General features: G+C 44.7%; 2 protein-coding genes across 2 annotated transcripts; both read right to left on the reverse strand.

Annotated features, from left to right (window-relative positions):
• Positions 1-221: 221 nt before the first annotated feature.
• LOC138785117 (serine/arginine repetitive matrix protein 4-like) lies at positions 222-27,393 on the reverse strand. The gene is made up of 6 exons (XM_069960693.1): positions 27,142-27,393; positions 9,566-9,882; positions 9,182-9,406; positions 7,541-7,651; positions 2,620-2,763; positions 222-545 (listed from the first exon to the last, which is right to left on the reverse strand). Exons 1-6 carry the CDS (start codon positions 27,391-27,393, stop codon positions 302-304), a joined length of 1,293 nt encoding a protein of 430 aa, XP_069816794.1. The 3' UTR covers positions 222-301.
• A 6,274-nt stretch (positions 27,394-33,667) lies between these two features.
• On the reverse strand, positions 33,668-50,052 carry LOC138785118 (serine/arginine repetitive matrix protein 4-like). The gene is made up of 10 exons (XM_069960694.1): positions 50,027-50,052; positions 49,689-49,811; positions 47,157-47,159; positions 46,016-46,108; positions 45,133-45,204; positions 41,631-41,657; positions 40,881-40,931; positions 37,472-37,564; positions 34,542-34,683; positions 33,668-33,691 (listed from the first exon to the last, which is right to left on the reverse strand). The coding sequence occupies exons 1-10, from the start codon at positions 50,050-50,052 to the stop codon at positions 33,668-33,670; spliced, it is 654 nt and encodes a 217-aa protein (XP_069816795.1).
• Positions 50,053-72,089: the final 22,037 nt, after the last annotated feature.

A 72,089-nucleotide genomic window follows, 5' to 3' on the forward strand; every position in this document is an offset into this window, starting at 1 on the left:
TGATAAGTCTTGGAAGACTTAAGGTTTTTTTAATAGAAGTAAAATACAAATCTGTATAACGTTCAGACACCAGTTGATCTAAAAGAAGACGATTTTCGCCATAGTTCCACTTTAACAATGAGAGAGCAGGAGATGGAGGTGGATGTGATGACTGGACGCTTCTTCATGTCTTCCTATGAATTCTCATACACTTCTCTTCAGCGAGGGAATCAGTGCCTGTCTGATAGTGACGGACATGATGATGACTACGTCTCTAGCCGTGCTGCAGAGCTTTACACGAAGAACATGGAAGCCAGAAGTCTCAGCGTCTGATACTGTCGCAAGAGTCAGAACTTCGGCTCCAGCTTCTGCTGCGACTTCGGCTGTTTTCCCGAGAGCTTCTGTTCCAGTCACTGCGGCTGCGGCTCCTGCTGCGACTACTTCTGTGACTAAAGTAACTGCGACTTCTGGATCTGCTTCTTGGACTGTACCAGGAGGGGGCGCTGCTGTCACTGCTGGACGAGGAGGGGCTGGGCCGGTAATACGGGATGGGACGCTTGCGGGCACTGTGTGGAGAAGAATGACAGACAGATTAGCACGGGATGGATTTCCATAGCTCAGATGCCAAGTTGCGGCAGGTGACGAGTGCCATGTAAGGACTCCCATCCTATTAATAGACGGCAGATTGCTGCTGATCGCTGCCGGAAACGCAGATCCCAGAGGTCTGAGCTGAACGTCCTGAGACTGAGCACACAGGAGCCGTATCTGCTCTGCCATAAGGTGCTGATTATCTATCAATATTGAATAAAAAAGGACAAAAAGAAGCTAATTATCCTGTAACCAAACGGTCTCAATAAATGGTCTGAAGGCTCCGGAGATCTGACGGGATCCGAACTATAAACCTCAGAACTCAAAGTCATATACAGGAGACATAACATAAAGGTGCGAAGACTCCGGGGATCTGACGGGATCCGAACTATAAACCTCAGAACTCAAAGTCATATACAGGAGACATAACACAAAGGTGCGAAGACTCCGGGGATCTGACGGGATCCGAACTATAAACCTCAGAACTCAAATTCATATACAGGAGACATAACATAAAGGTGCGAAGACTCCGGGGATCTGACGGGATCCGAACTATAAACCTCAGAACTCAAAGTCATTTACAGGAGACATAACACAAAGGTGCGAAGACTCCGGGGATCTGACGGGATCCGAACTATAAACCTCAGAACTCAAATTCATATACAGGAGACATAACACAAAGGTGCGAAGACTCCGGGGATCTGACGGGATCCGAACTATAAACCTCAGAACTCAAAGTCATATACAGGAGACATAACACAAAGGTGCGAAGACTCCGGGGATCTGACGGGATCCGAACTATAAACCTCAGAACTCAGGCAAAGGTGCGCAGCAAATCAATGCAAATGGGCAAAACTTCACAAAATATCAGAAAATGACGCAGAACCAAGACATCCGGGTCACAAGAACCTGACCTATTCACCAGAGGAATACTTCATTATACCATAAGGAGGGGTCCCACCAAATGTAAAAAATCAGAGGGGTTCAGGAAAATAATAACCTAAACTCACCCGCCTTGGTGCCTCTGTTATTATTACATCATGTACCCAACTTCTCCAGCTGCAATGTCACAACGTGGCTGAGCTATGGCCCGGAGTCCCGCCCCAGTCACTGATTGGCTGAGCAGGCAATCAATCAGCTGGGTGTGTGATGTTGCAGCTAGAAAAGCTGCAGGTCACCGGCGGCTTTCAACAGGACTTGTGAACGGCACTATGGGCCTTGGGGATAGGGATACTTTATTTATCATTCCACCCCCGTCTTTCTGACTATTTTTCTTACTTGTTGGGACTTGTCCTTTAGTGCAGAAACATTGATGCAGTCGGCACAGCAGTTTTAGGTCGCGTGCACACAGCTGTATATAGGGGCATTTATCAGGGAGAGGGCAAAAAATCTGTACCCCTTCTGTGGCAAACGCCAGGGGCGCAACCATGATAAATCTCCTCCATTGTCTACTAGAAGCGCTGATTCCAGGAGGGATAGATGTTTCTATATAACCTAATCCTCATGCTGCTAAAAGAGCTCAGACCACACAGAGCAAAGACCCCATCAGACTTCTGCAGGTTTCCTCTGCTATCTGGCACCATCAAGTCTTTTAAAGGGTCAGTGTCATCAGAAAATGACTTATTGGGGGAGATTTATCAAAGGGTGTAAAATTTAGACTGGTGCAAACTGCCCACAGCGACCAATCACAGCTCAGCTTTCCTTTCAGCACTGCCTAAAGCTGAGCTGTGATTGGTCGCTGTGGGCAGTTTGCACCAGTCTAAATTTTACACCCTTTGATAAATCTTCCCCATTGTGTACATGTGTGTTTATGTTAAACATTTTTTTAAATATTTTTGTGGTGTCTTTTTTCTAAATTAAAATTTTTCTCTATATATTATAAAATAATCCTGATATCTTGCAGTTCTCATTCTCACCACTGGGGCTAAAACTAAGCTGAGACTTCCAGTTGTGTCTGTGGTGATAAGAGGAGGCTGCAGTAAAGTAATCTGTACAGCATTGCAGCGTCATGCGACCCCAGTAGATAGAGGAGACAATAGCAGACATTTTTACCTCGTTATCCTTCTGGCTTCCAGGTGGCTCGGAGAATCCCTTCTGCGCTTTCTCATAGGTGAATAGGAGCTGCGTCTTGCTCGGTGACCTCCTTTACGAGTTTCCTTTTCTACAGAATCGTACTTGTTGGTTCTCCCCCTATTCCTGTTGAAATTTAGAAATGTGATGTTAAAAAAAAAAAAATAAATAAATAAAAGAAAATTATATATATATATATATATATATATATATATATATATATATATATATATTAGCAACAAGGAAGAGAGTAAAATTCATAGTGTGTCTACATAATCATTGCTAAACCTCAAAACTTTTATACTAGATATATTTTACTAGATTTATACTAGTCCAGATGGGCAGATAAAGGATAGCACTGAAAATAAAGATGTAAATCAGCTGCAGTGTCCTGATCTGCATATCCCAGCTGTGTGGCTGAGGAGTGTCTTGCAAGCAGAGGAGTAGCCAGGATTCACAGGGCCCCATAGCAAAAACTGTAAGCTGTAACTGTAGTGCATACACTACTGCTAGCAACACTAAAGTGCATATACTACTGCTAGCAACACTAAAGTGCACACACTACTGCTAGCAACACTAAAGTGCATATACTACTGCTAGCAACACTAAAGTGCACACACTTCTGCTAGCAACACTAAAGTGCATATACTACTGCTAGCAACACTAAAGTGCATATACTACTGCTAGCAACACTAAAGTGCATATACTACTGCTAGCAACACTAAAGTGCACACACTACTGCTAGCAACACTAAAGTGCATATACTACTGCTAGCAACACTAAAGTGCATATACTACTGCTAGCAACACTAAAGTGCACACACTACTGCTAGCAACACTAAAGTGCATATACTACTGCTAGCAACACTAAAGTGCATATACTTCTGCTAGCAACACTAAAGTGCATATACTACTGCTAGCAACACTAAAGTGCATATACTACTGCTAGCAATACTAAAGTGCATACACTACTGCTAGCAACACTAAAGTGCATATACTACTGCTAGCAACACTAAAGTGCATATACTTCTGCTAGCAACACTAAAGTGCATATACTACTGCTAGCAACACTAAAGTGCATATACTACTGCTAGCAACACTAAAGTGCATACACTACTGCTAGCAACACTAAAGTGCACACACTACTGCTAGCAACACTAAAGTGCACACACTACTGCTAGCAACACTAAAGTGCATACACTACTGCTAGCAACACTAAAGTGCATACACTACTGCTAGCAACACTAAAGTGCACACACTACTGCTAGCAACACTAAAGTGCATATACTACTGCTAGCAACACTAAAGTGCATACACTACTGCTAGCAACACTAAAGTGCATACACTACTGCTAGCAACACTAAAGTGCATATACTACTGCTAGCAACACTAAAGTGCATATACTACTGCTAGCAACACTAAAGTGCATATACTACTGCTAGCAACACTAAAGTGCACACACTACTGCTAGCAACACTAAAGTGCACACACTACTGCTAGCAACACTAAAGTGCATATACTTCTGCTAGCGACACTAAAGTGCATACACTACTGCTAGCAACACTAAAGTGCACACACTACTGCTAGCAACACTAAAGTGCATACACTACTGCTAGCAACACTAAAGTGCATACACTACTGCTAGCAACACTAAAGTGCATACACTACTGCTAGCAACACTAAAGTGCATATACTTCTGCTAGCAACACTAAAGTGCATATACTACTGCTAGCAACACTAAAGTGCATATACTACTGCTAGCAACACTAAAGTGCACACACTACTGCTAGCAACACTAAAGTGCATATACTACTGCTAGCAACACTAAAGTGCATATACTACTGCTAGCAACACTAAAGTGCATATACTACTGCTAGCAACACTAAAGTGCATATACTACTGCTAGCAACACTAAAGTGCATATACTACTGCTAGCAACACTAAAGTGCATACACTACTGCTAGCAACACTAAAGTGCATATACTTCTGCTAGCAACACTAAAGTGCATACACTACTGCTAGCAACACTAAAGTGCATATACTACTGCTAGCAACACTAAAGTGCATATACTACTGCTAGCAACACTAAAGTGCATATACTACTGCTAGCAACACTAAAGTGCACACACTACTGCTAGCAACACTAAAGTGCATATACTACTGCTAGCAACACTAAAGTGCATATACTACTGCTAGCAACACTTAAGTGCACACACTACTGCTAGCAACACTAAAGTGCATATACTACTGCTAGCAACACTAAAGTGCATATACTACTGCTAGCAACACTAAAGTGCACACACTACTGCTAGCAACACTAAAGTGCACACACTACTGCTAGCAACACTAAAGTGCATATACTACTGCTAGCAACACTAAAGTGCATATACTACTGCTAGCAACACTAAAGTGCATATACTTCTGCTAGCAACACTAAAGTGCACACACTACTGCTAGCAACACTAAAGTGCATATACTACTGCTAGCAACACTAAAGTGCATATACTACTGCTAGCAACACTAAAGTGCATATACTTCTGCTAGCAACACTAAAGTGCACACACTACTGCTAGCAACACTAAAGTGCATACACTACTGCTAGCAACACTAAAGTGCACACACTACTGCTAGCAACACTAAAGTGCATATACTACTGCTAGCAACACTAAAGTGCATATACTTCTGCTAGCAACACTAAAGTGCACACACTACTGCTAGCAACACTAAAGTGCATATACTACTGCTAGCAACACTAAAGTGCATACACTACTGCTAGCAACACTAAAGTGCATATACGTCTGCTAGCAACACTAAAGTGCATACACTACTGCTAGCAACACTAAAGTGCATACACTACTGCTAGCAACACTAAAGTGCATATACTACTGCTAGCAACACTAAAGTGCACACACTACTGCTAGCAACACTAAAGTGCATATACTACTGCTAGCAACACTAAAGTGCATATACTACTGCTAGCAACACTAAAGTGCACACATTACTGCTAGCAACACTAAAGTGCATATACTTCTGCTAGCAACACTAAAGTGCATATACTACTGCTAGCAACACTAAAGTGCATACACTACTGCTAGCAACACTAAAGTGCACACACTACTGCTAGCAACACTAAAGTGCATATACTACTGCTAGCAACACTAAAGTGCATACACTACTGCTAGCAACACTAAAGTGCACACACTACTGCTAGCAACACTAAAGTGCACACACTACTGCTAGCAACACTAAAGTGCATACACTACTGCTAGCAACACTAAAGTGCATATACTTCTGCTAGCAACACTAAAGTGCACACACTACTGCTAGCAACACTAAAGTGCATACACTACTGCTAGCAACACTAAAGTGCACACACTACTGCTAGCAACACTAAAGTGCACACACTACTGCTAGCAACACTAAAGTGCATACACTACTGCTAGCAACACTAAAGTGCACACACTACTGCTAGCAACACTAAAGTGCATATACTACTGCTAGCAACACTAAAGTGCATATACTACTGCTAGCAACACTAAAGTGCATATACTTCTGCTAGCAACACTAAAGTGCACACACTACTGCTAGCAACACTAAAGTGCACACACTACTGCTAGCAACACTAAAGTGCACACACTACTGCTAGCAACACTAAAGTGCATACACTACTGCTAGCAACACTAAAGTGCACACACTTCTGCTAGCAACACTAAAGTGCATATACTACTGCTAGCAACACTAAAGTGCACACACTACTGCTAGCAACACTAAAGTGCATATACTTCTGCTAGCAACACTAAAGTGCATATACTACTGCTAGCAACACTAAAGTGCACACACTACTGCTAGCAACACTAAAGTGCATATACTACTGCTAGCAACACTAAAGTGCATACACTACTGCTAGCAACACTAAAGTGCACACACTACTGCTAGCAACACTAAAGTGCATACACTACTGCTAGCAACACTAAAGTGCATACACTACTGCTAGCAACACTAAAGTGCACACACTACTGCTAGCAACACTAAAGTGCATATACTACTGCTTGCAACACTAAAGTGCATACACTACTGCTAGCAACACTAAAGTGCATACACTACTGCTAACAACACTAAAGTGCATATACTACTGCTAGCAACACTAAAGTGCATACACTACTGCTAGCAACACTAAAGTGCATACACTACTGCTAGCAACACTAAAGTGCATATACTACTGCTAGCAACACTAAAGTGCACACACTACTGCTAGCAACACTAAAGTGCACACACTACTGCTAGCAACACTAAAGTGCATATACTACTGCTAGCAACACTAAAGTGCATATACTACTGCTAGCAACACTAAAGTGCACACACTACTGCTAGCAACACTAAAGTGCATATACTACTGCTAGCAACACTAAAGTGCATACACTACTGCTAGCAACACTAAAGTGCATACACTACTGCTAGCAACACTAAAGTGCATATACTACTGCTAGCAACACTAAAGTGCATATACTACTGCTAGCAACACTAAAGTGCATATACTACTGCTAGCAACACTAAAGTGCATATACTTCTGCTAGCAACACTAAAGTGCATACACTACTGCTAGCAACACTAAAGTGCATATACTACTGCTAGCAACACTAAAGTGCATATACTACTGCTAGCAACACTAAAGTGCATACACTACTGCCAGCAACACTAAAGTGCATACACTACTGCTAGCAACACTAAAGTGCATATACTACTGCTAGCAACAATAAAGTGCATATACTACTGCTAGCAATAAGTATATTAAGTGCTCGTGCTAGTATTAAGTATATATAATCTAACTAATAATAAACTAGAAGTGGTAAAAGACAGGTCTATTAGACTGTAATAAAGGCCGTGGGATTATGAACTGTCTGTACCTGTTGGGACTGTAGCGAGAATAACTTGGACTCCTTCGTGATCGTGAATTTCTACTTTCAGCGCTCTTCCTGGCTGATTTGGAGGAATAGCTGGGAGATCTTGAGTATGACCTGTAATGATATATAATAATTATATAATACAGCTGGATAGAAATGGTAGAATCATGAATTCCTTTTTAAACATTTTCCGGGGGGAAACGTAGCCTCATTTCTTACACAGCTCTAAATTCACATTCTCCCAACATTTGCGCCACTAGATTTGCGACTCTTAAAACATCCTGCATGTCTGAGGTTGACTCAAAAATTTATGCCAGCTCCGACCTGACGTAGATTTTAGATTTATAATTTACGCTAAAAAACAGTGTCAATTCTGATAAATATTGCACACAGGAGGAAACAAAAGGTGGCTGGAGATAGTGTAGCAGAGGTTACTAAAATCTAGCAGCTCGCTAACACACTCAGAGAGCTCCCACACCAAATGTGAAATCTTTAATATCATTAAATTTGTTACAGACAAAAATATGACTGTATACTGTATATGCCTGCATGTGCATTAAAAAATAAGGTGGCACACTTACCTCTCCCTTCACTACCCCTCCCCCTACTGCAGTCCTCCTGAAGACATTCATTGGCTAAGTAGGCAGGTCCAGCCCACATGAAATGCCAATGGGAAAAAGAAAGAAGAGGACGGAAGATTTCACAGCAGCAGCCGGGGTAGAGGAGTGGGAGAGGTATTTTTTTTATTTTTTTAACGCACAGAGACACATGTACAAAAGTAATATTTTTGCCTTCAAAACTCTTTTAAACTTATATAAGACAAATACATGAGAAATAATGCAGCTCGTCATTAGGAAATGTCTTGTTTCTAACTACAGTGGTGCCTTGGATTACGAGCATAATTCGTTCCGGGACCGAGCTTGTAATCCAAATCTACTCTTAAACCAAAGCAAATTTTCCCATAAGAAATTATAGAAATGCAGACAATTGGTTCCACCCCCCCAAAATAATTATTTATTATTCTGAATAACATGTAAAACTAATGAAACAAACATTCAGAAACAGCTGAATCTGTGATGATATAAGTTACTGTACAGTAATGGAGAGGATGGGAAACACAAGGGCGGACAGAGACTGCAGGGAGCAGGAAGGAATGAGCAGGCAGATGTGGGCACATACATGCAGCACTCTCTGTCCGGGCAGAAGGGGGTTACATCTATGAAGAGATTACCCCCACAGTCCTGTCCCCTCATGCAAGCCCCAGCCTGAAGTGGATCTGCTATGATTTGGAAGGTGAAGGAGACTTCCTGGGTCACAGTACAGGGCTGTAGACCCCGCTATACAGACCATGTCCCTCCCCAACTCGCACTCCCACCCAGTACAGGGAGCTCTTAAACCAAATCAATGCTCTTAAACCAAGTCATAATTTTGAAGAACTGTGAGCTCTTAAACCAAAACGCTCTTAAACCAAAACGCTCTTAAACCAAGGTATCGCTGTATATCCTAATGACGAGCTCAGTTATTTCTAGTGTATTTGTCTTAATATAAGTTTCAAATAGTTTTGAAGGCAAAAATATTACTTTTGTACATGTCTCCCTGTACCCACTATAAGAAGAGCAGTAGATGATACTTCTGTGGACATACCTTGCACCTGAAGAGATGGACCTACTTCTGGACCTTCTGTCTGAGGATGACCTATAGTAAGAAGAGTAAGAGCTGATGGAATGACTTGAGCTACGGGAATAAGACCTTCTGATGCTTCTGTATGAGGAGCTCCGCGATCGATGTCCGTCTACAGATGCTTTGTCGGGCGATACGTCAGATACACTTTTGTGTTCCTCAAGGCAGCCAAGACAAGAGGACAAATCTCTAAATAAGAAAGAGACCCAACTCTTAATTTATATAAAGAACAAATCAAAAACTTCACGTTAAAAGATATGGTATATGTTATACGGAGAGCCTAGACTCGTAATACCCCAGACAACATGTATATTAGCGTAGACCTCAATGGTTTCCACAATTCTTCACCTTTTTGCCGTCGTCCGTGAATCTGCCAGATGAAGTGATGAATCTTTACTAAAGGAAAAACAACTGGCAGATGAATTCCCTGAATCGGAGATGTTGTCACTGTGACCATTTGGAGTCTTCACAGATGAAGGGACATGTCCGAAACCCTGATGGATAGGACTCTCTTTGTACTGGTTAGTCTTCAATACAGAGGAGCTGGTCTGCATGGAGGGAGGGGTGCAGATATCATTTCCCGAGTCATACTCGTTTGAGACATCCTTCTGACAACCTCCACCATCCTCTGTTGAGACCAAAAGGCCAGGGATTGTTTGGGAAATCTGAAAACACAAAAGAGCGTTGACATAGCTGGAACCCAACACTTGTAAAGCAACTTGTCACTCAATGCCACAGTCACTTTCCAGAATTAATAATCTCGTTTAAATTCTCCATATACTGTATATTTTATTAACTGGAAAGAAAAGAGAACAAAAAAAAAAACCAAAGGAGCGGGCGGTGAAAAAAATGAAACGTAAAGAAAGAAAAAAAAAGGAAAACAAAAAAAAGATCTGTACAGAAAGTCCACAGAGGTGCCTGCAGAGAGTGAGAGCTGCAATGATGCTGACACCATGCACGGTTCTGGCATGCACCCATAGAAGAAGAATGAGAAAGAGAAGAGCTACGGCTATAAATGTAATGAGCTTTCTCTCTGATTAAACATGGGACACCGGCGTCGGAGAAGAATCGCCACCTTTAATGTAGCTCTTATCAAGGACAATTGTTCACAGTGTGTTCTACTGATTTAATTAGAGTATTAAAAGAGTCAAAGCCGCACCTTTCAGCGTAGCGGAGGCCTCGGAGTCAGACAGCGGGGACAGAGTGCTCACGGCCTGTCATCTGATTTACTTTCCTGAGCAGACGTAAGGCAATTGCTACACGTCAATGTAAGGCCTTGTTCACACATTCAGTGTTTTTTTCTGGCCTGTATACACTTTCCGCTATCAACGTTAACTATATGCTAATATATACGGATTGAGCACCCCCATCCATATTTTTTTGCGGATCTGTTAAATCTGTACTGTACTAGTTTAATAAAGTTTAATAAAACAAAGATGTAACCACTTTGTTCATTGCAGATCTGCATCTTTTGCGGATGACATGGATGCCAAAAGGTTACAATTCAGAAAAAAATTGCGGATCTCATGGACTTCTATTGGAGAATCTGCAAAAAAATACAGGTCCGCACTATATCCTGTTGGCCTCAGGGCGATAATCTGCCAAATCAGGCCAATTCGGCAGATTACCGCTCCATGTAATAATGACAAGGATCAGCCAAAGAAATGATTCCCGTCTTTTAACATTTTTAAAAATCATTGTCTGCTGTCTGCGCACCGCTACATGTAATAGTAATGCACGACTGATGGCTGATGCTATGGTAAACAAACAAAAAAAAGGTTATACTTACCTGTCCAGACTCCCCCGTGTCCTCCAGCCTTGTTCCTGTGTTCACTGCAGCTGCTTCAGGCACTTCCAAACCTGTCTCTGAAGTGACATACTGTTCAGCCAATCACTGGCTGGGGACCTGTCCCGTCTCAGCCAATAAGAGCCCTGTCACTTCAGAGATGGGCTCAGAAGCTCCCAAGTCTGCTGCATTGACTGGGGAACACAGGAACAAGGCTGGAGGACACCAGAAGAGCCTGGACAGGTAAGTACAACTCTTTATTATTTTTACACCAAAGCAAGGGCTGCATGGACATTGATAACGGTGCCGTGTATGGGCTCAGAAGGCAAATGCCGACCTAACAGATCGTTGGTCGCGTAATACGATCCTTACAAGCTGATTGACATTGCACACTGTTCTGTAATCTTATATCTACAAGTACACCTGAATCCCCTGTTTAATTCCTTTGATTAACTTTGGTGTCTGTAGAACTATCTTCCACAAGGAACCTTGATGCACTAGTAGCTTATCACTAAAACCTTTGCCCTTAGTGGACCCAATCTTTCTCGTCTAAATTCCCACTTCCATCTTGGATTACAATAGCTTCTCTTCCCCTTGGCAATTCCTGTAAATCTCCCCAGTACATGGGTTCAGGTATCTTACATTATCATCCAGTCATCAAGCTTTTTAACATGTAAATGAAAACACCATTTATATACTTGTCCACTCCTTCCTTGGGTCTCTATGCAGCTGTTAATTGTTCAAAAATCTCAGTTATAAATGGAAGACGAGGTTCAGCTCGGTTGAGTTTCCTAGTAAATAAAACAATGAACCTCGCTCGTACGGCGATGGATAAGGTCCCTTTGTCTGTATCTGGTCATTGTACCAGTCTAGGTAATGTAATATGTAGGGGGATAGGAAATGCCCATTACAGCGCCCCCTGGAGTCTGGAAAAGACAACGTCCTAACGGGAACATAATAATAAATAACTGTTGTCAGTCTCTATAGTTGTCAATCTCTATAGTTGTCAGTCTCTATAGTTGTCCGTCTCTATAGTTGTCGGTATCTATAGTTGTCCGTCTCTATAGTTGTCGGTCTCTATAGTTGTCGGTATCTATAGTTGTCAGTCTCTATAGTTGTCCGTCTCTATAGTTGTCGGTGTCTATAGTTGTCGGTGTCTATAGTTGTCGGTCTCTATAGTTGTCCGTCTCTATAGTTGTCGGTCTCTATAGTTGTCCGTCTCTATAGTTGTCGGTCTCTATAGTTGTCCGTCTCTATAGTTGTCCGTCTCTATAGTTGTCCGTCTTTATAGTTGTCCGTCTCTATAGTTATCCGTCTTTATAGTTGTCCGTCTCTATAGTTGTCGGTCTCTATAGGTGTCGGTCTCTATAGTTGTCGGTCTCTATAGTTGTCGGTCTCTATAGGTGTCGGTCTCTATAGTTGTCGGTCTCTATAGGTGTCGGTCTTTATAGTTGTCCGTCTCTATAGTTGTCCGTCTCTATAGTTGTCGGTCTCTATAGTTGTCGGTCTCTATAGTTGTCGGTCTCTATAGTTGTCGGTCTCTATAGTTGTCGGTCTCTATAGTTGTCGGTCTCTATAGTTGTCGGTCTCTATAGTTGTCGGTCTCTATAGTTGTCGGTCTCTATAGTTGTCGGTCTCTATAGTTGTCAGTCTTTATAGTTGTCCGTCTCTATAGTTGTCCGTCTCTATAGGTGTCGGTCTCTATAGCTGTCGGTCTCTATAGTTGTCCGTCTCTATAGTTGTCCGTCTCTATAGTTGTCCGTCTTTATAGTTGTCGGTCTCTATAGTTGTCGGTGTCTATAGTTGTCAGTCTCTATAGTTGTCAGTCTCTATAGTTGTCAGTCTCTATAGTTGTCAGTCTCTATAGTTGTCAGTCTCTATAGTTGTCCGTCTCTATAGTTGTCGGTCTCTATAGTTGTCGGTGTCTATAGTTGTCAGTCTCTATAGTTGTCCGTCTTTATAGTTGTCGGTCTCTATAGTTGTCCGTCTCTATAGTTGTCAGTCTCTATAGTTGTCGGTCTCTATAGTTGTCCGTCTCTATAGTTGTCAGTCTCTATAGTTGTCGGTCTCTATAGTTGTCGGTCTCTATAGTTGTCCGTCTCTATAGTTGTCAGTCTCTATAGTTGTCGGTCTCTATAGTTGTCGGTCTCTATAGTTGTCAGTCTCTATAGTTGTCAGTCTCTATAGTCATTGCGGGCAGGACTTTCCCCACTCAGCCGCAGCCCATTACCCAGGGACTATAGCTGAGCGTATCTACAATATATATTAGAGAAGCAGAGATCCTAATAAGACTATGACACTAATTGTTTCTGTTCTCGGTTCCTTCCTTTTGTTCCTTCTGGTTTCTCATCTTACTTTTTTTCCCTTATGTTGTTAGAATTATGTAAATAATTTATTCACAGACGGTATCCGGTACGATATTGTGAATGCTAAATACCCAGATAATAATAACAACCTGTAATTCTGGATGATTGCTGTTATCATCCGGCCCTTCAGCAAGTGTTATGTATATGATGTCTCTCCGACATAGAAGCAGGGATCCGTCTATGGAAAGGTTTCCATATTCATACGAGTTATTATAAATGTGAGATATATGTACATAGGGAAAGCCTGCGCGGTGTATCAGTGTATAGGAACACAAAGGGACAACTCTCCGGCAAATTCAAATTTTCCTTTTTAGTAAATCGTATTGTTTATCCTGTCGTGTTACAAACAGAAATCGCCGGGCTCCTGGAGTATGCAGCCACCCAGCTCCGGGAGCCAAGGATTGCTATTCGGGGGCCATATGCATGCGCAGTTATTGTCGATTCATGTGTAGGCATGGGTATGTTCCCACTATGTTGTTTCCTCTCCGTTTTTAAAAAGTGACGGCTGTCGGTCCATTATTCTAGGTCAGGTGGACTGATTGCCCTTGGTCTTTAATTGAAAAGTCCATTGAATTTGAGTATGAAACAGTGAAAGGACGTTGAAAAAGAAGAACTGTGTGGAAACAACAAAAAAATAACGTCCGCTGCAAAAGATGTCCGAAAATAATTGTTAAGCCGATATAAAGTGATGCTGGCTATTTTTACTGTTTAAATGTTGCTGTCAATTTTCCATAATAAAAGTTTAAATCACTCCCCTTTTTTCTATTTTTTACATTTAAATTTAAATAGATTTTTGGTCACATGACCTCCCAGAAAAAATTGCATAAAATGAAATGAAAAAGTCACATATATGCAAGTGAGATAACAACCAAAAATAAAGATGATGGTGCAAAAAATTGAGCCCAGCCCTACGGAATGAAGGATACAAAGGTTATAACAGTCAGAATATGGCAATTTTAAGATTTTTTATTTTAAAAGAAGTAAACCCCAAAATTAGAAAAAAAAAGCTTTTTTTTTTTTTTTTTTTCTAATTTCACTGCCCAAATTAGTGGCTGAGAGACTGAGAAGCGGAGGGGAGGACAGAGGACCCCAGCGCTGAAGCCGGGAGGTGGGTGCATGTTATGTTCAGCCACCACCTTCTGGGTCTTCTCACTGGACTTCTCCTTTAAGGGAAGTGAGGAAGTGTTCCTTTGTGTTACTATACGAATACCCTTGATTCCTGGGATTCGGATTCTCTCACGCACTCCATTACCATAGAAACAGAGAGGCAGCGTGACCCATTGGCACCAAGTGTGCTCATTCCTTACAGTCAATGTATGTAAGCTGCTGGAATTCTGCTTTACATACAAATGGAAACATATATATATACTTAAAAACACCCTATGGCTATGTCACACAACGTACTATTATTTAAAAGAATGGCCGCTGTTTCCATACTGCAAAGATATGCATTGAAACAACGGCCATCGTTTTCACACAAGGCACTGACTTTGATGCATATCATTGCAGTATGAAAAGAACGGCCGTAGTTTTAATGGAAAAAGCAGCCATTTTTTTCCCCAAAAATAGTACGTTGTGTGAACATAGCCTATAAATGACGATGTCAGAAGGTATTGTACAGTAATAATGAGGGCAAGGTTCCCCTAGCAGCATGATATGACATACAGTGATGTTGTCCTCAGTTTATAACTATTTATTCCTTTGTGTACTTATTTCCGGATCGGTGTACCGGCCCCGATCCCTGCTGGGAAGGATGAAAGGAACGCTAACAATCTGTATCTATCATTCTGGCATAATGTGACACAAGTGCGCTCCGCTAATACTAGGAAGATTTTATCTGACTCCATCTGAAGATATTCTGTGCCGTTTTTTCCGATCCCTATCTGCAGCTTCACATTCATGTTGTTTAATTAACGTCGTGTTTGATGTGTTGCTGAAAGCTATTTGCTGCAACAACTAGAACGATCCATTCATCTGATTACGGAGCAGAATGCCCGTCTCACCAGTCGTGGATTGTCCGGACATCTTACGTATCACACAGGACTGCAAGACGTTTGGGTATTTGGTGGACGTTGGTTACAACATATGTCAATTATTAAATGATGTTAAAGGGGTACTCCAGCTAAAAAAACTGGCATCCGAAAGTCATATACTGTAGATTTGTACTTTATTTCTATAAAAAAAAAATCTCCAGTCTTCTTGCAGAAAGCGGTGTATTCTCTCCAGTCTGACACAGCGCTGTCTGTATGGAGCAGCGCTGCCCGATGCTTTATTACTATGGTCAGTTGTGATGTATGTGCTGTAATCCGTCTGTATAAGAAGCTCGGCCGCTGTGACCGATGTTTTCTCCCAGTATCTGGATCCTCTTGAATACGCGGCGGATGTGTAATTGGTCGCGCACGTCCCGCTGAGACGCCTCCCATAACTGTTTGCTTTCACCATATTTCGGTGTCACTTTTAATAGCCGTGTATTTAAATCTGGGCCATGACTTGAAATCTGCTCAAGGTCACAGTAATTACAGCTTCCTCCTCCGCCGCTGAAAGTCACAATTAGTGTGATGTTCGATAAACAGCGCCTTCAGATGATTGCCGCCACCCGGCGAGGTTACAGTGATTACACCAAACAAACGGAGAGAGCGGATGATACAGAGCTGCCGCCTTATTACAGGGGGAAACAGCAGAAGGAGATAGGAAGGGACTGTGCTATCAACAGTCAGGAGGAAAAGAATGGACCTCTCCTCGAATTCGGCACATAAGAAAAAACAAATGCCGACCTTTGAAGGTCTTAAAGGAGTACTCCGGCGAAAATCTTTTTTCTTCAAATCAACTGGTTATATAGTTAGAAAGTTATATAGATTTGTATATTACTTCTATTTAAAAATCTCCAGTCTTCCTGTACTTATCAGCTGCTGTATGTCCTGCATGAAGTTGTGTATTCTCTCCAGTCTGACACAGTGCTCTCTGCTGCCACCCCTGTCCATGTCAGGAACTGTCCAGAGCAGCAGCAAATTCCCATAGAAAACCTCTCCTGCTCTGGACAGTTCCTGACATGGACAGAGGTGGCAGCAGAGAGCACTGTGTCAGACTGGAGAGAATACACCACTTCCATACAGCAGTTCCTGACATGGACAGAGGAGACTTTCTGAGCAGAGGAGGCTTTATGACTCGATGTTGTTTCGGCTGCCAGTGATGCAGATCTGATAGGACGTGCGCATTGTCTACAGAAAACAATTGTTAGAGGAAAAAAGAATCCCGTAGGTTTGGGAAACAATACAGGCTGAGCCCCTCCGTATGGTCGGGAATAGGGTGTTTGTTGTCCTATCCTGTATGAAGAGCACGATGTGTCACTACTAGAGATGAGCGACCCTGGAGCAGCTGGAGTCGATCCGAACCCGAACGTTCGGCATGTGATTAGCGGGGGCTGCTGAAGTTGGATAAAGCTCTAAGGTTGTCTGGAAAACATGGATACAGCCAATGACTATATCCATGATTTCCACATAGCCTTAGGGCTTTATGCAACTTCAGCAGCCCCCGCTAATCACATGCCGAACGCTCGGGTTCTGATGGACTCCAACTGCTCCAGGGTCGCTCATTTCTAGTCGCTACATATTCACGTAATGTTCCTCTAAGAAATGGTGTAAAGTGAGATTATAATGATCAGAGACTAATCGCATCGAGAGGCTCATTATAGGCCTAATGGACGTGGAGCGACGGCCGGCCAGCTTCACTGACTGTTCATTACAGAACTATGTTATTACTGAGCTTTGAAAACAGAAAGGGAAGCGTCAACCACACATCTGAACGCTCCACAACGTCCGCACCCTCTACTACATTCTCGCTCTCCACAACGTCCGCACTCTCTACAACATCCTCGCTCTCCACAATGTCTGCACTCTGCACAACGTCCGCACGCAACACATAGCCGCACACTCCACAGCATCCGCACGCTCCACAGTGCCCGAACTCTCCACAACGTCCGCGCGCTCCACATGGCCACACACTCCATAACATTCGCACACTCCACAACGTCCACACGCAACACATAGCCGCATACTCCACAGCGCCCGAACTCTCCACAACGTCCGCACGCTCCACATGGCCACACACTCCATAACATCCGCACACTCCACAACGTCCACACACTTCACATGGGCACACGCTCCACAACGTCCGCATGCTCCTACTGAGCTATGAAAACAGAAAGGGAAGTGTCGACTACACATCCACAAGCTTCACAGCATCTGCACTCTCCACAACGTCCTCACGCTCTACAGCGTCCGCACTCTCCACAACGTCCGCACACTCCACAGCATCAGCACTCTCCAAACATTTGCACGCTCCACAGAGTCCGCACGCTCCACAGCGTCCACACGCTCCACAGTGTCCGCGCGCTCCACAACGTCCATATGCTCCACATAGACACACACTCTACAACGTCCGCACGTTCCACAACGTACGCACTCTTCACAAGATCCGCATGCTCCACAACGTCCACACGCTCCACGCACAGTCTGCTTTAGTTTAGCGGCTCACCCCTGAATAATTCCTGCAATGTTTCTGAGCTTTATGTCTTGTACAATAGATGATGCCGGAACTTTCTTCAAAGCCAATGAAACCAACGGAGATCATAGCATAGATGGAGGCTGGAGATCCACCTTTGGAATCAGGTTCATGTCTCCTATTACATGTATTATTAGTATGTTATTATCCAAATGGCTTTCTGTAGAAGCAGCCGGGATGTAATGACGGCAGAGGGTTCCATATTCCGAGCTGCTGACCTGCGGACGCCATTTATTAGAGTCCTGGCTCCACGTATGGCAGGTTACATGCCGGATTATAGAGCAGTTATTTACTACTTAACGTCCTATTAGATGGGGCGATAACGACCGATCAATAATAGAAAACGAGCTCCGATCTGGTAGACCAGCGGTCCCTTACCGAGCCTATTACACGTCTTGATAATTGTTCAGCAAGGGCTGTATATATATTTATATCATTAGCGATGTCCGTGCAGCCCTTGCCATAAATTGTTATACATTGGTTGGTCGCGCATCGCTATTACATGCGCTGTTGGCGGCCGATGATTTTGGTGTCGGACCATTTGATGTGATCGGCTGATGATCGTTGTCTCTATTACACAGAGCGATAATCGACCACATGGGCCTGATTCAGACGGTTATGGCTCCGTGTATTGGGGCCCTTACATGTGTTCAGGATATCGTGTAAGAGAAGAAAAACCTCCCTCGCCTCTGATCTCAGCCAACGCTGCGCCACCGGTCTCTGCTGCCGATATCCTTCTGCCCCATACGCAGGAATGGGCGCAGAGATGAGCAGCGGGTCCGGGCCGTGTCACAACAACCACCAGAGGGTTTGGAGCACCATGAGCAAAAGTCCAAAATGAATGCTCTTTTATGCCTCTTTAAAGGGAAAATGTCTGTTAGGGTAGCTTCACACGTATCGGATCCGCAGCGGATTTCACCATTTTCACGAGTTCGCAGCAAAATCCGCTGCGGATCCTGTAGCGTGAATCTGAATGGGTCCCCTTTAACCCCCGCAGCCCCCGGCCCAGAGCATACATTACCTGCTCGGCGCGGCAGCTGTGTGTGAAGCTACTGGCTCCCCTCGCTCCTCTTCAGCCAATCAGTGCTGCCGTGCCGGGAGCCGGGAGCGTCACACACCGCTGCTGTGCTGAGCAGGTAACGTATGCTCCGGGCCGGGGGCTCGGGGAAGGGGGGTTAAAGGGGCCGGATCCGCTGCATGTATGGGACCCATTCAGCTTCACGCTACAGGATCCGCAGCTGATTTTGCTGCAAACTCGCAGCGTGAAATCCGCTGCGGATCCGGTACGTGTGAAGCTACCCTCTAAAGAGGTTCTCTGGCCTTGTAAAAATTTTATATATTGTCACCTTGTGCAGAGCAAAATAAACATGCTATTCTTACCCCCCCACGCCCCCTGGGGTCCTCCTGTGGTGTCTTCAGCCGCCCCGCTCAATGCTCCTACCATCACCTCCAAGACTGGCTCAATCGCCCCCGGCAACCAACCAGATTCCACCTTTCATTTTCCAAAGAGTCTGTGAGGAATAAAAGGTGGAATCTGATTGGTTGCCGGGGGCGACTGAGCCAGTCTCACTTTACACCATCTCCCCCAATATTATTATGGTGTCATAGATAAATCTTGTAGTTATACATTATATCTTGCAGTTTTTATTCTCGTCACCAGGTGCAAATTCCACAGCAACGTCCACAGCATTACAGTAAAATGTGACACCAGGAGAAGAGGATAGCAGCTCGGCCTCCGCTCCCCTGTACAGTAACGTCTGTATGGTGCACAGAGGTCACAGAGCATTCTTACAAACCCAGCCCATAGAAAGAATAGGGTCTGTCTGCCATAAAGCATGTCACTAAGTGCTGGTAACACAGCTCAGGAAAGGCGGCTATCCCTATAATGTGAAATAATAAAGTACAATCAGAAAAAAGAAACAGATTAAAACGAAAAGAACAGGATGGGGATCGGTAAATCAGATAACTTGTATAAAGGTTTCTTTGCCTGCGGTTACACTGCGTCACTAGTATACTAGTGTTTGGCTTAGGGGCAGGTTAATTGACCCCTTTAACCCTTTACTCATCTGCCCCGCCGGTGTACTTTATTATACTATTTATTTAGCCTGCTGCACCTCTAAGCATTACAAGCGGTGTGAACACGGTCTTGGGCGACCTTGACCTGATTTACTATAAAAGTGTAAAAAACAAGTCTAAACAACGTACAATAAAATGAGAAGCAATATAATAAACAGAAAGACAGAATGGAAAGAAAGAAGGAAGCAAAAGGCGCCCGATCTGCAGTGAGCAAAACTGAGGCAGAGAATAAAACAGAGAATAAAGTATACAGATATTTCCAGATATTTCACAGCCAATAATCCAATTCAGAGTTTTTATTATTTTTTTATTTTATTTCCCCTGTAAAGTCCTCACGCTAATCAAACCCCTAGCATCTGTCAGGAATCAGCCACTTACCAAGCGGGAACTCCTCCTTTAGTAGGTAAGGTGTAAGAAAAAGGTAACATAATTCCATCATTACATATTACAGGTCAGCAAAAACAAACATTCACTCTCCCTGACATCTAGACGAGTGCGGGGCGGCGCTCACCGCTATCTGGAGTGTAATCGCTTATATCGCACTCTTCTCTCAACAAACATACAATGGAAAAATAGCACATAAGATGCAAGAAACACAGTAACACCAGAGAGAATCTCCGCTCTGAAAGAATAGGATCCTCCGTGTCCCGTAGATTTACATTCAGTTACAGGTGGGATAATGGAATAAGAAGGGTCAGTTCTGCAATACATGACGAGGATGAGGTCGGGGGAGGGTGGTTTCTAGCTATTTAAAGGGACCATAAACTTTTAAAGGAGAAGTCCAGCTAAAATTTTTATTAAAGTATTGTATTACCCCTCAAAAGTTATACAAATCCCCAATATACACTTATTACGGGAATTGCTTATAAAGGGCTTTTTTCCCTGCACTTACTACTGCATCAAGGCTTCACTTCCTGGATAACATGGTGATGTCACTTCCTGGATAACATGGTGATGTCACTTCCTGGATAACATGGTGATGTCACTTCCTGGATAACATGGTGATGTCACTTCCTGGATAACATGGTGATGTCACTTCCTGGATAACATGGTGATGTCACTTCCTGGATAACATGGTGATGTCACTTCCTGGATAAACATGGTGATGTCACTTCCTGGATAAACATGGTGATGTCACTTCCTGGATAACATGGTGATGTCACTTCCTGGATAACATGGTGATGTCACTTCCTGGATTACACGGTGATGTCACTTCCTGGATAACATGGTGATGTCACTTCCTGAATAATATGGTGATGTCACGACCCGACTCCCAGAGCTGTGTGGGCTGTGGCTGCTGGAGAGGATGATGGCAGGGGGACACTGAGGGACACAGGGCACTGGAGGGACACTGAGCGTCCCGCTGCCATCATCCTCTCCAGCAGCCACAGCCCACACAGCTCTGGGAGTTGGGTCGTGACATCACCATGTTATCCAGGACGTGACATCCCCATGTTATCCAGGAAGTGACATCACCATGTTATCCAGGAAGTGACATCACCATGTTATGCATAAAGTGACATCACCATGTTATCCAGGAAGTGACATCCCCATGTTTATCCAGGAAGTGACATCCCCATGTTAGCCAGGAAGTGACATCACCATGTTATTTAGGAAGTGACATCACCATGTTATCCAGGAAGTGACATCACCATGTTATCCAGGAAGTGACATCACCGTGTTATCCAGGAAGTGACATCACCATGTTATCCAGGAAGTGACATCGCCATGTTATCCAGGAACTGACATCACCATGTTATCCAGGAACTGACATCACCATGTTATCCAGGAACTGACATCACCATGTTATCCAGGAAGTGACATCACCATGTTATCCAGGAAGTGACATCACCATGTTATCCAGGAAGTGACATCACCATGTTATCCAGGAAGTGACATCACCATGTTATCCAGGAAGTGAAGCCTTGATGCAGCAGTAAGTGCAGGAAAAAAGCCCTTTATGTGCATTTCCCGTAATAAGTGTATATTGGGGATTTGTATAACTTTTAGGGGGAAATACAATACTGTAATAACATTTTTTATTGGACTTTTCTGTTAATACAGTAAGAGCTGAATCCATTGCATTGTGGGTTTACTGTGCTCCATGTCCTGCATGGGGGATTTTTTTTCCTTGGTTATAAAAGAGTGCTTTGTAAACTGCATCATATATATATTATATGGACATTCTATGGGGTGATGGAACTAGGACTCTATAACAGAAGCAATTCTTGGAATTATTATATTATTAAGGTCATATTATGGGAATCACAGTTGCTGATATAGATGGGTCTATGGGATGGATATATACTGGGTCTAAGATCACCTATATGGACCAGCAATATGCAGGTTATCAATACACTCACCCTACACAAGCAGAACTATATGTTTAGGTGCTATATACTGTATACCCTCTAATTGGAGTCAGGTTTATATCACTAATTTGCTATTTTATTTTTTAGGCCCTTTATGTTATGTTGCCCTGGGAGTCTTATTTGGATATTGTACATTGCACTATTGTTCTGTCCAATAATCTGTAAATGCCCCCTCTCCTCTTATAATGCCCCCTCTCCTCCTATAATGCCCCCTCTCCTCTTACAATGACCCCCTTTCCTCTTATAATGCCCCTCTCCTCCTATAATGCCCCCTCTCCTCTTATAATACCCCTCTCCTCTTATAATGCCCCCTCTCCTCTTACAATGACCCCCTTTCCTCTTATAATGCCCCTCTCCTCCTATAATGCCCCCTCTCCTCTTATAATACCCCTCTCCTCTTATAATGCCCCTCTCCTCTTACAATGACCCCCTCTCCTCCTATAATGCCCCTCTCCTCTTATAATGCCCCCTCCCCTCTTACAATGACCCCCTCTCCTCTTATAATGCCCCTCTCCTCTTATAATGCCCCTCTCCTCTTATAATACCCCTCTCCTCTTATAATGCCCCCTCTCCTCTTATAATACCCCTCTCCTCTTATAATACCCCTCTCCTCTTACAATGACCCCCTCTCCTCTATAATGCCCCTCTCCTCTTATAATGCCCCTCTCCTCCTATAATGCCCCCTCTCCTCCTATAATGCCCCCTCTCCTCTTATAATGCCCCCTCTCCTCTTACAATGACCCCCTCTCCTCTTATAATGCCCCTCTCCTCTTATAATACCCCTCTCCTCTTATAATACCCATCTCCTCTTATAATGCCCCCTCTCCTCTTATAATACCCCTCTCCTCTTATAATACCCATCTCCTCTTATAATGCCCCCTCTCCTCTTACAATGACCCCCTCTCCTCTTATGATACCCCTCTCCTCTTATAATACCCCTCTCCTCTTATAATGCCCCCTCTCCTCTATAATGCCCCCTCTCCTCTTATAATACCCCTCTCCTCTATAATGCCCCCTCTTCTCTTATAATGCCCCCTCTCCTCTTATAATACCCCTCTCCTCTTATAATGCCCACTCTCCTCTTATAATGCCCCCTCTCCTCCTATAATACCCCTCTCCTCCTATAATACCCCTCTCCTCTTATAATGCCCCCTCTCCTCCTATAATGCCCCTCTCCTCTTATAATACCCCTCTCCTCTTATAATGCCCCTCTCCTCTTATAATGCCCCTCTCCTCCTATAATGCCCCTTCTCCTCTTATAATGCCCCCTCTCCTCTTATAATACCCCTCTCCTCTTATAATGCCCCCTCTTCTCCTATAATACCCCTCTCCTCCTATAATACCCCTCTCCTCTTATAATGCCCCCTCTCCTCCTATAATGCCCCTCTCCTCTTATAATACCCCTCTCCTCTTATAATGCCCCTCTCCTCTTATAATGCCCCTCTCCTCCTATAATGCCCCTTCTCCTCTTATAATGCCCCTCTCCTCTTATAATACCCTTCTCCTCTTATAATGCCCCCTCTCCTCCTATAATGCCCCTCTCCTCTTATAATACCTCTCTCCTCTTATAATACCCTTCTCCTCTTATAATACCCCTCTCCTCCTATAATACCCCTCTCCTCTTATAATGCCCCCTCTCCTCTTACAATGACCCCCTCTCCTCCTATAATGCCCCTCTCCTCTTATAATGCCCCCTCTCCTCTTACAATGACCCCCTCTCCTCTTATAATGCCCCCTCTCCTCTTATAATACCCCTCTCCTCCTATAATGCCCCCTCTCCTCTTATAATGCCCCCTCTCCTCTTATAATGCCCCTCTCCTCTTATAATACCCCTCTCCTCTTATAATGCCCCCTCTCCTCTTATAATACCCCTCTCCTCCTATAATGCCCCCTCTCCTCTTATAATACCCCTCTCCTCTTATAATGCCCCCTCTCCTCTTATAATACCCCTCTCCTCCTATAATACCCCTCTCCTCCTATAATGCCCCCTCTCCTCTTATAATGCCCCTCTCCTCTTATAATGCCCCTCTCCTCTTATAATACCCCTCTCCTCTTATAATGCCCCCTCTCCTCTTATAATGCCCCCTCTCCTCTTACAATGACCCCCTCTCCTCCTATAATGCCCCTTCTCCTCTTATAATGCCCCTCTCCTCTTATAATACCCTTCTCCTCTTATAATGCCCCCTCTCCTCCTATAATGCCCCTCTCCTCTTATAATACCTCTCTCCTCTTATAATACCCTTCTCCTCTTATAATACCCCTCTCCTCCTATAATACCCCTCTCCTCTTATAATGCCCCCTCTCCTCTTACAATGACCCCCTCTCCTCTTATAATGCCCCCTCTCCTCTTATAATACCCCTCTCCTCCTATAATGCCCCCTCTCCTCTTATAATGCCCCCTCTCCTCTTATAATGCCCCTCTCCTCTTATAATACCCCTCTCCTCTTATAATGCCCCCTCTCCTCTTATAATACCCCTCTCCTCCTATAATGCCCCCTCTCCTCTTATAATACCCCTCTCCTCCTATAATACCCCTCTCCTCCTATAATGCCCCCTCTCCTCTTATAATGCCCCTCTCCTCTTATAATGCCCCTCTCCTCTTATAATACCCCTCTCCTCTTATAATGCCCCCTCTCCTCTTATAATGCCCCCTCTCCTCTTACAATGACCCCCTCTCCTCTTATAATACCCCTCTCCTCTTATAATACCCCTCTCCTCTTATAATGCCCCCTCTCCTCTATAATGCCCCCTCTCCTCTTATAATGCCCCCTCTCCTCTTATAATGCCCCCTCTCCTCCTATAATGCCCCCTCTTCTCTTATAATGCCCCCTCTCCTCCTATAATACCCCTCTCCTCTTATAATGCCCCCTCTCCTCCTATAATACCCCTCTCCTCTTATAATGCCCCCTCTTCTCCTATAATACCCCTCTCCTCTTATAATGCCCCTCTCCTCTTATAATACCCATCTCCTCTTATAATGCCCCCTCTCCTCTTATAATGCCCCCTCTCCTCCTATAATACCCCTCTCCTCTTATAATGCCCCCTCTCCTCCTATAATACCCCTCTCCTCTTATAATGCCCCCTCTCCTCCTATAATACCCCTCTCCTCTTATAATGCCCCCTCTCCTCCTATAATACCCCTCTCCTCTTATAATGCCCCTCTCCTCTTATAATACCCCTCTCCTCTTATAATGCCCCCTCTCCTCCTATAATACCCCTCTCCTCCTATAATGCCCCTCTCCTCTTATAATACCCCTCTCCTCTTATAATGCCCCTCTCCTCCTATAATGCCCCTTCTCCTCTTATAATACCCCTCTCCTCTTATAATGCCCCCTCTCCTCTTATAATACCCTTCTCCTCTTATAATACCCTTCTCCTCCTATAATGCCCCTCTCCTCTTATAATACCCCTCTCCTCCTATAATGCCCCTCTCCTCTTATGATGCCCCCTCTCCTCTTATGATGCCCCCTCTCTATATATGTATATACTGCACCTGGTCCTGTGTATAACGGCTTCATACAGCAACTCCCCGGCATCTTATGCTGTTTTTTTCTGCATACAAATCTATGGCCTTGGATACTTTATTTCAATCAATTTGTATTTTAATGGGGTTGTTCACAAAAAAATTCTTTCAAATCAGTTGATTCCAGAACGTTCCACAGATTTGTAATTTACTTCTATAAAAATAAAAAAACCTCCAATCTTCCAGTACTTATCAGCTGCTGTATGTCCTGCAGGAAGTGGTGTATTCTCTCCAGTCTGACACAGTGCTCTCTGCTGCCACCTCTGTCCATGTCAGGAACTGCTCAGAGCAGCAGCAAATCCCCATAGCAAACCTCTTTGTGGCCTTCAGTTTTTAGTGTCATGTTCTTTGTTACTATATAAAAATATGTCTTAATAAAAAGAGATTTGAAAGAATACCTCTCCTGCTCTGGACAGTTCCTGACATGGACAGAGGTGGCAGCAGAGAGCACTGTCAGACTGGAGAGAATACACCACGTCCTGCAGGACATACAGCAGCTGATAAGTACTGGAAGACTGGAGATTTTTTTATAGAAGTAAATTACACATCTCTGGCACCAGTTGATGTAATAGAATTTTTTGGTGAACTCCCCCTTTAGGTTTAGTCAATGATAAGTGGGCTGGAGTTACTTCTTGTCTTTAACTACAGGGGACGGGACGACATATTCGCCTTTGGGCAGTAAAAGCATCTGTGCTATATTACAGAATGACGTCCTTCATATCATTGTGTAATATTTCAGTATACCCTGTCAGCAGGAGGGGCAGGATCGGTCTGTGCCGTCGTGGCGGCAGTACAGTGGCGCACCATTAGTATTCCTTGTACTGCTTCACCCCTCACAATTCACCATGTCCCCCCATAAAACAATGCGCGCTTCTGCGCTCAGGTATCCGCCCGCCTGACTGAGGTTCATCTGGCTTGAGGGAAATGGCAGATAATGAGTTTTCCAACCGCAGGTAATTAGAAATGAATCAGACTTTAAAGAGCCATCTGTTCGGGCAAGTTTTTCGATAGAAAACCGCCCTTGGCAAGAAGTGGTGGATTTCCGAAATAAAAAATCTTTTGGCGCGCTAAACGCCAGAACTATCGAAAAATATCCAATAAAAAGCAGGTTGTGAAATTGTTGGTTTTTTTATAGAAATCCTCCAGCTGTATCACATCTATTAACCTAGTTTGGCGGCACGCGGCCATTAGCGGTCGGCCTTACTATAATCCGTAAAATATTTAATACACTGTAGCATTACACGGCTGACTTCCTTGTCATAGTCGTTCTGCAACTTACACAAAGTTGTCTGTTTGGTAAGAAGCAGAACAGATGGTGCGCGGGCTGCATCATCCACAAACGTCCACTTATTCATCCCAATCAGAGAGCGTAAAATGGCGAATGTACAAGATGTGGAAGGATTGGCCCCGAAAGACGGCACAAGGACCGGCAACGTCCCAGAACGCCGGCACAATATGACTTTCTTATTCTCTAACCTCGAGACTCTCTTCATGCTGACCCAATAGCCTGGTATAGAGCACAAGGATGGATGCAGTCAGTTGTTAAGTGCTGGATGGGGGGGGAAAACATTGACTTGTCATTGACTTTTATACTAGCTATCCTGTGTCTATGTTCTATATATATGGAAACCAAACTGTATAGAATGAGAATGCAATGGTAGCTGCAATAGTGAGTAATACAGAAATACATTGTCGTCTGCTTGTAATAGTGATTGGCAGCTTCTCTATAGTCAGAAACTACCTGATATCCTTCCTTTTACATACAAGCAGCTAGAGGGTTCACTTGGCTTCACATTACCAGGATAATTGCGGCCATCTTGCTCAAGGATATCCTCCTCATGGAAAAAATTTAAAGTGTCACTGTCATTTATTTTATTTTTTTGGGCAGGAATCAATAGTCCAGGCGATTTTAAGAAACTTTGTAATTGGGTTTATTAGGCAAATATGCCATTATCTGCATTCAAAAAAACTTTCCCCAAGTCCCCCTCCCTCCCCTCCTCTCTCTCATCCACTGCTCATTATCAGGAAATCTCGACTAGTTTACATCAGTCGAGCTCTGTGTAACCTATGGAGAGGGGGGGGGGGGGGGGGAGGAAGAAGCAGGGAGATTAGTTGCCAGCAGAGAGCAGAGAACAAAGGATTACGCAGTGGGACCTGTGTGAAAGCCGGTATTCAGAGGTCAGAGAGGTCAGTGCTGGCTGTCAGAGGAGATAGCCCGGCGTTGTGGCTCTAAATTAACTCTTTGTTGTCCTGTTTTGGTGCCTCATCTCCCTCCACCCCTCCTCTCTCTATAGAGAACAATGAAGACAGGGGGAGAGCTTCAAACTGCTTTTTCATGATAAAAATGCTTTTTTTGGATAATAAACCCAATTACAAAGTTTCTTAAAATCACCTGTACTATTGATTTCTGCAAAAATAAAAAATTTAAACGACAGTGACACTTTGAAGGGGCAGGTGCATCTAGGTCAGCGCAGACTGGAGCTGGCACAGATTTTTTAGCCCTGATGCACTGGTTGTATTAAGACTAAGGATGGTCCGAACCTGCTGAACGCTCGGCATCGGATTCCTACCGTCTGGCCGCTCCGTGCAGCGGGTGGATACAGCGGGAGGACCGCCTGGAAAACTGGGATACAGCCTATGGCTATGGCTGTATCCCAGTTTTCCAGGCGTTCCTCCCGCTGTATCCACCCTCTCCACGGAGCGGGCAGACAGCCGGAATCATTGCCGAGAGTTCAGGTTGTTATGAACCCGAACCTCGGCAGGTTCGGACCATCCCTAATTAAGACACGTGCACTTCTTGCTGAATCCAGAGACGTAAACCCGGGAAAATGTAAAAGTAGAACTGCGCAAATATTGATGCATCTGTCCCATGAATCAGTATTAGTTCAGACCATTAGATCACTCAAAGATGATATTTTCCACTGTTCTGTTTCTAGATTACTGATCCAGTGTCGGTGATCATAACAGGTAGGACCTGTTCTTCTCTCTGGATAACCCCTTTAAGTGGATGTTCTGGGAGAGAAGAATTGTATATTGTTGGTTTTATAGAAATCCCATTGTAACCATTACCTAAGGTGAGGTATGAATCTGCATGGCGTCCGATTTACTAAAAGAAGGTTATAAAACCCAGGTGACGTCTATACTGGATCCATATGCCAAACAGCTCCTGATGTATCTCATCAATTCCTCCCATGGACATTGGATGTAACTAGCACTACGGGCTGTATATAACTGCATACAGTGTGATATCCACTCAGTGCAGCTCCCATGTCAGGGGAATACACTACATATGATTGTAACACCATGGCTTAGATATAGGTCTGAGGGCACATTATAAATGTCAGTTCTGTAACAGAACCAGATGGAGTCAGGATATTTCTGAATAATTAGTAACATTGTTTCATTCAAGACACTTGAGGACGTTACGAACAGGACAAATCTGCTACTTACAAGCAATGATACATAAACTATTATTAACAGTTATCATTAGAGGACAGATCTGTCATCATCATAGGGAAGATATTGCAATATGATTTTTTTGCTAATAGCCTGCTGAAGAGGAAGATATGCCTGTTACCTTCATCCTCAACGCTGTTCCCATGCTGTTAGCTGTGAAATCTTCTCGGCCTGGCTACAGTCCCTGTCGCCGCCCCTTCTAATGAGTACCAATGGGCGGGGTCTAGATTGGTGCACAAGGGGTTAGCCCCGCTCCAGTGTGTCTGAAGGCTTACCAGGCAGGAGAGCACAGGAGCGGTGCTGAGGATGAAGGAAATAGACCTTCTGTATCATGGCACAATACTATTAGTGGCATACGGTAGAAGAAGATGGAAGGAACTTCTTGTATTATTACTACTACACTACTATGCTACTAATATACTACTACTATACTGAAGCTGCCAGTAATTGTATGTGTCTATTATATACAGAGGCATTGAGCGTATTCACCATGATGACTACACAGGTGTAGAAACAGGATTTCATGGTAAAGTATCTGCATCTGCTAATCTGGAATTTGTGATTTAAAAGTGAAGAGATGTAAAATGAGATTATTGAATAAAACATTGATCCCTGCGCTCACTATTCTGATGGATAAAATCAAAAGAATGTCGACCATGTTCTGCTCAGGGGACAGATGGAAGATAACAGTATGGGGGGATCTGTAAGGGAGGACAGAATGAAGGACCCTCACAGCTGGAAGCACTTGCACCACCATGACCGTGGCTATGTTCCCACAAAGATTTTTCTTGTCCGTTTATCATTTTTTAAAATTTTGTCCGTTATTTTGCGGTTTGGCCGCCTGTCAGTGCCATGAGGCTGTAGGTACATTATTGTAGTTTAGGTGGACAGGAGAAAACTAAAAAATAGCGTCCGTTGTTTGCAAAAGACGTTTGCGAATAATTGTCATGAACAATATTTGACATCCACCTCAAAAGACGTCCGTCATTTAATACTCTGGGGCTGATTTCCTAAGGTGTTCCCGGCAGAAGATTGTTGGGTCTTTGGTTTGGTTCCAGCACTTGAGCAACATAATTTTTTTAAAAACCCAACAAACCCGTCATTTTTGTCCAATAACCCGCCAAGTGGACGTGCCGTGGGTGTGTCCTTCAAAACCCGCCACAACAGACAGATTTACTGAGCAACCGTCTTTTTATTTGTGGGTTTTCTGCTCTAAAAACCAGACGCTTCTAGTGCGGCGGGACGGTCGGGTTTTAGTTTTGTCCTGGGAAAAACCTTCCAGATTTACTAAGGGCGTCAGACACATTCATTAATTTGACACGAAAAAAACGACAGAATGACGGCTTATACCTGACGGATTGTTAGTAAATCAGCCGCATTGTGCAAATAACGTCCGTTATTCCATAGACCTCAATGCAATTCATTGAAGTCAATTAACATGATGCAATAACAGATTTCATATCTTACCATATAAAGGATTTCTTGGTGGTCACTCCCCTCAAAAAAGCGTGTTACTGTTGGAGGACAGTGCCATATGGGTGGGGCTTCATGGCCATCGTGCCCCATTTCCCTGCCTACATTGCTGCCTAGGGCCCCGCCCCCTCTGTGCCGCCACAGCATCATAGGAATGGGCTAACTTAGATGTGTAGGCCCCACCCCCTTTGTGACTGCTATATCAGAGGGGGTGGGGACTATGTCTCTAGGTTGGCCCATTCTGATGACACAGTGGAGGGGGTGAGGCCTGAACGCTGATGATGTCACAGAGGGTGCGGGACCTACATCCCCAATGTAGGCGGGGATACCGGGCAGGATGGCCTTGAAGCCCCGCCCCAATGCCACTGTTGACCAACAATTACATACATTTTTGGAGGTAGAGACCACCAAGAAATCCTTTATACTATAAGACATGAAATGTCCAGAATATTAGAAGGTGCTGAGACCTCCTGATGTGGAAGGTGGGGCAATAGCACTTTAAGGGTCTGGTGTATTCATGACTCCCACCCTGGGCTGATTGACAGCCTCCTCCCAATTACTGAGCACAGGAATAGAGCTGTCAGTCGGTTTTGGATCCATCCGACTCCTCGTTCACACCCGTAGCTCCGCTCTGCAACTGATAAACTCTGCCGACAACCCCATAGTCACACGCGGATGAGGCCGAGCTGGTATCAGCATCCGTCCCTACCTCACACTAATGCCCTGACAGAATCCCTTTAAGTCGCCATGATGTGTGGCATCATAGGTGACATTGGATGTAGGAGCGGCAGGGTGATAAAAGCCGGCTCTGCAGGTTGTAAACTCCACCAGGACGGTTACACACTCCGCAAAGTACATAAAGGCTTCGTCCCTCTAAACATTTGCCAGTAAAGAGGCTTAATGGGCACAATGGAAGACGTTGATGGTTACACAGTGTTTAATGGAATAAACCTAATGAAAGCCACTTGGTATTTCATCCAGCTCCATTTACCCTCTGGGGGATTCTTTTATAGACACAGCCTGCAATTCATTTAATCAGGGGAAGGAAATTGATAACCCACGCTGGCATTTAAAGTGTCATTTATTTTTATCTCCGAAATCACCCCTAACTGCTGCGAGCCCTGCTTAGCATCATAGGGGAGAAGAGGAGGAAGAGTGTGTCAGCCGGCTGCTGAATATACATGGGAATCACCGACATTGCGGCTGCTGTCATCCTGGAGATAACGCTTTACAGCAGGTAAATCACTCCGGGGGATGCGGCCGTTCAGCACTGGATGGATGACCGACTGGATGCTACATTGCCTCTCTTTGCTGTTAGACATCTACCTATTATTGGGTCTAGGAGCTACGTATCATGTTGGTGTATCGGAACCTTTATACAACATTAAGGCTCTTTATACAGTGGTAGCATCTGTGTAGCTTAAAGGGGAACTATCAGCAGGTTTGTAGAACCTGCTTATAGTTCCCCTTTAAGCTTCAAAGCTGTCCCTATTGATTATGGAGTGCCGAGGATGATGGTATGTCTCTTACCTTCCCCCTCGGCACCATTTCAGTCCGGAGCACCGTTAGGAGCACTGCCCCACCCCCATAGCACTGATCCGGCCAGCTCCTTCTAATGATAATCAATGGAGCGAGCTGGCCGACTCTGGGGGCAGACAGTTCTCAAGACCAAGGAATACACTGCTAACAGCATGGGAATGGCGCTGAGGAGGAAAGTAAGAGACACACTGTAAGAGACACACTATAAGAGACACACTATAAGAGACATACTATAAGAGACACACTATAAGAGACATACTATAAGAGACACACTATAAGAGACACACTATAAGAGACATACTATAAGAGACACACTATAAGAGACACACTATAAGGGACATACTATAAGAGACATACTATAAGAGACACGCTATAAGAGACACGCTATAGGAGACACACTATAGGAGATATACTATAAGAGACACACTATAAGAGACATACTATAAGAGACACACTATAAGAGACATACTATAAGAGACATACTATAAGGGACACACTATAAGAGACACACTATAAGAGACATACTATAAGAGACATACTATAAGGGACATACTATAAGAGACACACTATAAGAGACACACTATAAGAGACACAGTATAAGAGACACACTATAAGAGACACGCTATAAGAGACATACTATAGGAGACACACTATAAGGGATATACTATAAGAGACACGCTATAAGAGACACGCTATAAGAGACACCCTATAAGAGACACGCTATAAGAGACACGCTATAAGAGACACGCTATAAGAGACACGCTATAAGAGACATGCTATAAGAGACACGCTATAAGAGACACGCTATAAGAGACACGCTATAAGAGACATGCTATAAGAGACACGCTATAAGAGACACGCTATAAGAGACACACTATAGGAGACACGCTATAAGAGACACGCTATAAGAGACACGCTATAAGAGACACGCTATAAGAGACATACTATAAGAGACATACTATAAGAGACACACTATAAGAGACACACTATAAGAGACATAGCTTCCTCCTCAGCGTCTCCTGTGCAATACGGACATATCGGCAGGTTAGATTTGTCTCATCTGCTGATAGTTCCCCTTTAAGCAATGTTTAAATAATCTTTATAAGAATGTTCTGTTACTATACTGCTGCAGAGTATGTGCAACTCCTTCACCTAGATGGGTGTCCTGCTGTTACTGAACCTAAATCCATCAGGACACTGATAATACACGGCCGAGACGAGCGACTGTAACGGACAATTAGGACAGGAATGAGTATGGCCGTGCCTGCGAAAACAATTACTCAGCAGACAATTGTTCATTCAACAGTAACCATCAACTTCTACCTAATGAGAGGGAGAAAGCATCAGAATCAGAAGGAAGATCAGGCAGGCCGTACATGGAAGCCACCTGAAGGAAGAGAATCCTATAGACTGTGCATGAGGGAGAGAACTGGGGAATGAGAAGGAAGACAAATGGGATCATACACTATCCATAGGGAACTGATCTGAATGTGTGCCTCCCAATAGCAAAAAAATTCTTAAAAAAAAAAAAAAGGAGGCACTCACCAAACAAACTTTACTTGCAAAAATACAGTCTTTATTCCATAAAACGCGGGGTCATGGACGTTGAAAAGACTTGTCAGCCTCAATGACCTCTTGTTTTATGGAATAAAGACTGCATTTTTGCAAGTAAAGTTTGGTGAGTGCCTCCTTTTTTTTTCTTTCTTTTTTTAGAAAGAATTTCCCTCTACATCTGCCATTAAGACTTTCGAACTTGTCAGTGAGCAACACAGGACACTTGTCGGGTCAAGAGCAGCGGGAAATCCCAGCAGCTGTGCAGACGCGACCAGTCGCAGTGTCGGGAACGTTTCACACCTGTGACTGGATTTCTAATTCTTGCTGCCAGACACCTCATCATTGTCTCATATTCCTGTGCACGCTATTGACATCATTGACTCTCTTTGTGGATCCAACTCTTATAAAACACATTACAATCTAATTTTATGTAACCGCTATCGGCTAAACGTAGGAAGGAGTTTTTAAAGTCAACAAAATGTGTTCTCCTTGGACAGTCAAAAGTTTTCAAATCCATCCAGCACTAAATGTCAACAACTGCACTAAGTGGCATCCATCCTACTAGATGACACATATATGGATATCGGTTACTGCTATTGATATGAAGGTTTCCACTTACTGTCAGCTTGGAGGAGCAGATGCCGCTATGTGCAGACACGGGGGTGACGTCTCTTTGCTTCTTATTTACAGACCTAGAATTGTGGTATTTGTGTTTCTTTCTCCTCGACCGATGTCGTTCTTCTTTCGATTGCTCCCTCGTTCTTCATCAGGGGAAGGAAAGAATTACATTACTGAAGATGTTTCAAAGATTGAGAATGGTTCATAATAACCAATGATTTAGAACGATAATCCTCAGCTTGTTTAGTCTTTTTTTTCCCTACCTCTTCTATTTAAATGTGTCACCTAGAGTTTCTGTTACCGATCAGAGTCAGATACTAAAACTTGTTCTTTTATTCTTATCTGTTTCTATTTTCTGACTGTAATTTTTTTATTTCACTTTTTGTACATTGTTATGGGGGCGGCCATCTTGCCTGGCCTGTTCTTAACAGCGTTTAGTGACATGCTTTACTGCAAGCCTCATGGACATAGACGACAATAAACAAGATGAATGTGAGACATTACTGAGCGCTCTGTGATTAGGTCATTCCACAGGGAGCTGCTATTGTCTCCTCTATCTACTGGTGTCACATGACGCTGCAATGCTGTACAGATCACTTTACAGCAGCCTCCTCTTATCCCCACAGACACAACAGGAAGTCTCAGGTTAGTTTTAGCCCCAGTGGTGAGAATGAGAACTGCAAGATATCAGGATTATTTTAGAACATACACAGAAAGATGCAAAATTAGGAAAAAAGTTACCAAAAATTATTTTTAAAATATGTTTATTTTATTATTTATGCAATAAGTCATTTTCTGATGACACTGTCCCTTTAAATCCGACAGACGACCTTGGCTCAGATTTTTCGTAAAATCAAAACCTATTAGAGCGGTCTCAAGTGTTTGATTTTTCCATTCACTAGACAGTATATAGAGTATATAGGGGGCAGATGTATATAGGGTATATAGGGGGCAGATGTATATAGAGTATATAGGGGCAGATGTATATAGAGTATATAGGGGCAGATGTATATAGAGCATATAGGGGCAGATGTATATAGAGTATATAGGGGCAGATGTACATAGAGTATATAGGGGCAGATGTATATAGAGTATATAGGGGCAGATGTATATAGAGTATATAGGGGCAGATGTACATAGAGTATATAGGGGCAGATGTATATAGAGCATATAGGGGCAGATGTATATAGAGTATATAGGGGCAGATGTACATAGAGTATGCAGGGGCAGATGTATATAGAGCATATAGGGGCAGATGTATATAGAGCATATAGGGGCAGATGTACATAGAGTATATAGGGGCAGATGTATATAGAGTATATAGGGGCAGATGTATATAGAGTATATAGGGGCAGATGTACATAGAGTATATAGGGGCAGATGTATATAGAGCATATAGGGGCAGATGTATATAGAGTATATAGGGGCAGATGTATATAGAGTATATAGGGGCAGATGTATATAGAGCATATAGGGGCAGATGTATATCATCCTGTTCAGCCGTTCTCCTAATATGCAGGAGAATAGGATTCTTGCCACACCCCTCCCCCCGCCCTCCAGCTGCTGATTGACAGGTGACTGCCTATACACAGCATGGATAGATAACTGCCAATCAGCAGCTGGTGGGCGGAGTTTTCTGCTTCTCATGAATATCCAGGACTACTGAGCTCATGCACATAATGGAGAGGACTACTTATTGTCCATGTTATTCCGGAGGAGATCTCTGGATCAGCTGCACAGAACAATGTCAGTGATACATCATTCTGCTCAGCTTCTCTGTCACCGGTTTATGATGCCCTGAGATAGGACGGCCTAAACCTACTGACAGAGACTCTTTCAAATTCTGCTATATGTATATATTTTATATAAGGATTGTGTGGTAAGGTAGGATGTATTCTGTGCCTATTCTGTACCTGTGCAGGTAAAGCTACAATAGCGCCTCCTGGTGGCCACAGCATTAAAAAATAAAACAATCATTTTTCTTCTTCTGTTCATGAATTTTAATTATGGTGAAAATGTTAGAATTCATCATATGTAACACGTGAAACGATGATATTGTTATTTGTCTTCTATCCTGAACAGTAAAATAACGTATGGAAATGACAGCTATCAGATTTACATTTAAAATGTCACAATATCTGACAAAGGATCCATTTAATCTATCAGTAAATATCACATGTGGAGCCTATATGGATTACAGCAATGATGAAGAACATTTCCTGTGACGGCACTGGATGAGCTATATGTAACGCGTCATTGGTGGAGTGTAAGATTTATGTGACCCCAGTAGACAGAGGAGACAATAGCAGCTCCATGTGGAATGACCTCTTCACAGGTCACATTCATCTTATGGGGACGCAGTCTTTCTATTGTCCTCTATGTCCATGAGTCTTGCTGTAAAGCGTGTCACTAAATGCTGTTAAGAACAGCCCAGACAATCTGGCCGCCCCATTATGTACAAAAAAATAAAACAAAAAAAAAAATACTGTGAGAAAATAGAAACAGATTAGAATAAAAGAAGAAGTTTTAATATCTGGTTCTAATCAGTAACAGAAACTTTAGGTGACACCGTCCCTTTAACTGCGCCCCGACACAAAGGAAAAGGCAAAGACTTTTGCAAATCCACACGATTTAAACAATAATTTACACCTTTTTATGTGATGTAGGCCCTGCTCATCTGACAGGCGGGCAAAGGACACGGCAAGGCCAAATTCTACCTGCGGCTCTTTGGCGGATTGCATGGGGGCAGGGCCTTAATCAAGATAAACCTCCTCCATAGTCGGCCTGGTGCCATTTTTTCTTTTTTTTTTTTTCTTTTCAACTTTAATCCATAGACTTTTGTTTGTTTCTTTGTTTTTATCATAAATTTTTATTTAGTGTTCAATGAACTAGAAACACACAGAACAAGCAATGAACAAGAAATGCTGTTACCTGTTTTCACAGCTCGGGGATCGAGATTCAATGCTCGGAGAGCGAGAATGCTGGTAATGATGATGGTGAGATTTCCGTGTCCTGCCGCGTGAGCTGTGAGAAAGGCAGAAGAGACGCGCATCAGGATCCGCTACAATTATCCAAGATACCTTTATTTCTATGTATACAGCACTATATATATACTGCTTATATATATATATATATACCCTAAAAGTCCTATACACAAGATTTCTCGCTCTATATATATATAGCTCCATATATACCCTACGCATGAGGTCTCTCTATATATATATTATGGACAGGTCTTCTCAATCTTAATTTAGTGAAAGTGGTTTGTAGTTTCTAGGAAGGACGAGTGATTGGGATGAGGATAATGGACAGATGTGGGAATCATTAATAATGCCCATGATGCCACATGCTCCGTCATCTGGGGATCTCATGTATAGTTCTATCCAGGGTAAGAAGATTGTGTTATCTCCGGCCGGCACCGGTATTATACATTCTTCTATCTGCTATTTATAGGAGGGATAAACAGCTCTTGGATGTATTCCTCTCTGTCTTATACATAGGGCTGTCTAGGCTCTTATAGTTCTAAGAAATAAAAAAATGCATACAGAAAAGCTATGACTTTTCTCAGTATAAGGCTGGGTTCACACTATGTTTTTGCAGTCCGTTTTTTTATCCCTATTTTGCAAAAAAACATAAAAAAACCAGATGTATTTCTGTGCATCTGTTTTGATATTTTTGTGTATGCTAAAAAAACAAACATCTTTTTTATACTTTTTTATAAAGGAAGTCAATGGAAAAACGGATCAAACAGATTTTTGTCTGTTTTTCCTCCTTTTTTTGTGTATAAAATAAAAGAAAAAAAACAGACTGCAAAAACACAGTGTGAACTCAGCCTAAGAAGAAGTTAAAGTTTAATGTGTTAAGTTACATTACAAAGTACAGCGCCACAACCTCTTCTCTGGAACACAAAGCTGTGCGGCTTCCATTCCATCCAGCATCATATGGCAGAACCTAAGTACGGCAATTTCCTGCAAGCCGAGCGCCTACTGCTAAGTCACTGACTCCTAATGTTATTACTGACAGCAATAATAATCACGGCCGCTCTGGAGAAGATAGGAAGGAAGTCCCCTGTAGTTCATGTCATCCCAATATGCTTTGCAATCAGAATAGAACAGGAAAAAACCAGCAGGTCTCCTTTCCAGTTATCTGATCTACATGAAGGAATGGAAATGGAGCCGCAATAGACAATGAGAATATTATATCTCACTCTACAATTGGGACGATAATGTTATTTATCTCAAATGGAAAAGTAACACATTGGATAGGACGCCCGATCGTATTTCTATTAGAAATGTCACAATGGAGACGGCTCCATGCAATCTATAAGGAAGGATCATCACTAGGGGATAGAAACTTTACTTCTCTCTAGGTCTTCTTAGGAGAAGTATCTGCTAACCTGTACAAACCTCAGAGAAGAAAAGGACAAGATCACAATGACTTGTAAGGGACACGACAACGGATAAAGGACAAATACAAGAGTCTTGTATTGGGTTATACCATCCTATTGGGTACATGTGTTTATAGAGTTAAATGAAGCATTTGCCAATACATGGTGTGATAGATGGCGGCATTCTTGGGTGTCCTGACTGCTCTTCTAAAGGGGAAAGACAAATCTAACCTGCTGATATATCCCTATTGTACATGAGACGCTGAGGAGGAAGGTATGTCTCTTATAGGGTGTCTCTTATAGTATGTGTCTCTTATAGTGTGTCTCTTATAGCGTGTCTCTTATAGTATGTCTCTTATAGGGTGTCTCTTATAGTATGTCTCTTATAGTGTGTCTCTTATAGTGTGTCTCTTGTATGTATGTGTCTTATAGCACATCTCTTATAGCGTGTCTCTTATAGTGTGTCTCTTATAGTGTGTCTCTTATAGTATGTCTCTTATAGCACATCTCTTATAGTGTGTCTCTTATAGTATGTCTCTTATAGTATGTCTCTTATAGTGTGTCTCTTATAGTATGTCTCTTATAGTGTGTCTCTTATAGTATGTCTCTTATAGTATGTCTCTTATAGTATGTCTCTTATAGCACATCTCTTATAGCGTGTCTCTTATAGTGTGTCTCTTATAGTGTGTCTCTTATAGTATGTCTCTTATAGCACATCTCTTATAGTGTGTCTCTTATAGTGTGTCTCTTATAGTGTGTCTCCTATAGTGTGTCTCTTATAGTGTGTCTCTTATAGCGTGTCTCTTATAGTATGTCTCTTATAGCACATCTCTTATAGCGTGTCTCTTATAGTGTGTCTCTTATAGTATGTCCCTTATAGTGTGTCCCTTATAGTATGTCTCTTATAGCGTGTCTCTTATAGTATGTCTCTTATAGTGTGTCCCTTATAGTGTGTCTCTTATAGTGTGTCTCTTATAGTATGTCTCTTATAGTATGTCCCTTATAGTATGTCTCTTATAGTGCGTCTCTTATAGTGTGTCTCTTATAGTATGTCTCTTATAGTGTGTCCCTTATAGTATGTCTCTTATAGTGTGTCTCTTATAGTATGTGTCTCTTATAGTGTGTCTCTTATAGTATGTGTCTCTTATAGTGTGTCTCTTATAGCGTGTCTCTTATAGTGTGTCTCTTATAGTATATCTCTTATAGTGTGTCTCTTATAGTGTGTCCCTTATAGTGGGTCTCTTATAGTGTGTCTCTTATAGTGTGTCTCTTATAGTGTGTCTCTTATAGCGTGTCTCTTATAGCATGTCTCTTATAGCATGTCTCTTATAGTGTATCTCTTATAGTATGTGTCTCTTATAGTACATGTATGTCTTTTATAGTATGTCTCTTATAATGTGTCTCTTATAGTAGTCTGCCATCATCCTCTCCAGCAGCCAAAGCCCGCACAGCTCTGGGAGTCGTGGCATCACCATGTTATCCAGGAAGTGATATCACCATGTTATCCAGGAAGTGATATCACCATGTTATCCAGGAAGTGACATCACCATGTTATCCAGGAAGTGATATCACCATGTTATCCAGGAAGTGACATCACCATGTTATCCAGGAAGTGACATCACCATGTTATCCAGGAAGTGACATCACCATGTTATGCAGGAAGTGACATCACCATGTTATCCAGGAAGTGACATCACCATGTTATCTAGGAAGTGATGTGCATTTCCTGTAATAAGTGTATATTGGGGATTTGTATAACTTTTGGGGGGCAATACAATATTTTAATAACAATTTTTGCTGGACTTTGCTTTAAAGTTACTTGTATAGAACCAGACTGTGCAGGTAAATCCCATCACATGTAACAGATACCGACTGTAACCTACAACAGGAGCAAACAACCTGTAGGAGTCCTCACCATCAAGGTCAATAGAATAAGAGACGGTAAATACTCACTGCTTTCTGTGTTTCCTTTCTTGCTTTCTTTTACTTTTTGGGCTGGATAAACTAGGAAAAGGAGCATTTTATTAACCATAGTATTCAAGACATGAAATCCACTTATAAAATCTCCAAATATAAGACTCTGATCAGTAAAGCAACACAACCATACATATCCACTACATAAGGCTACCCATTACATAAGGCTACCCATTACATAAGGCTATCCACTACATAAGGCTACCCATTACATAAGGCTACCCATTACATAAGGCTATCCTTCTTTTCTATGGGGATTTGCTGCTGCTCTGGACAGTTCCTGACATGGACAGAGGTGGCAGCAGAGAGCACAGTGAGAGAACACAGAGAATACACCACTTCCTGTAGCACATACAGCAGCTGATAAGTACAGGAAGAAGTACCCCTTTAAGATTTAATAAAAGGATCCTGAGGACAACAGTAAGAAATTCCCTTTATTCTCTATTTACTATGTGGCTATAAATAGCAAAAATAAAAAAAAACTAAATAATACATTCACTTTAAGACCCTTAGCTGGCCACTTATCGTCATGAGTCTTGGATGGAATCACAGGTCTAGTACAGAAGTGTTTGTGTTCTATGGACGCGCAGAGCGGATATCTGTACAATAGGTCTGCAGCCACCTGGGGGCGCTGTGATGGGATTCGGCCCCCCTCATCTGGTATTATTCATTGCACATGACACCTGCTCTCTCTATGAATATAATGACGGGGAGCAGAACATCACTTACTTGTGTCTTCTCTTCTTTGATGAAGACCTGGGGAAATCAGAAGAAAAAGCTGAATGTATGAACTTCATTGTATAAAGAAGCATCACATGATATATGGCAATCTACTAGTCACTAACACATGTGTATATCAGTATATATATATATATATATATATATATATATATATATTGGATGGAAGCATTACACTGATATCCTATGGATGCTGTTATACTAGGATTGTATGGATTATCCACAGCTGGTAACATTACTGACATGTGAGAGCTCAGAATCTTTATATCTTTAAAGGGGCACTCCAGCAGGAAAAAAAACCCAAAACTTTCTTTCTGATCAGTTGGTTCCAGGAAGTGCCAGAGATTTGTAATTAACTTCTATTTAAAAATCTCCAGTCTTCCAGTATTTATCAGCTGCTGTATGTCCTGCAGGAAGTGGTGTATTCTCTCCAGTCTGACACAGTGCTCTCTGCTGCCACCTCTGTCCATGTCAGGAACTGTCCAGAGCAGCAGCAAATCCCCATAGAAAACCTCTCCTGCTCTGGACAGTTCCTGACATGCACAGAGGTGACAGCAGAGAGCACTGTGTCAGACTAGAGAGAATACACAACTTCCTGCAGGACATACAGCAGCTGATAAGTACTGGAAGGCTGGAGATTTTTAAATAGAAGTAAAATATAAATCTATATAAGTTCCTGAAACCAGTTGATGTGAAATAAAAAGATTTTCACCGGAGTACCCCTTTAATAGTCATCCTACTGTTACCATGTACCATTTATATCTGGTTACAGAGACATGTCACAAGTTTTCATCTGTCTGAGTGTTGGGACCGTGACCGATCGGGAAAACAAAGCGGAAGATGTCACGCTCAGCCGGTTCCTCTCCTGGCTCTGTGTCACAGGAGGAGACGGCTGCATAACGTAAGTCTATGGGTTGTGTCTCCTCATATAGACACAGAGCGAGGAGAGGAGGACATGGAGAGGAGGGCAGGGAGAGGAGGGCGGGGAGAGGAGGACTGGGAGAGGAGAGCGAGGAGAGGAGGGCGGGGAGAGGAGAGCGGGGAGAGGAGGGCACGGAGAGGATAGGAGAGCGAGGAGAGGGGAGCAGAGAGTGGGGAGAGGAGAGCGGGGAGAGGAGGGCGGGGAGAGGAGAGCGAGGAGAGGAGGGCGGGGAGAGAAGGGCGAGGAGAGGGGAGCAGAGAGTGGGGAGAGGAGGGTGGGGAGAGGAGAGCGGGGAGAGGAGGGAGAGGAGAGGAGGGTGGGGAGAGGAGGGCGGGGAGAGGAGAGCGGGGAGAGGAGGATGGGGAGAAGAGAGCAGGGAGAGGAGGGCGAGTAGACAAGGACGTGGAGAGGAGGGCGGGGAGAGGAGAGTGGGGGGGAGGATAGCAGGGAGAGGAGGGCGGGGAGAGGAGGGCGGGGAGAAGAGAGCGGGGAGAAGAGGGCGGGGAGAAGAGAGCGGGGAGAAGAGGGCGGGGAGAGGAGGGCGAGGAGAGGATAGCGGGGAGAGGAGGGCGGGGAGAAGAGGGCGGGGAGAGGAGGGCGAGGAGAGGATAGGAGAGCGAGGAGAGGGGAGCAGAGAGTGGGGAGAGGAGAGCGGGGAGAGGAGGGCGGGGAGAGGAGAGCGAGGAGAGGAGGGCGGGGAGAGAAGGGCGAGGAGAGGGGAGCAGAGAGTGGGGAGAGGAGGGTGGGGAGAGGAGAGCGGGGAGAGGAGGGAGAGGAGAGGAGGGTGGGGAGAGGAGGGCGGGGAGAGGAGAGCGGGGAGAGGAGGATGGGGAGAAGAGAGCAGGGAGAGGAGGGCGAGTAGACAAGGACGTGGAGAGGAGGGCGGGGAGAGGAGAGTGGGGGGGAGGATAGCAGGGAGAGGAGGGCGGGGAGAGGAGGGCGGGGAGAAGAGAGCGGGGAGAAGAGGGCGGGGAGAAGAGAGCGGGGAGAAGAGGGCGGGGAGAGGAGGGCGAGGAGAGGATAGCGGGGAGAGGAGGGCGGGGAGAAGAGGGCGGGGAGAGGAGGGCGGGGAGAGGAGGGCGAGGAGAGGATAGCGGGGAGAGGAGGGCGAGGAGAGGAGGGCGGGGAGAGGAGAGCGAGGAGAGGATAGCGGGGAGAGGAGGGCGAGGAGAGGAGGGCGGGGAGAGGAGAGCGAGGAGAGGAGAGTGGGGAGAGGAGGGCGGGGAGAGGAGAGCGGGGGGAGGAGAGCGGAGAGAATACACCATTTCCTGCAGGACATACAGCAGCTGATAAGTACTGGAAGGCTGGAGATATTTAAATAGAAGTAAAATACAAATCTATATAAGTTCCTGAAACCAGTTGATGTGAAATAAAAAGATTTTCACCGGAGTACCCCTTTAATAGTCATCCTACTGTTACCATGTACCATTTATATCTGGTTACAGAGACATGTCACAAGTTTTCATCTGTGTTCTGACCATGACCGATCAGGAAAACGCTCAGCCGGTTCCTCTCCTTGCTCTGTGTCACAGGAGGAGACGGCTGCATAAAGTTAGTCTATGGCTCCTCATATAGACACAGAGCGGAGAGAGGAGAGCAGAATAGGAGAGCGGGGAGAGGAGCGAGGAGAGTGGGGAGGGGAGAGCGGGGAGAGAGCGAGGAGAGGAGGGCGGGGAGAGGAGAGCGAGGAGAGGAGGGTGGGGAGAGGAGTACGGGGAGAGGAGAGGTGGGTGAGGAAAGGAGGGCGGGGAGGGGAGAGCGGAAGGAGGAGAGCGAGGAGAGGAGGGTGGGGAGAGGAGGGCGAGGAGAGGAGGGCAGGGAGAGGAGGGCAGGGAGAGGAGAGCGGGGAGAGGAGGGCGAGGAGAGGAGGGCGGGGAGAGGAGGGCGAGGAGAGGAGGGCGGGGAGAGGAGGGCGGGGAGAGGAGAGTGGGGGGGGGGAGAGCGAGGAGAGGAGGGCGGGGAGAGGACAGCGAGGAGAGGAGGGTGGGGAGAGGAGGACGGGGAGAGGAGGGCGGGGAGAGGTGGACGGGGAGAGGAGAGTGGGGGGGAGGAGAGCGAGGAGAGGAGGGCGGGGAGAGGACAGCGAGGAGAGGAGGGTGGGGAGAGGAGGGCGGGGAGAGGAGGACGCGGAGAGGAGGGAGGGGAGAGGAGGACGTGGACAGGAGAGCGAGGAGAGGAGGGCAGGGAGAGGAGGACGCGGAGAGGAGGGAGGGGAGAGGAGGACGTGGACAGGAGAGCGAGGAGAGGAGGGCAGGGAGAGGAGAGCGAGGGGAGGAGAGCGGGGAGAGGAGAGCGGGGAGAGAAGAGTGGGGGGAGGAGAGCGGGGAGAGGAAAACAGGGAGAGGAGAGCGGGGAGAGGAGAGCGGGGAGAGAAGAGTGGGGGAGGAGAGCGGGGAGAGGAAAACAGGGAGAGGAGAGCGGGGGGAGGAGAGCGGGGAAAGAAGAGCAAGGAGGGGAGAGCGGGGAGAGGAGAGCGCACATTTTTGTATTGCATCTTGTGACGGGATAAATCTCACGTTGAGTGTTTTGCAACTACTCAGAACACTGTCGGTATCGGTATTGGTTTCCTACCTGTTTCTCTTCTGCTTCTTGGAGCTCTTCTTCTTTTTCTTTTTCACTGGGGAAGGACTGTAAGAGCGGGATCTGGAGAGGAGGACAAGGGGGGAAATATTAACACCTTTTCTGTTACAATCTAGACAAACTATAAATATTCTTCTTTAGATTGGATAATGCATCATTTAAAGTGTAGCTGTCATTGAAAATACTTTTGCAGAAATCAATAGCACAAGCAAATTTAAGAAATCAGGCAAAGCCGTATTCATTACAGAGGAACAAAGTGAAGATGTGTTCTGCTACGTCCATTATATCCTATGGAGAGGGGAGGGGTCAAGGGGGATGAGTGAGCAGAGAGAGCAGAGAAGCAGCTGTACAGTTTGGAGACTGTCTGGGCACATAAAACGCTGGAGTCACAGGTCTGAAAGGTCAGTGCTTATCTGGGAACTTGGTGAGAGAAGATTGCAGGATGATGTGCTGTGCAGGGCTGCCTTTTCTCCTCTCCGTGCTCATTCATGCCCCTCGGCCCCTCCCCCCTCATTAGAACATAATGGACACAGAAATCCTGCTTCTTCTGAAGTGAAGAAACTCTTTTGCGTAATGAAACCTTTTTAGAGAGTGTCTTAAAATCGCTTGTACTATTGATAGTTATTGATTTCTCAAAGTAAACGACCTGTTTATCCACTTTGAAGAATTCTGCTTAATAGACACTTAAAGTTACAGCTGATTTAATAGCACCGAGGAGGAAGGTAAAAGATATACCATAGGAGACATCCCATCCTCCTCCTCCCTGTGCACTATAGGGCCATATCAGTAGGGTACACATGTCTAACCTGCTGATAGTTCCCCTTTAAATGACAGACAATCCACGGCAGAGACCTAGAGGTAAGTATGAACCAACCTTTTTCTCTTTTTGCGATCTGATTTTTTCTTCTTCTTCTTCCCCTTTGGCGGTGGTGATGGGCTGAGCTCTTCTGCTTCTAAGAACCTATCACTAAACAGAAGACAAGGACTGACGGATTGATAGAAAACCGAGACGTTTTACCCTCATTGCTAAACTGGAAATATCACATGTAATATAAGCGGAATATCGGTATAAATGGCGGAATAATGGCGGCTGAAAGCCCATGCGGCGTATGACAGTGAGTGACGCCGGCTCAGCAGGTCTCAGGGCGTCATCTCTGCAGATCCGGTCCACAGATCCCTGCAGAACATTACGGCTGTTTTCTAGCAGGAATTATGTAATTGTACATATAGTAACATTAATGTCGGCTTTAATCACCCGGTAGAAGCCGGCAGCCGCTACTGTCAGCCGTCACTGAAGATCAGCGCCCTCTGAAATCGATCACTCTAAGGCTCAAGCAACGGATTACAGATCACACACAACAGCATAGCGGTATTACCTGTCCACCTTAAAGCAAATCTATCACCTGATCACTTTCTGGTTTGCGATTTGTACATTTTATAATTTTTTATACATTATTATGGGGGCAGACGTCTCGCCTGAGCTGTTTTTAAAAGCATTTAAAGGTATGTTTGTCAGCAAGCCCTGTGGACACAATAGGCACAATAGTCTGGGGCAGACCCTATTCACTGGTATGGCAGAGGTTGATCTATTGTGCTGTTGCACAGTATTGTGTTGACTGTGTGCTCCGGCCTATGTCCTCTGTATTTGCTGGAGTCCATCATACTTGATAGGACCCTGTAGGCCGGGGTGTAGCTAGGATTCATGGGGCCCCATAGCAAAAAACTGTACGGGACCCTCCTCCCACCCATATACACAAAGTACTGTGTATATATATATGTATTGGCTCGGTGATGTCGCCCAAAACTAAAATCTCTTGTGACCAGAGGCGGAAGCAGCTACAAAAAGTGACTGGCAGAGCAGAGAACCAATGGCTGCTTGCTCTGTCAGTCCACTGTATGTAACTATAAGGGTCCATTAGAAGCCCTTATGGTTAAATACATAGGTGCAGGAGCAGATCACATTCTGCTTAACCCCTTATGTACTGCAGTGTGTACGTGACCCAAAGCTCACTAACATGCTGAAACACAAAAAAAGAGTTAAAAAGGAAGACAAAAAGATCTCTGGTTCACTGCTGGTGCACTGATAACCCCTGACCTCTGGCACATTTCCCTACTTGATTGCAGCAGCAGGAGAACAGAGGTCAGGGGTTATCAGAGGAGTGAAGCAGAGATCTCCTTCTCTTTTGCATATTAACCCTTTTTATACATTTCAGCATGAAAGTGAACACTGGTTCACTTACACACTTCAGTACATAAAGAGTTAAGCAGAAGGACACAAGAGACTCTTATCTTCCCTGTGCATCCCCGGGCCCCCCTCCTGCAGGGGCCCCATAGTAACTGCCTGGCCTGTCTCTATGGTAGCTCCACCACTGCCTGCAGGGATGTAGGGAGTGTCCTGTTCCCTCGACCACTGTCTTCATGCTCACCCATTCCTGTTATCTATCTAGCAGCCTGTATACCTGAAGTCAATGGGATTTCTTTATAAGTGCTCTTTACCCTCTATCATAAAATGTTCTCAACATAATAACAGTAAAAACTTTGAATCGTGGTTCTAATAGCCGCCAGACTGGAGACGGAGCGGATTGTTGACATGGACGTCCTCGCTGCTTAGATTGAGTTCCCAGTCGCACAATACTCGGAGGTCGCTAATTCTTGGAGGTCGCTAATACTGGGAGGTCGCTAATATGCGGAGGTCGCAAATACCCGGAGGTCGCTAATACTCGGAGGTTGCTAATACCCGGAGGTCGCTAATACTTGGAGGTCGCTAATACCCGGAGGTCGCTAATTCTTGGAGGTCGCTAATACTGGGAGGTCGCTAATATGCGGAGGTCGCAAATACCCCGAGGTCGCTAATACTCGGAGGTTGCTAATACCCGGAGGTCGCTAATACTTGGAGGTCGCTAATACCCGGAGGTCGCTAATACTCGGAGGTCGCTAATACCCGGAGGTCGCTAATACCCGGAGGTCGCTAATACTCGGAGGTTGCTAATACCCGGAGGTCGCTAATACCCGGAGGTCGCTAATTCTCGGAGGTCGCTAATACTGGGAGGTCGCTAATATCCGGAGGTCGCTAATACTCGGAGGTCGCTAATACTCGGAGGTCGCTAATACCCGGAGGTTGCTAATACCCGGAGGTCGCTAATACTCGGAGGTCGCTAATACCCGGAGGTCGCTAATACTCGGAGGTCGCTAATACCCGGAGGTCGCTAATACCCGGAGGTCGCTAATACCTGGAGGTCGCTAATACTCGGAGGTCGCTAATACCCGGAGGTCGCTAATACTCGGAGGTCGCTAATACCCGGAGGTCGCTAATACTCGGAGGTCGCTAATACTTGGAGGTCGCTAATACTCGGAGGTCGCTAATACCCGGAGGTCGCTAATACTCGGTGGTCGCTAATACTCGGAGGTCGCTAATACCCGGAGGTCGCTAAAACCCGGAGGTGGCTAATACTCGGAGGTCGCTAATACTGGGAGGTCGCTAATATTCAGAGGTCGCAAATACCCCGAGGTCGCTAATACTCGGAGGTTGCTAATACCCGGAGGTCGCTAATACTTGGAGGTCGCTAATACCCGGAAGTCGCTAATACTCGGAGGTCGCTAATACCCGGAGGTCGCTAATACCCGGAGGTCGATATTACTCGGAGGTCGCTAATACTCGGGGGTCGCTAATACTCGGGGGTCGCTAATACTCGGAGGTCGCTAATACCCGGAGGTCGCTAATACTTGGAGGTCGCTAATACTCGGAGGTCGCTAATACCCGGAGGTCGCTAATACCCGGAGGTCGCTAATACCCGGAGGTCGCTAATACTCGGAGGTCGCTAATACCCGGAGGTCGCTAATATCCGGAGGTCGCTAATACTCGGAGGTCGCTAATACTCGGAGGTCGCTAATACCCGGAGGTCGATATTACTCGGGGGTCGCTAATACTCGGGGGTCGCTAATACTCGGAGGTCGCTAATACTCGGAGGTCGCTAATACTCGGAGGTCGATAATACTCGGAGGTCGCTAATACTCGGAGGTCGCTAATACTCGGAGGTCGCTAATACCCGGAGGTCGCTAATACTCGGAGGTCGCTAATACTCGGAGGTCGCTAATACTCGGAGGTCGCTAATACCCGGAGGTTGCTAATACCCGGAGGTCGCTAATACTCGCGGGTCGCTAATAGCCGATTCTAAAGGTTTTCTCAAGGAAATTGTTTTATCCAGAGAATTTTCACAGGATTTTTTTCCGACATTGTGAGGATTGATGGGCGTCATGTATAGATCTTCAGTGAAAAGCCATATTACATGTCTTACTGTCAGTCATCACACGGACTCTCTGATATAATTAGAGTCACTGAATACGCGTCAGGGATCAGTCCGCCTTTACCTGTGAAATTTCCATGATTTATGGGTCAGATTTATCAATTTGTCTCTGATTTTTGACGGCAACAAATGACAGCTCATGTGAAGGGGTTTAGCTGAACTCTGATGGGTCTGGGTCTGTCTCCGGTTGAGATACCTGGACCTGGTGTTACCTGGAGAGTTGTTGTCTCTTTTATCTCTTACCCGTGTTGCTGGCGTGGGCTGAGCGCTCGCCCGACCCTTCCCGTTGTACAACCGTTCTGCAGGTTTCCATTCAGTTTCTCCTCCCGTCTTATGTCTGGAGGCGATGAGCATTTGATATTGTCGCTGCAAGTGAAAACAATAAATATGATTATTTTACTATACATAAATAACACACCAAAAAAGCCCAAAAAGTCACAAAATGTGGACGCATGCAGGAATGAAGAAATGTCCTAAATGCAGGGGGTCAAACTCTATCGTGCATACAGTAAAAACCTGATCTACATAAAAACCCGTGGTTCTTAGTAAACCGTTTGATCAAATAGAATGTAGCGACTCACCATGTTAAGGTAACCCCATAACCCATAGAGGTGGACCCTATACTTGGCCCCTCTCGGACTATAATAAGTCTACAAATCTGGACATACAGGATAGTGTTTTACACAGAGTGTAGTTGATGTTAGTGAGTGTAGTGTATGTTAGCCATGGCGTTGTGCAAACTGCATAGTGTGAACAAGTGTGAGTGGAGTGCCGGCTATTCCTTTGCTTTTCGGGTTGTCAAACTTGCAGCCCTCCAGCTGTTGCAAAATTACAATTCCCATCATGCCTGGACAGCCAAAGCATCATCTGACAAGACATGAGGGGAATTGTAGTTTTGCAACAGCTGGAGCGCCATGGTGCAGTCCATTTATTAACATATCTGCATAATGGTAGAAAATGGAAGTCAACGGAACAAGAGATCCAAATGGACGCTCGCAATTGCATCCGTTTTTGCATTTTTCCATAAAAAAAATAAAAAAAAATGGACCCAAACAGATCTGTTTTATTTTATTTTATTTCCAGGGTTACACAAGAGCCTGGATGACCACATGTTCGTGTCCGTTCAAAGTAACAATTTAAAAACGGAGCCGTTAAACGGACAGCAAGAACGCAGTGTGAGCGCGATGTAACAGTAAGTGGATCAATGAAACGGAGAGGAAAACCCTTGTAATATTGCAGGAAGCCCAGCTATCTATTAATATCCAGCGCTATGACGGCTGCATTCTGTATACTGGACTAACGGACAATATATAGTAGTATAAAGCGGCATAATACCGCGTGTATCCGCTCATTCACTGTCAGCGAAAGGTAACTTGTAAAACTTCTGATCAGAGTTATTCTAGGTGCAAAACTGCAAAGAAGTTATCCGGGGCCCCCTGACCCTAATGCATTGATAGGGGTCTCATCTGACGGGACACGAGTAGGTGACTCTCTTTACTTCTTTTATTTATTCTGATTTAGAGGGGAAATGGTGATGCGGTCTCCTCCGGCCCATGTCTCTCTTAGACATGCAGATCAGGAGCCATGCGTCTTTGCATTCTCTAGACACCTGATGGGCCATACATATGCATGGACGCAATCTGAACATTCATGACTATGGAAAGACCTTAAAGTGGGAGAAAAGTACAAGCCGGGCCATAATGCGAAGCTCTAGACATAAAACACTTGACTTGAATAACCTCATCCTGCACAGCATGCCTCCGAGCTGTATGGAGCTGTAATATAGCAATGTATGGGACGCGCTGCACCTCTGTATGGCGCCAATTTCATATGAACGCGTCGGACTCCATATAGCGTCAATATAAGGAACCCATAGGGAAAACATTGGGAAAGGCGGAATTGCAGAATCCTTCCCTCCTAGAAGTATTTCCCGTTGTCATTAAAAAAACACTATAAAAAGGACGCATTTTCATCCGCTTTTTTTATCTTTTTTTTTTTAAGTCAGTGGAAAAACAGAAAACGCATGCAAAACGCATGCACACTACTGGTTTTTTGTGTGTGCATAAAACGGATTGCAAAACTGCAGTGTGAACCCCAATACTGCAAGTAATCTCTGTATGTGCCGGGAGTGAAGCAGCGAGCTGGGAACATGTCTCCTGGCCGCCCTAATCACACACAGCTTTCCGTCTGACACCTCGGATGTTGTTTTCCTAGACATCAAAACATTGACTAACAGCGTCTGCTCTAACGTTATGCTGCCGCCAAAACCCAGAGAAATAGACAATAGGTTTTCATGGACTTTTATACCAATTATAGCAGCTCCCTTATGACTGTCACATATCTGCACTTACTGTGTGTGTGTGTGTAGGGGAGTGTGTGTGTATGGTGTGTGTGTGTAGGGGAGTGTGTGTGCATGGTGTGTGTGTAGGGAAGTGTGTGTATGGTGTGTGTGTGTAGGGGAGTGTGTGTATGGTGTGTGTGTGTAGGGGAGTGTGTGTGTATGGTGTGCGTGTGTAGGGGAGTGTGTGTGTGTATGGTGTGTGTGTATGGTGTGTGTGTGTATGGTGTGTGTGTGTGTGGGGGGGAGTGTGTGTGTGTGTAGGGGTGTGTGTGTATGGTGTGTGTGTGTGTGGTGTGTGTGTATGGTGTGTGTGTGTATGGTGTGTGTGTGTGTGGGGGGGAGTGTGTGTGTGTGTAGGGGTGTGTGTGTGTATGGTGTGTGTGTGTGTGGAGGGGAGTGTGTGTGTGTGGGGGGGAGTGTGTGTGTGTGCAGGGGGGGTGTGTGTGAGGGAGTATGTGTGTGCGTGTATGGTGTGTATGTGTGGTGGAGGGTAATCTGTGCTTTCAACAGTGGAAAGTGATCAATAATTTATTAATAATCTCTGTAAATATTATTTCTGGAAATAAAAATAAAAGATAAGATTAAAGTGACTGTAGGCGGCATGATAATCCGCTCACATCTGACCACCTATCAGGAGGGAGAACCTCTTCTTGGGCTTAAAGGGATTTTTTATGAATTGTTGTCTTTGCACAAGAATGTACCTGTGCATTATTTTTTTTTTCACTTTGTGCCTCGCTTTTTATTTGTACTTAAATTAAATATGCTCAAATCTAAATCTAAACAATCTTCTGACCCCTGATGCAGGACGACACCATGGCCGGAAAATTCTACCTTGAAGCCAAAATCCGAGTACAAGTAACTTGCACACCAGTAGATCTTCATTCAAGTGTGCAACCAATTATTCATACAGCAGCTGATAAGTACTGGAAGACTGAGGATTTTTAAATAGAAGTAAATTACAAATCTATATAACTTTTTTACTCTGGTTCATTTAAATGGAAAAAATTGCTCGAGCATCCCTTTAAGTATCTTAATCGCTTACATCTTTTGCGCCAATTATAAAATATCCTCACAAATATTATAACCATTATCTGTCCCGTCCCGGACGTTGCCTCACGGGGTACCTCAGGTTCGGAGGATTCCTTCTGTATCTCGGACGCCATTACAGAGACAGAATGAGCGGCACACTTGGATGATACCGCCGCCGCCGCCACCTTCCTCCCGGAGCTATATTTAGCCGGTGGAGTCTGCGGGTGGAGGGCGAGATGCTTTGATTACATTCACTTAGAATAAATCCGACCCAGAAGGCAATTGTGGAAGTAGGGAAGGAATGGGGGGCGATGGGGAGGAAGCCCCTCCGTGGAGCTGTGATTATTAATCATCCAGGTTCCGGGAGTTTGTTATGGAAAATTATAATGGCAAATCAGGGCGAGTCTGTGTGATTACGCTGATTCCCAAGTGTCTCTGATTATGTCACAGGCTTTGTGCTGCATTACGGGGACGTACAACACCAGCTGCAGGGCCCCCGGCAGGCGCACTCACAAGGTGCAGCGACACTCGCCCTGTCTAATTTGTTTGCGCTAATTTAATTCTGTCATCACTCCGGATACGGAACATATCTTACCAGCCGTCATCCCGATACCGCACTGTGCCGCGTCTACATAGATTAGATACAATTACAGGGCGACGTCTGACAAGTCTCTAATTTATGAGAAATACAATAGACCCTGTAAAAGTGACAAGTGTTAAAGGGATTCTTCGCAAAAAAAATAAAAAATTGTTTCAAATCAACTGATGCCAGGAAGTGATGTATTCTCTCCAGTCTTCCAGTACTTATCAGCTGCTTTACGTCCTGCAGGAAGTGGTGTATTCTCTCCAGTCTGACACAGTGCTCTCTGCTGCCACCTCTGTCCATGTCAGGAACTGTCCAGAGCAGGAGAGGTTTTCTATGGGGATTTGCTGCTGCTCTGGACACTTCCTGACATGGACAGAGGTGGCAGCAGAGAGCACTGTGTCAGACTGGAGAGAATACACCCCTTCCTGCAGGACATACAGATGCTGATAAGTACAGGAAGACTGGAGATTTTTAACTACAAGTAACTTACAAATCTATATAATTTTCTAACACCAGTTGATGTGAAATAATTTTTTTTTTTTTTTTGTGAATAACCCCTTTAGCAAACAACTGAATTCTTGGTATCACTAACACAACCGGAACTTTCCCCAGCCATACGGAATATTCTAATGTTCTACGGCAAGAATGACTTGTTTTACTTTAATGCATACATGGCATGAGCACAGAATTCCGCCTTGTTCAGCCTCCGCACGCTGAGCGCTCCCGGTGTCAGGCATTGTGTTCACCGCCGTCCTCCCTTATTATTTCCTTTAAGCTTCCGTCGTCTATTTAGCGCAGTATTATACCCTTTAATTATTCCGGCCTGACGTGTAAATTAAGCACAATTATTTTTATGTTATACTGGGGTGCTTTTGGCTGTTTTAATAGATTCCCTTTTTTCCTGTGATATTCGTGTATGGACGTGCAGCGCGTTTTCCGTATAGCTCTCAGCGATCGGCAATGTTAGGAGCCGCGGTCTCATTTACCCGTAATTAGATAGATCTAGAAGACGTTAATGAAAACCGCGTCCCGGGCTATTAGGCCTAATGTTTTTTTTTAAATTGAGCACATTCCAAATAATGTGTAAGGACAATGGCTGAATGCAGATTTAGGAACAAAGACCATTGTCCTGGACCTTAGGCTATAGTCTGCCATCTTTACTGCAATGGCGACAACTAGTCTGTAAGAGGTGAGGGGGCGACTATCGGTAGGACAGATGCTGCCACTCAGACAATGTAATGGCAGAGAGGCCGTGGCCCGGGGTGCTGGTGGAGATGTTGTGTCTGCTGGTGGGTTCTGGTGTTTTGGAGGCTACTGGTCACGGTGGCCAGGAACGGTAACACCCAACCCTGGACACCTTGGTTAGGACTAAGGTGAGGTGCAGGTGCAGCAGCAAGGATGACACTTGAAACAACTTGTAAACTTTACTTGAAAATGGTATATTAGTGCAAACAGTGCTCAGGTACGTAGTGCAAAAAGTAATGCAATAGTCCAACAGGTAGATAGGTGAGTTGATAGAAGAAACAGTAACAGGTGTCAGGGACTGGATAGGAGGGCATCTCGCCTAATGTACTAAGTTCTCTGCCGGGATGTGGTGGAAGAATCCTCGTACTCACGTATGGAGTCTCGGTTATCTCACCTAACTGCCTTCTACCCCATAGTGCTGGGTGACCCGTCCTCTGAGGTAGTACGAGTCCCAGGTCTCTGCTCTGGGTGGAGCTGGCTTGTAATAACCTTCCTACAAAGCTAAGTATGTGTCAGTAGAGAGCAGCTTGCTGGCACTGTGCTCTTCTGCAGCTCCAGTCAATGTTTGTGACACCATAGCCTAAACTGGAAAGAGGTCGGCACTCCGATCTCAGGTGGTGCCTGGGTAAGAAGTCAAACATCAAAGGAAGATCCCGGCACTCGCCAAATTTCTGCAAAGTGATTTATTTACTAGTGCATGTACAGACAGGCGGATAAGGACGCGTTTCGGCGTAAAGCCTTTCTCAAAGCCTTTTTGAGAAAGGCTTTACGCCGAAACGCGTCCTTATCCGCCTGTCTGTACATGCACTAGTAAATAAATCACTTTGCAGAAATTTGGCGAGTGCCGGGATCTTCCTTTGATGTGACACCATAGCGTCGCGGATGCTCTCATTGACCTCTGGTTGCACCACTGATCTACAGCACCAAATAGGACACAATCACTGCCCGGCTTCTTGTGGTACAGATTTTGGTTCCAGTCCAGCTCTCGTGGTACAGATTCCAGTTCCAGTCTGGCTTCTCATTGCTACAGGTTCCGGATCAGGTCCGGCTTCTTGTGGTTACAGATTCCAATTTCAGCTCGGATCCTTGTGGCTACGGATTTCAGTTCCAGTCCGGCTTCTTGTGGCTACATATTCTGGTTCCAGTCCGGCTTCTCATGGCTACAGATTCTGGTTCCAGTCCGGCTTCTTGTGGCTACAGATTGCGGTTCCAGTCCGGCTTCTCATGGCTACATATTCCGGTTCCAGTCCGGCTTCTTGTGGCTACAGATTCTGGATCCAGTCAAGCTTCTTGTGGCTACAGATTCTGGATCCAGTCCGGCTTCTTGTGGCTACATATTCGGGTTCCAGTCCGGCTTCTTGTGGCTACAGATTCCAGTTCCAGTCCGGCTTCTTGTGGCTACAGATTCCAGTTCCAGTCCGGCTTCTCATGGCTACATATTCCGGTTCCAGTCCGGCTTCTTGTGGCTACATATTCGGGTTCCAGTCCGGCTTCTTGTGGCTACAGATTCCAGTTCCAGTCCGGCTTCTCGTGGCTACAGATTCCAGTTCCAGTCCGGCTTCTTGTGGCTACAGATTGCGGTTCCAGTCCGACTTCTCGTGGCTACAGATTCTGGTTCCAGTCTGGCTTCTCGTGGCTACATATTCCGGTTCCAGTCCGGCTTCTCATGGCTACAGATTCTGGTTCCAGTCCGGCTTCTCATGGCTACATATTCCGGTTCCAGTCCGGCTTCTCATGGCTACAGATTCTGGTTCCAGTCCGGCTTCTTGTGGCTACATATTCCGGTTCCAGTCCGGCTTCTCATGGCTACATATTCCGGTTCCAGTCCGGCTTCTTGTGGTTACAGGTCCCAGTACACAGAGTGCGGCAGCTGGAGCGCTTTCCATGCTCCACTAGATGTTGAGTCTCCGCAGGTCCTTAGGGTCTATTTCCAGTTCACCTTCATCCTTCCTTTTGCCTTATCTCCTGTTTTCAGGTTTTGCTATATTTTTGGCCAGGGTTTGTAGGTTCTCCTCCAGACATCATGGTCATTGATGCTTCCCTGTACAATCCTTGTAGCTACAGGGATACTACATATAATATGGTTGGCCCGCTTTGGCTGCGGTGTGTTCCCAGGTTACAGGTGAATTATAACAAGTAATAAAATATCTCAAACACCTTCACCGCATAGTAACTAAATAATCCCCAGCATGGAGCGGTGCTTTATGGTGGAGAGGGTTCCTTCTTCTCTCCGGGTCTCCACCTCTTCTTACTCGCGTTTCCACCAGCCTCAGTGTATTCAATGGCAAACGCCGCGCACAATAGCCGACCTGCACACGTCCGGGCTTTATAAATGCTGAATGCAGCTCGGCCCCTATTATTTCTAGCCGGACTATAATTTATTCCCTGTCAGAGCGGCTGATAGACGGATGATTACTCGTCAAACATTCGCTGGCCATAAAACAGACCGCGGCCGCTCTACGTCTTGCTGTACCTGACCCTGTCACTGGCATTAAGGATGAGCTAAAACACTGTATTCAGCCTTTGGCTTCAGGCCGGATTACACATCCCATATTGTCATATCACGAGGGGCCGACAAGCTGCGGACTCCGACCTGACGACACTAATTACAGGAACTGGAGAAACAATGTAGCAGCGCAACAGAGGACAAAGCAGGGATACAATGTAATCTGCATAGAGGGCTTGTCCCTGATGCCGGCCGCCCAATAGGCCTCTGCTATAGGTTTAGTGTATGGCAGCCACATATTCTGACACAGTGCTCTCTGCTGCCACCTCTGTCCATGTCAGGAACTGCCCAGAGCAGCAGCAAATCCCCATAGAAAACCTCTCCTGCTCTGGACAGTTCCTGACATGGACAGAGGTGGCAGCAGAGAGCACTGTGTCAGACTGGAGAGAAAACACCACTTCCTGTAGGACATACAGCAGCTGATAAATACTGGAAGACTGGAAATTTTTAATTACATGTAAATTATAAACCAGTACAAACATTTTCACTGGAGTACCCCTTTAACCTCACCAGAACATGAGAAGGTTTATGGTTAAAGAATTGTTGGTGAATTGACTGGATGGATTGGACCCAGAGAAGTAATGTGATTTTACGTGCAATTTAAAGTACAGTGAAATGTAATATGGCGTTAACAGGACCTGATGGACGCGGGGTTAGGACACAGAAAATAACATTTACTTAATATAAGGGTGATAAGAAACCTCCGGGCTGGGTCTAGATTGCTTTCTGGTCCTGGATATTCAAAGCCTGATAAAAGATTTTTTTCCCGGCTGTGTTGAGGGATGAAGATCTATTGCAAGTTATGAACACAATCTATTCCTCTCACTTACAAACATTATCCTGGTTACCTAATCCGAGAAGCCATTTGTGTTTGTAGGGACAGTGACGCTGCTGGAACATTAAATGTATCCTGACCTCTAGTGGTGAATGGAAGAACTGCACTCACCCACCGCACTAAGCGCTCCACATTGGGGGGGAGGAGGTTTCCTTTAGGTTCATTCACCCAATATTGCATAGAATCCATTTTATTATATCACCTGTAACTAGATGTATCTCACAGTATTCCTGACATCAAAGGCAATGGGGACATCACAGCCACCGGATATATAGCTTTGTATTCACAGATTTAGAGCCTTTCTACAAGTGATAAATCTTTTTATGTTTGTGATGAAGACAATGACAGGATATGTTCCTGCCATGTAAAAAGGAGTGCAAAAAATGGCCGTTATTTACAGATATTTATGCAGTCACAAGTAAGCCCTACTTCGAATATAAGCCCTACCCCAATTATAACCCCTACCCCGAATATAAGCCCAACCCCAAATATAAGCCCTACCCCGAATATAACCCCTACCCCGAATATAACCCCTACCCCGAATATAAGCCCAACCCCCAATATGAGCCCTACCCCGAATATAACCCCTACCCCGAATATAACCCCTACCCCCAATATGAGCCCTACCCCGAATATAACCCCTACCCCGAATATAACCCCTACCCCCAATATAAGCCCTACCCCGAATATAACCCCTACCCCGAATATAACCCCTACCCCCAATATGAGCCCTACCCCGAATATAACCCCTACCCCGAATATAACCCCTACCCCCAATATAAATCCTACCCCCAATATAACCTCTACCCCCAATATAAGCCCTACCCGAATATAACCCCTACCCCGAATATAAGCCCTACCCGAATATAACCCCTACCCCGAATATAAGCCCTACCCGAATATATAACCCCTACCCCGAATATAACCTCTACCCCCAATATAAGCCCTACCCGAATATAACCCCTACCCCGAATATAAGCCCTACCCGAATATAACCCCTACCCCGAATATAAGCCCTACCCGAATATAACCCCTACCCTGAATATAAGCCCTACCCGAATATAAGCCCTACCTCGAATATAAGCCCTACCCCGAATATAAGCCCTACCCGAATATAACCCCTACCCCGAATATAAGACCTACCCCAATTATAACCCCGACTATAAATCCTACCCCAAATATAACCCCTACCCCGAATATAAGCCCTACCCCGACTATAAATCCTACCCCAAATATAACCCCTACCCCGAATATAAGGCCTACCCCGAATATAAGCCCTACCCCGAATATAAGCCTTACCCGAATATAACCCCTACCCCGACTATAAGCCCTACCCGAATATAAGCCCTACCTCGAATATAAGCCCTACCCCGAATATAAACCCTGGCCCTCTTTTTGGAGAAAAAAGTGATATAAGCCCCCGTTAAGCAACGCTGTAACTACAGAACAAGGGACAAGATGATAAGGTTGAAAAAAAGACAAATGTCCATCAAATCCGACCTATAACCCTGCTGTGTTGATCCAGAGTAAAACGGCCAAAAAGTGGGGACCTAACCATATTCTGTCCCTGGTGCCTCTGCTGCATATATATATATATATATATTATATGGGACATGGATGGTGGGAAGTCCCCAGTCCCAGATATTATATGTATCTACAGAATTATACAGGTTACTGATCGCAGGAGCCCCGGTGTGCACAGTAATATCCGCAGGCCGTGTGGCCGTGAGATTGTGTGCCGCAGACCTCGTCCTCCTCTCCCAGACATCGCGGTTACTTATTGCGATCGCTGCTGTAATTGCGGAAACAGCTTTGACATTCAGGGTTCGGCATCCACAGTGCTAGTCAGGTGAAACAGACAACGCATGAAATATCCCAGCGCACGCCGATAACGAAGAATGGAGCGGCAGGCGGCTATTGCCTCTGGTGTAAAAAGGGCCCGGACGTTTCTCAGGATATCAGAGAAGAGAAGCAATAAGGAAGCCTTAAAGGGACTGATCTCACGATAAGAAGAAGCTGTAATAAAAGATCCTGTAAAGTCAGACCGATCAGGTCCATTGATCATATCAGATTATCCAACGCAACAAAGGATTTATATCCGAAAGTTTATCCTGCTCAAACAACCCATTAAAGGGGAACTCCTGCAAAAAAATTCTTTCAAATCAACTGGTTTCTGAAAGTTATATTGATTTGTAATTTACTTCTATTAAAAAATCTTCAGTCTTTCAGTACTTATCCGATGCTGCATGTCCTGCAGGAAGTGGTGTATTCTCTCCAGTCTGACACAGTGCTCTCTGCTGCCACCTCTGTCCATGTCAGGAACTGTCCAGAGCAGCAGCAAATCCCCACAGAAAACCTCTTCTGCTCTGGACAGTTCCTGACATGGACAGAGGTGGCAGCAGAGAGCACTGTGTCAGACTGGAGAGAAAACACCACCTCCTGCAGGACATACAGCAGCTGATAAGTACTGGAAGACTGGAGAGAATACACCTCTTCCTGCAGGACATACATTTTACAAATGAACTTGATCATTCTTTGGACGGATGAAAGAATCCGCCCGTGCATAGAATAGAGTCTATAACACGGGCGGAGACGCGCCGGAGGTTCCGTCAGAATTCCTCAGTGTGCACATACCCTAATTCCTGGCCTATTCCTCATTGTGCCTCCTTATAAGTGACAGAACTCCCCACTACGGTCCATGCTTTCAGTTTTTGTGGCTACACGTGTTCCACCGGTCACAGACAACGGCCGACGTTCCGGCTCTAATCAGGGGAAATGAGTCTATAAATGCCTGATAAACGACGGCCCCTCCGCTCCACCGCAGCCGGCCGTGCAATGCCTAGCAACAGAGATCAATAGAAGGTATTAGCTCTGGGGAGAAGTAACCCGGAGCGGGAGGCGACCTGACATCAGTGAAGGATTGTCGCGCTGCCAGAAGGACACAGAGGATTTTTTATAACATGTTGAACAGATTTCCAAAAATGAGTCATTTGTTCTAAAATTTCAATAAGCAAAAGCAGCGGAGAGTTTGGGCGAGTGTTTGTCTATTATCTCGCCGTGACAGCTGCAGCCGCCATAAAGCGAGGTGTGGGAAAGTTTCAATGACCTTTCCCGCTTCTCTCTCTGTCACTGTCCCTGCAGTAAATCTGCCCTACATCACAGACACTCTGTTTAAACACAGCTATCTCTTACTGTGACATCCTCCTCTCCGAGCCATTGTTCAAGCCGTCACGCCGCTATCATTCACGCTTTCCCGTCTTCACTAAACTCCCTGAGAAATAGATTGCTTCTTATACATCATTTTGGCCATTAAAGGGGTAATTCACATTGTTTTTCGTCTTCCTCTAAATCAACCGGTGCCAAAAAGTGCCAGAGATTTGTAATTAACTTTTATTAAAAAATCTCCAGTCTTCTAGTACTTATCAGCTGCTGTATGTCCTGCAGGAAGTGATGTATTCTCTCCAGTTTGACACAGTGCTCTCTGCTGCCACCTCTGTCCATGTCAGGAGCTGTCCAGAGCAGGAAAGGCTTTTCTATGGGGATTTGCTGCTTCCTGACATGGACAGAGGTGGCAGCAGAGAGCACTGTGTCAGACTGGAGAGAATACACCACTTCCTGCAGGACATACAGCAGCTGATAAGTACTGGAAGACTGGAGAGAATACACTTCTTCCTGCAGGACATACAGCAGCTGATAAGTACTGGAAGACTGGAGAGAATACACTTCTTCCTGCAGGACATACAGCAGCTGATAAGTACTGGAAGACTGGAGAGAATACACTTCTTCCTGCAGGACATACTTTATATGTTACACTAACCAATAAGCCAATGTCCTTATCCCAAACTGCTTGATACTGAGTTACGGTATAACATCCATCAGCCAATAGAATGTGAGCTCTATGTAACCTCCTCCCGCCCACCAGTTCTGTATCGGAGAAGAAATATTTGTGAATTTATAAAGTTCCTGGTGTTCTGGCAGCGGATGGCTCCGTATAAATAAATAATAGCGCTAATAATAAATATTTGATGGCCGTATATACATATTTATGTCTCCACAATCACTGCAGTACGCTTAACCTTAAAATGGATCCATTCAGATGGAGGGATTATTGATTCCCGATTTCCATAATGTCGGCCAGCGCCGTCCTCACCCGATGGCGATTTCATTTACACGCCGTTGTATGATGAGAAAAGCTTCCAGGTTTGGACTTTCTCTCACTTTTACAATTTTATTTTCACATTTAGGGTCCGATTAAACAGAACGATTTTTAACGATTAACGACTAACGATAAACGATGATTGTTTATCGTTAACCTGAAATCGTTCACCATATTGCACAGAACGATGGTCGTTGGTTACGATTGTTACTATGATCGGTTATGCTGCGTTTACACGAAGTGATAATTCGCCCCAATCGATCGCTTAACGATTTTTAAGCAACAACTTGTTTCTTTATAACGATCAGCGTTTAGACGAATAAATCGTTAGAAAAATCGTTAGAAAATTCGTAAGAAAAATTATTATTGCGATCGTTTTTAAGATCGCTTAAGCCCATATTTCACATAGGGTGAATCGATGAAATACATGAAGCGATCTGCGAATTTTTAGCGAACGACAAACGACGATTTAAGAGCACGCTGAAAGATCAAAATGAACGATTTCTCATCGTTTGCTGCGTTTACACGGAACGATTATTGCTCAAATGCGATCGTTATTGCGAAAATTTGAACGATAATCGTTCCGTGTAAACGCAGCATAACTCCTTCTGATCCCAGCAAAACAATGAACAACGTGCGATTACACTGAACGATTGAAATGTGGAATTACAGCAAACAACTAACGATGATTTTAGATTCAGATGTAAATCAACGATCAACGACATACGAATGATTTTTCGATCATTGCCTGCAATTACACACAACGATTATCGTTTAAATTCGAATGATATAACGATTTTCCGCACGATAATCGTTAATTGGGCCCTTGGAGTGGAGAGAAATGTTGTAACTTTGAAAAGTCTGGCGCTGGGTTCCACGTGTCTGAACATCTGATGAGGTGAGAGAAGTGCCGAGATAATTAGATCCAATCAACAGAAAAACTCGGGAAGAATTAAAACTCATTAACCTCGTGTTCTGTTATGATAAAAAGTCGATGAGCACAAAACAACTCGATGGCTTCACACGAGGTCGGAGGACGCCGGGAGATGAAGTCATCAGATACAGGACGCCGGGAGATGAAGTCATCAGATACAGGACGCCGGGAGATGAAGTCATCAGATACAGGACGCCGGGAGATGAAGTCATCAGATACAGGACGCCGGGAGATGAAGTCATCAGATACAGGACGCCGGGAGATGAAGTCATCAGATACAGGACGCCGGGAGATGAAGTCATCAGATACAGGACGCCGGGAGATGAAGTCATCAGATACAGGACGCCGGGAGATGAAGTCATCAGATACAGGACGTCGGGAGATGAAGTCATCAGATACAGGACGCCGGGAGATGAAGTCATCAGAAACAGGACGTCGGGAGATGAAGTCATCAGATACAGGACGCCGGGAGATGAAGTCATCAGATACAGGACGCCGGGAGATGAAGTCATCAGATACAGGACGGCGGGAGACGAAGTCATCAGATACCGGACGCCAGGAGATGAAGTCATCAGATACAGGACGCCGGGAGATGAAGTCATCAGATACAGGACGCCGGGAGACGAAGTCATCAGATACAGGACGCCGGGAGACGAAGTCATCAGATACCGGACGCCAGGAGATGAAGTCATCAGATACAGGACGCCGGGAGATGAAGTCATCAGATACAGGACGCCGGGAGATGAAGTCATCAGATACAGGACGCCGGGAGATGAAGTCATCAGATACAGGACGCCGGGAGATGGAGTCATCAGATACAGGACGCCCGGAGATGAAGTCATCAGATACAGGACGTCGGGAGATGAAGTCATCAGATACAGGACGCCGGGAGATGAAGTCATCAGAAACAGGACGTCGGGAGATGAAGTCATCAGATACAGGACGCCGGGAGATGAAGTCATCAGATACAGGACGCCGGGAGATGAAGTCATCAGATACAGGACGGCGGGAGACGAAGTCATCAGATACCGGACGCCAGGAGATGAAGTCATCAGATACAGGACGCCGGGAGATGAAGTCATCAGATACAGGACGCCGGGAGACGAAGTCATCAGATACAGGACGCCGGGAGACGAAGTCATCAGATACCGGACGCCAGGAGATGAAGTCATCAGATACAGGACGCCGGGAGATGAAGTCATCAGATACAGGACGCCGGGAGATGAAGTCATCAGATACAGGACGCCGGGAGATGAAGTCATCAGATACAGGACGCCGGGAGATGGAGTCATCAGATACAGGACGCCCGGAGATGAAGTCATCAGATACAGGACGCCGGGAGATGAAGTCATCAGATACAGGATGCCGGGAGATGAAGTCATCAGATACAGGACGCCGGGAGACGAAGTCATCAGATACAGGACGCTGAGAGATGAAGTCATCAGATACAGGACGCCCGGAGACGAAGTCATCAGATACAGGACGCCGGGAGATGAAGTCATCAGATACAGAACGCCGGGAGATGAAGTCATCAGATACAGGACGCCGGGAGATGAAGTCATCAGATACAGGACGCCGGGAGACAAAGTCATCAGATACAGGACGCCGGGAGACGAAGTCATCAGATACAGGACGCCGGGAGATGAAGTCATCAGATACAGGACGCCCAGAGATGAAGTCATCAGATACAGGACGCCGGGAGACGAAGTCATCAGATACAGGACGCCGGGAGACGAAGTCATCAGATACAGGACGCCGGGAGATGAAGTCATCAGATACAGGACGCCGGGAGATGAAGTCATCAGATACAGGACGCCGGGAGATGAAGTCATCAGATACAGGACGCCGGGAGATGAAGTCATCAGATACAGGACGCCGGGAGATGAATCATCAGATACAGGACGCCGAGAGATGAAGTCATCAGATACAGGACGCCGGGAGATGAAGTCATCAGATACAGGACGCCGGGAGATGAAGTCATCAGATACAGGACGCCGGGAGATGAAGTCATCAGATACAGGACGCCGGGAGACAAAGTCATCAGATACAGGACGCCGGGAGACGAAGTCATCAGATACAGGACGCCGGGAGATGAAGTCATCAGATACAGGACGCCCGGAGACGAAGTCATCAGATACAGGACGCCGGGAGATGAAGTCATCAGATACAGGACGCCGGGAGATGAAGTCATCAGATACAGGACGCCGGGAGATGAAGTAATCAGATACAGAACGCCGGGAGATGAAGTCATCAGATACAGGACGCCGGGAGATGAAGTCATCAGATACAGGACGCCGGGAGATGAAGTCATCAGATACAGGACGCCCGGAGATGAAGTCATCAGATACAGGACGCCGGGAGACGAAGTCATCAGATACAGGACGCCGGGAGATGAAGTCATTAGATACAGGACGCCGGGAGACGAAGTCATCAGATACAGGACGCCGGGAGACAAAGTCATCAGATACAGGACGCCGGGAGACGAAGTCATCAGATACAGGACGCCGGGAGATGAAGTCATCAGATACAGGACGCCGGGAGATGAAGTCATCAGATACAGGACGCCGGGAGATGAAGTCATCAGATACAGGACGCCGGGAGATGAAGTCATCAGATACAGGACGCCGGGAGATGAAGTCATCAGATACAGGACGCCGGGAGATGAATCATCAGATACAGGACGCCGAGAGATGAAGTCATCAGATACAGGACGCCGGGGGATGAAGTAATCAGATACAGGACGCCGGGAGATGAAGTCATCAGATACAGGACGCCGGGAGATGAAGTCATCAGATACAGGACGCCGGGAGATGAAGTCATCAGATACAGGACGCCGGGAGATGAAGTCATCAGATACAGGACGCCGGGAGATGAAGTCATCAGATACAGGACGCCGGGAGATGAAGTCATCAGATACAGGACGCCGGGAGATGAAGTCATCAGATACAGGACGCCGGGAGATGAAGTCATCAGATACAGGACGCCGGGAGATGAAGTCATCAGATACAGGACGCCGAGAGATGAAGTCATCAGATACAGGACGCCGGGAGATGAAGTCATCAGATACAGGACGCCGGGAGATGAAGTCATCAGATACAGGACGCCGGGAGATGAATCATCAGATACAGGACGCCGGGAGATGAAGTCATCAGATACAGGACGCCGAGAGATGAAGTCATCAGATACAGGACGCCGGGAGATGAAGTCATCAGATACAGGACGCCGGGAGATGAAGTCATCAGATAGAGGACGCCGGGAGATGAAGTCATCAGATACAGGACGCCTCGCCGCCGTTGAATCCAACAAAAAGTCTATAGACGAAAAGTCGGAAACCTCCCATAATTGTGTCATTGAAAGCCGCCATACTTATGTCATCCTCTATAAACATGAACTTAAAGGAGAAGTCCGGGGATTTATAAAATGCGACAGCTGGCAGGGGTGGTGGGGGGGAACATAATAAACAATCACTACTCACCTCTCCCCGTTCCTCTGCATCGCTGGCCTGCTGCTCCGGGATTCCCATTGGGCTCCAGAATCTCTTTCGGCCATAGAGATTTGGAAAATAAGAATTTGAAATAATTCAGGACTCGCAAATGAGGTGCGGCCGGGGCAACAAGGAGCGGAGCGTGCAAACGTTGTGGGTCTCAATGCTCAGACATGATGGGGGGCACGGAACTGGATAAAACAAGATGGGAAAATGAGTACTCCACCGTCAACAATTCTAGTGCCACTGTCAGAGTTGAGTGAACTTTGAGCATGCGTCGTCTGAACCCGAGCGTGTGGCCGTTCATTACCGGTGGCTGATGAAGTTGGATGCATCTCTGGGGAGTCCTAAGGCCATAGACTATAGGCTGTGTCCATGTTTTCCAGGCAGCCTTAGGGTCCTATTACACGGAGCGATTAACAACAAACGATAAACGGTCACAAACGGGATTGTTTATTATTAACCTGAAATTGTTCACCAAATTACACAGAACGATGGTCGTTAGATACGACAATTAGATACGATACTACAATTGTTATTGCGATCGTTACTACAATCGTTTATTCCTTCTGATCCCAGCAAAACAATGGACAATGTGCAATTACACTGAACAATTAGTGAACAAATGCGGAACCTGAGCGGACAAACGTGGAATTACAGCGAACGATTTACGATAATTTTAGGTTCAGATCTTCCGATCTTTTCCGATCGTTGCCTGCACACACAACGATTATTGTTTAAATTTGAACGATTTAACGATTTTTTGCACGACTATCGTCCCGTATAATAGGGCCCTTAGGGCTGCATCCAACTTCAGCTGCCACCACTAAGGTTGGATGACATTGAGCTCGAGCGTGCTTCAACTTCGCTCAACTCCAGTCACTATCATTACAAAAACTTCAATGACACATGAACGATTTTTCGATCGTTGCCTGCAATTACACAGAACGATTATCATTTAAATTCAAACGTTATAACGATTTTTCGCACGATAATCGTCTCGTGTAATACGGCCCTAAGGCTCAGGGTCTGCCACAACTCCACCTATTGGCCGAATGAATGGGGAGAAGCTTTCCGCTCACTGCTGATCGGTTCCATTGACTTTCTACAGTGTGAAAAGTTTTTTTTTTTGTTTTTTTTAGATGATGTTAACCCTTTAATGTTGCGTTTTTAGGGAGGAGTGTAGGGTCCGGGTAGCCGCCTTGTTCAGCAATGTTTCCTGGAGCTGCTCAGATATATAACCCCATAAGCAGCGTATAGAATCAGCAATAGGTAAATGACCTTTAATGGGTCGGAGAAAATAACACTCCTAAAAAAATCCTAATTTTAATCAACATGATTTTAATAAAGACTGGAATGAATGTGCGCTAATGGAAACTCGTTTCACTTCTACGACATCCTGGATTAATGGCCCATTTTCTTAACGTAAAAAATTGCTTTGCCTGAGGGAAGTCTGAAATTAAAGAGAAGTGTTAATCAATCTGCTCCTTACGGCCGTCGCTGGGGAGAGAAATCGCCATGTCTGGAACCTTTTAATATGTGTTACTTTATAATGGGTCCCGGCAGCTCCAGTGATGGGTGGGTGTCAGAGCCCCCCGGCCCCGACCAATCCAAAGTGTTTATCTGTCTCTATGACGTTAAAAGTTTTGTTAGGCGTTTTTCCTGTCCATTCAATGTATGCGATTCATGGTAGAAAACCGATGGTGAAAACTGATGCAGTAGTCTGCTATACGCTAGGATCCACTGTACATTGACTTCCATTATAAGAAAGGGTTAAAACGCTGTATAAAACATCTGCACCGGAGATGGAAAACCTCCTGAAATGCAGCAATGTACCTAAATAGCAGAAGTGTCCCCCATTGTCCGCGCCTCCCTGGATGGAAGCTGCACTATCTGACCATGGACAAAGAGAGCGACATGGAAGACAGCGAGTCCCTGCTCTAAGGAATACGGCCGTCTATTCATTACTGTCTGCGCATTATTCTGTGCAGCCGGTCAACGGCCAAATCATTGATTTTGATGCAGACAACTAAAGGACGAGTGAATGTTACAGTCATTTTTATGCAGAGAGTACCCAGAGGTCATCTGAAGGTCGGCGGGCGGTCGCAAAGCAATTGTACTAGGCAGGACAAGGTGTAGGATGGAGCGGGGGCTGAAAATGCAGGATTCAGATCAATGTCTTAAATAAGTGCAGCCAATGCGTCAATGCATTCAGGAGGCAGGAAAAAATTACTTTTCCCTTATCCATAGGATAGGAGAAAAGTAAGAGTTTGCAGAGGATCCGAACTTTTTACACCCCCCCCCCCCCCCCGGCGGCTCTATTCTTTCCTATGGAGTCGCTGAAGAGAGCTGAACACACCGGAAGAGTGCTAACTTGGCTCTCTCCAGCAGTTCCATAGGGATGAACAGAGCCGCGGGTCATGTGCCGTACCCAGGGCTCTATTCATAACAATGAAGCTGGGGGCCTGATACGGAAATTGGTGGAAGTTATGGAGATCAGATTCCCCGAGATCTCTTACTTTTCCCCTATCCTAAGCATAAGGGATCAGACAACCCAGACAAGCTCTTAAACAACTGTATATGTAGGAGAATTGGAGCTCAGTACACGGACCATAACTACCGACAGTTCTGATATTTTTATATTGTATTAATTCCTTTTTTTTTTTTTTGTTCTTCTCCTGACTTTCTGCAATTAATACAACCTGAACCATTTTTCATACACACCGTTTACAAACTGCGTTTCAACGCCCTCAGTGGTGACAGGTGTGCTATGTATTTTTGTTGCTCAGTAGTGACAGGTGTGCTATGTATTTTTGGATTCCATTGGATTTGTCTTTTTTAAAAAGTTTATGGTTAAAGACCACAAATTCCCCATAGAAGTGAATTTCGGAATTTTCAGAAATTCAAATATCACCCAGTGCAGCAATACCAACCAGTCAATCACAGCACACACCCAAATATCCGAAATGTAGCAGCCAATAGAAACTGTCAGATCCCTCACTGCCCATCCACACAGTCACAAGTTCCCTATTAAACATTACAAAATGGCAGCTCCTTATGATTTTGCCTCACTGACTTAAATACAGATTTCTACAGTAAATGTCACTTTTAAAGGGGCGGTATCAGAGTTGCCGATACCACATTACAGTTACTGGGAAGTTCTGCATAGGAATAGTGAGTAACAGAGTTATCCAAGCAAACAGTTGTTCTCTCGGGCTGCAGGTAATCAAAAAAGATCAGAGTAACCGGACTACAATAGATGAACGGCCCCAAATCCCTTCAATGGGCAAAACGCCTGCAGGTTCCATCACAGCTGGTGGGAACAGAGGTTTCTACTTCCGCTCACACATAACTTCTGATATGTTGCTGCCCATGGTGAGACTAACAATTCCTTCCATACTTGTTATTATCTATTCAGTCTCCTTACCCCAGTTCTCAGCTGCTGCTTTCTGCTGAAGACACAAAAATCTGTGTGTGAGCTTTTCTCTCTGTCTCCCCCTCCTTCCCCCTCTTTTCTGAGACGTCTGATGTAAAGAATTCCCTGGCAGGCTGTATCTGCAACCTTTTCGCTTCCTTGTAATGCGGGGAGGTTTAAACTTAGTAAATCACAGTAAACTGAGTAAAACCCAATTAGATTAGGATCCAATGTAGACAAATGAAGGAGCATGAAATAAATGACGGATTGTAACAGGTGATGTATCTGCTTGGATGAGTATGTATACTCTAATATGTGGGGGAGACAATGGAAAACCCCAAATCACCTGTGATATCAACAACAAAGGAGAGGAGGTCAGGCTGCATAATAACACGGCACATTATACTGAGGGGCGTTGTATATAAATCCCTTTTCTTTCCATCTGTAACATGAAGAATCATTGGTGGGGGATTAAGGTAAGACCTTAGTGCAGAACAAGGCTCCATCCTTACCTTCCCACCAATTGTCTTACAGACTCCTGATTCATTCCTTACACAACAAATGTGATGCTGGAAAAGCTGCAATTCACATGACAACCACTGGGAGGCGACAAAAAGACCCAGTATAAAAACAAATAGCAACACAAAGTAATATATTCTATAGCCGATTATTATGCACTAAACATGTAAGGAAATGCCGAGCCAAGAGCAATGTTATAGAGGGATATCTATCTATCTATCTATCTATCTATCTATCTATCTATCTATCTATCTCCTATCTATCTCCTATCTATCTATCTATCTATCTATCTATCTATCTATCTATCTATCTATCTATCTATCTATCTCCTATCTATCTATCTCCTATCTATCTATCTATCTATCTATCTCCTATCTATCTATCTCCTATCTATCTATCTATCTATCTATCTATCTATCTATCTATCTATCTATCTCCTATCTATCTATCTATCTCCTATCTATCTATCTATCTATCTATCTATCTCCTATCTATTATCTATCTATCTGTCTATCTATCTCCTATCTATCTATCTATCTATCTCCTATCTATCTATCTATCTATCTCCTATCTATCTCCTATCTATCTATCTATCTATCTATCTATCTATCTATCTATCTATCTATCTCCTATCTATCTCCTATCCATCTATCTATCTATCTATCTATCTATCTATCTATCTATCTATCATCTCCTATCTATCTATCTATCTATCTATCTATCTATCTATCTATCTCCTATCTATCTATCTATCTATCTCCTATCTATCTATCTATCTATCTATCTATCTATCTATCTATCTATCTCCTATCTATCTATCTATCTATCTATCTATCTATCTCCTATCTATCTATCTATCTATCTATCTATCTATCTATCTCCTATCTATTATCTATCTATCTATCTATCTATCTATCTATCTCCTATCTATCTATCTCCTATCTATCTATCTATCTACCCATCTATCTATCTATCTATCTATCTATCTATCTATCTATCTATCTTCTATCTATCTCCTATCTATCTATCTATCTATCTATCTATCTCCTATCTATCTATCTATCTATCTATCTATCTATCTATCTATCTATCTATCTATCTCCTATCTATCTATCTATCTATCTATCTCCTATCTATCTCCTATCTATCTATCTATCTATCTCCTATCTATCTATCTCCTATCTATCTATCTATCTATCTATCTATCTATCTATCTATCTATCTATCTCCTATCTATCTCCTATCTATCTATCTTTCTATCTATCTATCTATCTATCTATCTATCTATCTCCTATCTATCTATCTCCTATCTATCTATCTATCTCCTATCTATCTATCTATCTATCTATCTATCTATCTCCTATCTATCTATCTATCTATCTATCTATCTATCTATCTCCTATCTATCTATCTATCTATCTCCTATCTATCTATCTATCTCCTATCTATCTATCTATCTATCTATCTATCTATCTATCTATCTATCTATCTATCTCCTATCTATCTCCTATCTATCTATCTATCTATCTATCTATCTATCTATCTCCTATCTATCTATCTCCTATCTTCTATCTATCTATCTATCTATCTATCT

The sequence above is a fragment of the Dendropsophus ebraccatus genome, chromosome 3 (genome assembly GCF_027789765.1).
Source record: "Dendropsophus ebraccatus isolate aDenEbr1 chromosome 3, aDenEbr1.pat, whole genome shotgun sequence".
Taxonomy (NCBI): domain Eukaryota; kingdom Metazoa; phylum Chordata; class Amphibia; order Anura; family Hylidae; genus Dendropsophus; species Dendropsophus ebraccatus.

Excerpts from the sequence above, each read along its gene's own strand:
- LOC138785117 (XM_069960693.1), bottom strand. The coding sequence starts at position 27,393 with ATGAAGAGAGTCTCGAGGTTAGAGAATAAGAAAGTCATATTGTGCCGG. Across the intron at positions 2,764-7,540 it reads TCTCGCTACAGTCCCAACAG|GAATAGGGGGAGAACCAACA; the intron begins GTACAGACAGTT and ends AAATTTCAACAG. Across the intron at positions 546-2,619 it reads GAAGCCAGAAGGATAACGAG|TGCCCGCAAGCGTCCCATCC; the intron begins GTAAAAATGTCT and ends TTCTCCACACAG.
- LOC138785118 (XM_069960694.1), bottom strand. The coding sequence starts at position 50,052 with ATGGGTTATGGGGTTACCTTAACATG. Across the intron at positions 45,205-46,015 it reads GATCGCAAAAAGAGAAAAAG|ATCCCGCTCTTACAGTCCTT; the intron begins GTTGGTTCATAC and ends CCTCCTCTCCAG. Across the intron at positions 33,692-34,541 it reads TCTGCTCCTCCAAGCTGACA|GTAGAAGTTGATGGTTACTG; the intron begins GTAAGTGGAAAC and ends CCCTCTCATTAG.